Source organism: Lynx rufus, unplaced genomic scaffold, assembly GCF_022079265.1.
Source record: "Lynx rufus isolate CCGP_SWC_20201006 ecotype Redwood Valley unplaced genomic scaffold, mLynRuf1.p SCAF_2, whole genome shotgun sequence".
NCBI lineage: Eukaryota > Metazoa > Chordata > Mammalia > Carnivora > Felidae > Lynx > Lynx rufus.
In genome coordinates, this window is record NW_025814834.1 from 43,222,264 (window position 1) to 43,294,352 (window position 72,089).

The 72,089-nt window shown below is 40.0% G+C and overlaps 1 protein-coding gene and 1 long non-coding RNA gene across 4 annotated transcripts; one reads left to right on the forward strand and one right to left on the reverse strand.

The window, feature by feature from the left end:
- Positions 1-19,218: 19,218 nt before the first annotated feature.
- On the reverse strand, positions 19,219-31,834 carry NABP1 (nucleic acid binding protein 1). 3 transcript variants are annotated; one of them, XR_006962611.1, is made up of 7 exons: positions 31,248-31,834; positions 30,809-30,947; positions 28,131-28,202; positions 26,376-26,451; positions 25,851-25,917; positions 24,157-24,611; positions 19,219-22,244 (listed from the first exon to the last, which is right to left on the reverse strand). XR_006962611.1 is itself a non-coding variant. In XM_047082452.1 (6 exons), the coding sequence occupies exons 1-6, from the start codon at positions 31,336-31,338 to the stop codon at positions 24,442-24,444; spliced, it is 615 nt and encodes a 204-aa protein (XP_046938408.1). In that variant the 5' UTR covers positions 31,339-31,834; the 3' UTR covers positions 23,238-24,441. The 3 variants fall into 3 exon arrangements, 2 of the variants coding, with proteins under 2 accessions (XP_046938408.1, XP_046938409.1); XM_047082452.1 differs by lacking the exon at positions 19,219-22,244 and having other exon boundaries at positions 23,238-24,611; XM_047082453.1 differs by lacking the exon at positions 19,219-22,244 and having other exon boundaries at positions 23,238-24,611; positions 31,736-31,820.
- A 29-nt stretch (positions 31,835-31,863) lies between these two features.
- On the forward strand, positions 31,864-46,592 carry LOC124514453 (uncharacterized). Its single transcript, XR_006962612.1, has 3 exons — positions 31,864-32,255; positions 33,805-33,898; positions 46,199-46,592. It is a non-coding gene; the product is annotated as an uncharacterized LOC124514453 (long non-coding RNA).
- The last annotated feature ends 25,497 nt before the right edge of the window (positions 46,593-72,089 follow it).

Below are 72,089 nucleotides of genomic sequence, written 5' to 3' on the forward strand. Positions count from 1 at the left end.
GAGATATGTTTTCATATAAAGGAATAAACTCCAAGGGTTGTCTTTAAAAATGTACGAAGGGAATATTTATGAACACTTTAAATTCCAGAAGTCTGAGGGAGGCAGAATTGGCATTTGATTGTAAGTAGAATCCTAATCAAGGATATTGGACTCATGTTTGAAAGAAAAACCACATGAATAGAGAAGATGATCAGCCACGTAAGCAGGGGAAGAAGGAGGATCCCAGAGGAAGAAAATGTTTACAAATAACTACGCAAGTGTTATCTACAGAAAAAGAAATTCTGACTGAACAGTAACATTTTCAATTTCTCGGCAACATTACCCCTAGAGTACCTCAATCCATCCCAACTGGGGGACGCTTCTTGAGTCAAATCGCTCCTAATATTTGGATTCATTGCTTACCAATCTTCTACCAATTCAGGCATTTGGTTATAATGCTCTCTAAAATTTGGCAAATTTTCCCGTAGGAGACAAGCCTCTGAGAGCCCAGTCAATGCTAGGCCACCTTAAGGGATGGTGCTATCTCAGTATGCTGGCATAGTGATGCCGTCATGCAATGCCCTCATGGCGGTGGAACTCTCAGGGTCAGTATTACAAGCTGTGGAAAGTGGTTGATGACTAGCCAGTGTATTAGACTTCTCTGCCTTGCCCTGTGCCTTTTCCAGCATAACCTGTCTCCCAGAGAGCCAGAAGAGGAGAGGAGGAAAATGGTGGACACCACTTGTCAACTAGTGGTTTCTAGTCAACACGAGAAACATTCTGGAGTCCTCCAGATATGTGCAACGAACTTTTAAATCTCTGAATTTTTCTACAGAGTAAATAAAAGCAGAATCAGAGAAAATCCATTCTGGGTCTGCCACTATGATTATTCTTTGCTGGCCAGGGTCTCTGGTAAACTTTGTTTACCCTGTGATTATCCCAAATCTAATAAAAGTCAAAGTTACTTACTACTTGTTTCTGTACATCTCATCAAATTATCAATTACCCCCAAATTACCAAGTTCATAGTTCACTGGTTATCTTGGTGCCTCTGAAACATTTGACATTGTAGATCGCCAGCTCTTCATGTAAATTTCTTTCTCATTAGACACAGTGATGTGACAACATGCTGCCTCTCTCCCTTTCTCTCCAGTAGCTTCTTCATTAATTCTGATTTCTCCTCCTTGGGGCGCCTGGGTGGCTCCTTCGGTTGAGCATTTGATTTCAACTCAGGTCACGATCTCTCAGTCTGTGAGTTCGAGCCCTGTGTCGGGCTCTGTGCTGAAACCTCAGAGCCTGGAGCCTGCCTCGAATTCTGTGTCTCCCTCTCTCTCTGCCCCTCCCCCACTCATGCTCTGTCTCTCTCTCTCTCTCTCTGTCAAAAAGAAAGAAAAACATTAAATTTTTTTTTTAATTCTAATTTCTCCTCCTCATACCAACTGAAGTTTTGGTCTTCAGACTTCTACTCTCTGTCCATTCTCCTAGCCAGTCCTGACCTATTCTGACTATTTCAACAACACTCCACCAGTATTTATTTACTGAGCAGCTCCTGTGTGATATCTATCATCTCCTTACTTGTGACTCGCTCCCAGCCCTGACTGGTGTCTTGAACTTTAGATTCATGCCCATACCAAAATTTCTGGATATTTACACGTTGATGGCCTTAACATTGCCTCCAAAGCACAGTAAAAACAATTGTAAATTCTGTCACAAGCAACAAGATACACAAATCCAAATAGCCTTAACATACACGGAAATTATTGACTTAATCCCAGGTATACAGTAAAGTTCAGGATTCTGGATTCTTCTTTGTACCCATAAAGGTCACAAAAGCAAAAATATGGAAAGGGGAAGGCCGGGGGCACTGGTGCAAGTTGTTAGACTGCATGCTACTGTCTGAAGTTGTTTCCATGGACCTAGAAATTCCATCACCATCCAGCCACCACAACCACTGAGAAACCCACCTTCCTCATACCAGACAGGCCCTTTTGGTCCTTTACCCTGGACCTGCAATATTCTGGACTAGTTGTGTTCTCAGTTGTGTTACATGTGTAACATATATATACAATAAATCATCTCTTCTGCTGTTTTAAAAACAAAAATCCTCAGATGAGTTTCCTCATGGTAACAAAATGGTTGCAGCAATTTCAGGACCCCAAAATCTGAAATTTTGGATATCACTGTGGCTAGAAAAATGCTTTTAGCCATTAATTAAGGCCACAGCTCCAGGCTTATTCCTGAATCAGTTATTGGGCAAGAGGATGTGATCATCATGATTAACTTAGGCCAAGCAGAGTCCTTCTCTAAAGCAAGAGGTGAGGCCAATCCCACCAAAAGCATGGTTGCTACAACATGGAACAGAATGGAATGGATGCCAGAAAGGCAACCCATAGTTTTAGCTACATCTTTTCTATGTATTTGGGACCCAGGGAAAAGGAAGAATTCTGCATAGTTAAGTTTATAAATAGGTAAGGGTTGACTTCACTCCTTATGTATATTAACCAGTTTAAATGATATAGTTCAAAAGTGTATTCTTTATATCTCTGACTTTTAACAGAAGTATACAAAACACAATTTAAGCATTTAATGATGATTTGAGGGCATCATGATGTAAATGTATTACTGGGTTTTTGGGGGGTTTGTTTTTTTTGTTTTGGTTTGGTTTCTGTAAATGTATTATGGTACCAATTACAATGCACTGACTGACCCCAGAAGTTACTGAGCTGTGCGTGGCGGTGGCCAATTAGATGATTCCAGAGCACTATGCACTTTAACACATGTTACCAACTTTTTGTGACTTTTCTTTCTCGTCCCTTTCTCCAAATTGCCATTTCTAATCTGCAGTGGAATTGGGAACCACATAATGAAGCTTCAAAAATTATGTATAAATTAAAAGTAAAACTGAAATTACGGGTTGCCTCGGGACATTAACTTCTTTTTATTGATTTTTGTTTTCTCAGTATTTTTTTGTTCTATAATGACTAAGAGTAGCTTTTATGATCTCTCCCTCACACACACACCACACACACATGCAAAACTAACAAAGTAAACACGATTTGGGTGGTGACTTAGAGTTCCCCAAGTGGAAAAATGTCCCAGGTATTACTTCCACAGCGTGTGACGGTTCCTCTAGGAGATTGGAGGCCTTGTTGTTGATTTCCTGATTCCTGTTCTCTGATATGCTCTGAGTCAGGAAGTATACATGCTTGAGAAGAGATCATGGGAAAGTCAGAACATACGAGAGGGAAGGTCCGCTGCCTACCTACCGTGAGGCCTCGAGCTGGTGGGTCACACCAGGCAGAGACTGGCCCTCAGCCTTACCGATGGGGAAACCCAGTTTGGCCTGTGCCCCGGGGTTGGACAGATCATGAGGATGATGACTCAACACTGTGGAAGCTCCTAAGTGACACATGTGCTTCTTACCCAGAATTCCAATTTAATGACAATGAAAAGAGAGCTGCTACTCACAGGAATTTCTCTCCCGGCATAGAAGCCATATGGGGAGCCAAATTATAACTAGAAGATTGATTTGGTAAGCATAAAATTAGAACAAACTACAAAGTGGCAAAACATTAAAATAGCCTGGTACCTCCATTCATCATCCCACTGGGTCTTATCTGCTAACCACACTGGCCTGCCTCATAAGGCCTTAAGCCACACCAAACACTGTGTTGTGGGCACTTTCTAACTTTGTCTCTATGACTCTCCATTTTGTTTACTTCCTTACCAAAGAGCCTCCTTTCTAATGAGCTGTCCTTTCTTCAGAGAACGTGTTGTACTTTCACAGGTTATAGATAAAGATTACTGCTCTTAAAGTTACTTTGCATACTTGTCTAAGCATAGCTCTGGGAGAGCCATTTTCAAGTTCCAGGGTTGCCCCATGGTTACCTCCCATTCTACATTCTACCTTCAACTTCTAAGAGAGCTGAAATCCAGATAGAAAAGGGTTCAGATAGGGGCACCTGGGTGGCTCAGTCGGCTAAGCGTACGACTTCAGCTCGGGTCATGATCTCACAGTTTGTGAGTTCGAGCCCCGCGTCGGGCTCTGTGCTGACAGCTCAGAGCCTGGAGCCTGTTTCGGATTCTGTCTCCCTTTCTCTCTGCCCGCCCGTGCTCACACTCTGTCTCTGTCTCTCTCAAAAATAAACATTAAAAAAAAAAAAAAGAAAAGGGTTCAGATAAAACCGAACTCATTATTTTCCCCACAGCTCCCCCACCGAGAGCCAACTAGTTCCCCAAACTAACTTAAAAAAAAAAAAACTAGTAATATGCTTACTGTATACTCTTTTCCCTCTGCTGCCCCTTATTCTTGGAGTGACCAAGTCTTGTTTGCTCCTTCTGCTCAGTGTCTTTCCCATGCATCATTTTCTTTCCACTCTCATTGCCCCACTATTTTTTTTTATATCAACCTGAATTTCTGCAATAGTCCAGTCATTTCTTCCCTTGCCTTCTGTCTCTTCTCCTCTACCCTCATCTACATATTAATCTTCTAGAAACTTTCTCATGCAAGATATTTAAGGGCTCCTTATTCCACAAAGAATGAAGTACAAAGCCTTAGACCAGTGCTCAAAGCCCTCCCAAATTTGGCCTGTTTTTTCTTTACTTTCTCAACATGAAACTCTTCAACATGAACCCACCTTTTCAGCCTCTGTATATCCTCTGGATAAAGGAAAAAGTCAAAGACAAACGATGCTTATGTTTTGTAATCCAAATCTGTAGAGAAGAAGTCTCAGAAATTAACACCAACAGATACAGTTTGCAGATTTTCATTTTAACAGCTCATTCAGCTTTTTTTTTTCTAATTTCCTACATTTACCTTCACAGATACATACATAAACTGATAGAATCATGACTGGTTACCAGGTAATCAAGAGGTTTCCATGGTTTCAGTCATGCTTTTGAAGGAAACCTACACCTGTTCAAGGTAGGTCGTAAACCAATGACAACATTACACAGACATTGAGTAAACTGTATTGACTTGTGACATACCATCATTCATAAATATCCTGAAACAAAAATGTTTCTGACATTTAAATGTGATAGAAACTCTGCTTATTTCTTACATAGGTTATGACCTGGAGGAACATAACATGAACTGTCAAGTTTAGTCACCTTTCGATAAGAGCCCAACACAAAATTATTTGAGTGATAAAGGGAATATATTGACTCACGTAAGCCCAAAGTCCAGAAACGGCTACATGCAGCTGTTCAAACATGGTCACTGGGTCACTTGTCCATATCTCAGTTCTGCATTTCTCTGTGTAAATTCTTTCTACATAGGAGAAAAGATAGTCACCAGCAGCACAGGCCTGGCAAGCCCAGAAAAAAGATGGTGTCATTTTCCCAATATCAATAAACATCCTAGGTTGAGCTCTCAGTGAGCCACCTCAAGTCATGTGCCCATTACTGAACCAATCCCTTCTCCCTGCTGAGGCCAGAGGATGCCGTCAGCCCTGTTGATGTGGAGAAATCCACATCAAATTAATTAGAATCTTGGGAGTCCAATGTTTGTCTCTTCCTTTACAGGAATGGAGAAAATATGATTTCCAGAGGAAAATCAAGGTGCTGTCGTCAGAAGAAAGAACAGTTAGGAAACACACAGGTGACTCCTGGGGCAGATTTTTACACTCATGAACATTCCTATTTTCACTTATTTTAATATGCTCCCTAATGAGTCCCCCAGCTTTATAATCAAAAGTTAAGATGAAGTTGGCAATTTGTATCAACTTTGTAACATCCATATCCTTAACCCAGGGATTCTATTTCTAGGAATAATAGCTATGCTAGTAAGTGCTTTCCTGTGTGCCCAATACTGGCCTAAGCACATTGCACATAACATAGTACACTAGGATGAAGTGGCATTATATCCATTTTTGAGCTCAAGAAGTTGAGCTTAGAGAAGTTAAGTGACTTACACAAAGTTGCACAGCTAATAACAGGGAAAGCCAGAATTCAGCCTTCAACGTCTTCAAAACTATTAGTTACTTCCCTCTTGAGTCTCTGTGGCATATAGTCTCATGAGATTTACTCTGAGAAATACAACAGGTGAGAAAAGATGCACTCCCAGGATGTTATTTATTCTTTACGAGTATTTGTCCACAGAACTCAAGTGTCAAATAAAGAATCAATAAATTATATCAACCTACATAAGTTCCTTCATTATCAGTAGATATATACTAAGTTCCTACTTTATAAAATGCTAAAAGATTAATGGTTGGGGGTGTTTTTGCTCTGGTTTTGATTTTTTTTTTTGTTTTGTTTTGGTTTTAGTTTTTTGGTAAGATTGTGAAATTATAAGTTTCTTCAAATCAGCTGCCTGAGCTACAAAAGCATCCACAGTCAAGGTTAATCAAACACAATGCCTTGTGTATTGTTCTATATCTATCACCATGTCAGTTTATCATTTAGGAAAAAATTGAGTACTTAATCTGTACAACCACTCAAAATATATCTTTGTATGGTGTAGCTGTCTGCTATCAGGCCAAAGGGAGACTTAGGCTAAATTATTTAACCTTGATGATGCTCAGCACTGGAACATTCCATCAGATGGGAAAGTGAGTGGCCTGGAGCCCACGAGGGGCCAGTTTTAACTGCTGAACCCCAGACTGAGGGGCTTCCTTTAGCAGTTAGAAAGCTTCACTCTGCTCCAGGCCCTAAATCAGAACAAAGAGGGGGCGGGCCAGCAATACCCCTGAAGCTTCTAAAGAGTTTAGACCACTACTAGTAAGGACAGCTGGAAAAGTAGACATACTGGTGTAGGTTTCCGACATGCTGCCTGGACTGGGTGGGGGTGGGGGGAACTCAAATGATATACGTCACTAATGCATCATTGTTACTTTTTAAAAAGATATGGATATTAGTGCAAAATAAGTCAAGTTTTTACTAGACCTCAGATTTTGCAATTTTTTTTGTTTGTTTTTTTTTTAACCTCTCACAATGCCTAGGAAGATCAGTTAGTTCATAATCAGTCTCTTTTTCACCATGCCTCCATTTCTCATTATCCTCAGGAATGTATCCCCAGCAAATATAGTCCTAAAACACTCCTGCAAAGCACACGAAGGAGAAGCTCATTTGCAGGAGAGTAATGATTTAGTCCTGTGAACTTTTCATTTGCATAATCCCCTTGCCTTTCCCCACTTTCTTAAGGTCTTTGATATTTTTTTTTCTCCAAATGACGAGGGTTGGGAGAAAGAATTAAGCAAGCATCAAAGTCCCAGCTCTTGTGTTCTCAGCTATTACATTAATCTTTAAGATTCTCTCTCCCATTTATTAAAAATCAGTGACTCATCCAACTTTACACAGAAATCCACATCAAAGTTAATTAGAATCTTGGGAGTCTAATGTTTGTCTCTTCCTTTATTAATTCCTCGAAGGTTGAAGCAAGACTCCATGTGTGACTGCGGAAGAAAGAAAAAAGTTATAGTAGACATGACCTGCCAGTGGCAGGATTCAGAACTGGACCCAAGCTCACTTGGTGCAAAGAAGGACCAGTCTTCTAGGCAGCCCTCTTGATGGTCAGGTCAACCTCCTGTGGAACAGAGGTGAATCTTGACCCCAGTCTGAAAGATCGAGAGGGAGGTCGATGGAGGTAAGAATTAAGCAACGGAGAATAAAGCCCTGCTTGCTCATTTCTTTTTCCCTCCTTCCCCTATGATTAGGAAAAGCAGCCAATTATTCTCATGAACTGACTTTCTCTCCTTCCTTCCCGTGAAGTTTAAAAAACAAAAATACCATGCAGCTTTGCAAAACTTCTACTGGAAGCAGGGGATGGAGAATGCAGGAGATAAGATGGGGGCAAGATGGAAATTATCATGCAGCAAGACATTTTTACAGTTCGTTTCTCCAAGTGTACCCGGACACAAAATGTAGGGAAAGGACATGAGTAGGACAGGGGATTCGATCGAATATACTTATTAGTGAGAAACTGACAGCAACAGCTCCAGGACTTTATTGCATATTGATTTTGCTTTAGGAGGTTTGTGTAGAAATCACATAAAACAAACTGAGGCGACTAATTTTCTCCCTAAACTGTTCTTGACAAGTGTTGAGGAATTTCCTACTGTATTTTCTTATTTTAAAAAATTAGTTGCATTACCATCCTAAAGTCTAAAGAAAATGCAACAGGAAAGCCATGAAACCCACACTTCTGTCCCGCAAGAGGCTTGAATCACCCACAGATAAGACAAGTTACAGTTTTAAAACTGCATAATAACTGTATTTCATATTAGTACCTTTGAAACCACTTTTTATAAAGCCGTATACTTCTCTGTGCTATATGTAAGGAGATAACTCGAAGTCCTAGGAAAGCTTAAAACCAAAGAAAGTCAATAGTGAGTGTAACCCACACTGGAGGGCTGAAGCAGGCACTGGGCCCCCTGAGAAGTGTCCCCCAACCGGAGAGTACTTGGATCCCCCCACAACCCAGGGGCCACCATGTCTCTGCATGTGCACCTGCTCCCCCCCCCACCATGCCCTGAACCTGGCAGTGAACGCTCTGCCAGTTGTCCACCCCCTGAATCACCAGGTGAGCCCCGAGGTGCAAGAAGGTAAAATTAAAAAAAAAAAAAATGTCTCCCTGAGCTCTGGCCTGAGCTCTGTTTGACCCTAGAGGACTCTCAGAGTAACATGCTGGTGCTCTAATGTGGCCCACAGTTGAGTGCATCAGCACTTTCCCTTATCTGCAGCTCTCTCCGTCCCCGGGATCCAGCCAGCACTGCAGGACCAAGGACACATTTGGAGAACAGTCGCTGCAATGTATTCAGGACTTCCTCCCACCCTGATGACTAAGGCTTTGTTCTGGGTCAAGTTCCATATGCTCAGATCCTTTCCTCCCAGGACTTTTCTCTCCCTTTTCCACCACCTTTTTCTCCCCGTCAAAACACAACTGTCAGGCGATCTCACCAGCTTGATGCTCCGGAGCCCCAGCAACAAACAAGTCAAGGTCACTTCCCAGGGGGCTCTTCTGCCTCCAGTCAACAAGAAATCCAGTCAAGCTGAAACCCCAGAAGTGTTGATAATTCCAAGGAAGAGACTGGTTGGGGGCACGGGGGGAGAATGCAGAAGGTAATGGGACTTTCAGTCATACTGAAGAGTGGCCACAAGATTACTTTGGAGTAATGAATGGGTGCTTCACGCCATTACATAGCATGGCTAAATGGTAGCGGTGGGAATGGGCACAAATGGCTTGAATGTGGTAAGCAATTTATAATATTCACATTTTCATGTAAGATCACCTAAGACCAAACTTATGCTTCAAAATTTACGTAGCCAAGTTCATGTTGTTATGGCAGCTTTATCACACTTCTACCCATTACTGCCTATTCCCTTTGAGATATTAAAAGGGTTCCTTTCCAGCATCCCTTGACCTTTCCTTCCCCCAGATACCACCTTTAAACTTTGTTTTCATTTTTCAATGCTCAAACCACCCTGCTTTTAAGGATGTGTTGTTTTTTTGTATGAAACAAAATGATAAACGCTGAATTTTGACACACATTCTGTGCAACACTGATTCAACACATCCAAATGAGACCTTTTGTTTTGATTCAATAACAGAAATCATACAGAGGAGTCGTGCTTTGTGCAGGGATAGGATCCAAAGTCAGCATATAAAATAAAACCCATATGGCACCTGAGTTTATGTAAAAATCCCTTAAACTAATTTGAAAGGCATAGTTTTGCATGTACAGCCCCTTGCAGTAATATATACAGTTGACCCTTGAGCAATGCAGGTTAGGGGTGCTGACTCCTCTGTGCAGTTGACAATCCACATATAACTTTTGACTCCCCCCAAACTTAACTACTGATATCCTGCTGTTGACCAGAAGCCTTGCCAATAACAGAAATGGTCCATTAATGCATACTTTGTGTGCTCTATGTATTGTACGCTGCATGAGAGGAAACTACACTTATGGTATTCTACTGTATTTATTGAAAAAATCCACATGAGTGGATCTGAAGTTCAAATCTGTGTTGCTCAGGGGTCAACCGTATATATCACTTACCAATGATTTCACTTTATATGTAATAGATATGAAAAATATCACCTTCAACATTTTTAATTCCATAAGAAAAGAGAGCGAGAAGTTGGTATTCTTCATTGAGTTCTAGAGGACGTGGTGGCTTTGTGTTTAGAGCGCATGTTCTATTAAATAAACACCAAAACTGTGTCTTTAAGAGCAAGAATCGTACGCAGCAAGAGGCTCCACTCTGAGAATCACACACAAACTGAGACAACCCAGGGCAGCACCAGTTGTTGGTGTCATGGCGGATGCACGATTACGATGAATGTTTTTGCCTTTCTCTCACTTCTCTCTTGCTTGTATCGCGCGGCAGGCTGTCGCTTTGCTAAGCCAAGCACTTTTGGTTGAATTCCCATACATTGAATGTGTATGAAATGCAACTCCACTATAGAAGGAAAAAATTACATATCAGGTTGATTACCCAGCAATGCTTGCTTATTTATCCATTAAATCTAAATGCGAAGTTTGACTCCTTTTCACCAGGGGATTGAATCGTCCTGTTGCCACTGCTGCATGCAAACAGATGTCCATACACACATGCATAATATGCAGGCTTGTGCCACACACACACACACACACACACACACACACACAAGCACACTGGATTCCACCAAAGGGACGCTAAAGGAAACACCTGCCTCCAAAACCTCCAGTCAAGGTTCATTCAACTTCTTCCCACTAGTTATCAAACCCCTTGGCATCTACAACTCCCACCTCACCCTCACCATGCAGCAAAATGTGTCACCCACATCCCTGTGCGCCTGGAGGCGCCTACGTGTGGTCCACAATGCCCCACTGGCACTGAGCTCTTCTGGGGCCCTACATGCTTCCCGCCCCCATTCGGGTCCCTGCTGTGGTCAGCACTTTTCCAGCCGCCATCTCTTTGCCCTTGCCCCCACCCAGACTCAGCGCTATGGGCGGAGCCTCTATGATTGCTGCCTTTGCTGAGGCAGCCAATGCTACCACTGTGTCTCCCCTAGAAAGACAAGAAGCAGAGGAAAACAGAGGATATTCTTAGGTACTAGTCAGCTCTTTCCTTTGACAGTCCAAGGTCTGAATTCCTGGATTATATGGAATCTCGATAATACTACATCAAGTGGGTAAGGGGGGCCTCGCCAGCAGTAGGACAAATTTCGAGGGGGTTGATTACGGGGAGGCGATTAACGTGAAATGAAAATAATCATTTGCATAGCACTTAGAATGGTCTAAGCACTGTTTTAAGAGCTTTACACACATTAACTCACTTAGGGCAATTATTTTGGCCCCTTTCAGTATTAAGAATGTTTGCACCTATGTACGGCCTGCTAGCCAGAGCTCCAAATTTTTCACAGAAGTAAAATCCTTTTCTCTCCCATAATCAGTCAGAGTGACAGTTCCATCTTCCGAGTCAGGGCATACTTAGATTACATTGTCCTGACACCTGGCTTCCCCCAAATTCTGAACAGTCCTAGATTGCTAGGTTATAATATAAAGCTTTAGCTTCCTAGGGACAGATAATGTGTCAATTCACATTTTTAAATCTTTTTTTAAATAAAAATGTGTAGGAAATGCTTATATATTAATACACACATATACATATGAATGTATATGTTTATCTCATATATATCTCATAAACATCTCTCTCATATATGAACATATATATGATATATAAACATGTGTATCATATATAAATATATATGTAAACATATATATGATATATAAACATATATATGTAAAATATATAAACATATATATCATATATAAACATATATGTGATATATATGAATTAAACATGTATATAAAAAAAGAGTAAAATGAACCCTTATATAAGAAGTCCCATCTTCAACAATTACCAACATGTGAATAATCTTGTTTCATCTGTAATCCCCGCCCCCCCAAGAGAATGATTTTGAAGCAAATCACAGACAGCCTATTATTTCATTCATAAGTACCTTGGTATGTGTGCCGGTTTTCAGTTTAAAACTCTTCAGCTCCGGAGCCCATGAATCGACTGAGTGTCCATCTTCAGCTCAGGTCATGATCTCAAGGTTCATGAGTTCAAACCCCACCCACATCAGGCTTGCTGCTTCCAGCGCAGGGCCCGCTTTGGATCCTCTGTCTGCCTCTCTCTCTCTCTCTCTCTCTCTCTGCCCCTCCCCCATGCTTGCTCACTCTCTCGGCCTCCAAAATGAATAAACATTTAAAAAAATAATAAAGATTAAAAAAATAAGAATAAATAAATAAAACCCTCCAGCTCTAAATCCACCCTTCTTTGCTCCAATGTGAGATACTGGAGCTGGACCCTATCAACATTTCTCTTTTGCAGGCAGGCAAGACGTTAGGCCTTGTCTGTAGAGGGCGCCAGAGGGATATTGGAAGAGGAAGCACCATCTTTTCGAAGTTCCACCGTCCCTGCCTGTTCCCATAGTTGAAAGCAGCTACAGCTCATGAGAGCACAGTGACGCTAGTATTTCTAGAGTTCTGCTAGTATTTCAGCTAGCTTCCCAGGGGGTCTCACATGTGCCCCACCGGTGTCTTCCCATGGAGTTGGATGGCCACCCCTAGCTGGTGCCACCCCAATGAACTGCTCTGCTATCCAGTGGACCGCAAACTCGACCTCTCGGAGGATATCTGGATCTTGACATTGGAGGGTGACTGGGAGAGGGGGCCTTGTCCCTTCCTTGTGTCCTCTGTCTCTTCCCTGAGAGTAGTGGCTGCTCCTTGTATCTCTTCTTGTTCTATTCTTTAGTGTTGGCTTTACCCCGTTTACCTACAGTGAATGTTACTAATTAATAATTCTTTATATTAAACTCTCTCCAAACTACTGTGTGGTTTCTATTCTGACTACATCAACTGCTACAAAATGTAATTCCAAAAACTAAGGACTCTTTCAACACAGCCACAAAATCATGTCACACTTAATCATCATCTAATTACTGTTCAGATCCTCCAAACTGTCTAATAAATAATTTGTATTTTCTCTCCAATTGTTTCTTTTCCAATCAGAATTCAAATAATTCATTTGACTGATGTTTCTCTTAAGTGCCTTTTCTACAACCACCTGTCCACGTCACCCTTGTTTTCCTTATAATTGATTTGTTGAAGAATCAGGGCTGCTGGTCTTATAATTACTTGTGGTATTGCTCAACTCGATCCTCTGTACCCTGTACATCCTATAAGCTGGTAGTTATATCTAGAGACTTGAATAGATTCCAGTTCAATTTTTTTTTGAAAGAATACTGCTGATGGTATTTCTCATTGCTTCATATGAGGAGGTACATAATGTCTGGTTGTCTTTTTTTTTTTTTTTTTGATTGATCAGCGAGATCCTGAATTGCCAACGAGGTCTATCAAGAAGGTTCTCATCAATTATTCCAAAATGACTTTAGAAGTTACTATTTTTTCTTTTGAAGAAAATGCCTTTTGACTTCATAACAATATTTCCCATTCAAATTTATAATTATATTTAGAGTTTATAATTTTACTTAGCATCTTTGATTTTCTCTCTCTCCATGATTCCTAATAGCATTAACAAAATTGTGTATTTTATTTATCTTGAGTATATATACATAATTCAGAATAACAATATCACTAATGATATCTCTTCCTAATTCATTTTTAATTTAGGTTATATCCACTAAGAATGCATAGACAAAGGACTGTTTTTACAATATTTGAAATAATTCTTCTCTGTTGTGGCTAAACCACCCACAGAAATTTATTTCATTTTGCTTTTGCTCTAGATATGTATTTTATTGTGATTTTATGTATATGGGTGTGTTGTATGCATCTATATGAAAATCATTTCCATGATTCTAAAGTTATATCCACAACACAGAAGTATTTAGTAAAGTCTAGCTTCCATTCCTGCTCTCTTCCTTTTAAGAAATCACATTTTGGGATCCCTGGGTGGCTCAGTTGGTTAAGGGTCTGACTTCAGCTCAGGTCATAATCTCATGGTTTGTGGATTCAAGTCCCGAGCCGGGCTCTGTGCCGACAGCTCGGAGCCGGGAACCTCTTTTGGATTCTGTGTCTCCCTCTCTCTCTCTGCCCCTCTTGCCCTCTGTTTGTCTCTCTCTCTCTCAAAAATAAACATTAAAAAAAACTGTAATCACTTTTTATTAGTTTGACAATTCTTTCATTTTTAAAATTTACAGCAAATATTCACATTCCCTTTTTTAAAAAATGTTTTAATGTTTATTTTTTGAGAGAGAGGGAGAGAGACAGAGTGTGAGCAGGGGAGGGGCAGAGAGAGAGAGGGAGACACAGAATCTGAAGCAGGCTCCAGGCTCCGAGCTGTCGGCACAGAGTCTGGCACAGGGCTGGAACTCATGGACCATGAGCTCATGACCTGAGCTGAAGTCAGACACACAACCAACTAGCCACACAGGCACCCCATATTCCCTTCCTTTAAAAAAAGGTAGTGCACTATATGTACTGTTCTATAACTGCTTTTTTCCACTGAATATATTCTAAAAATCACTTCACAAAAGTGTAGAGATTTCTATTGCACCTGCTTAGTCTTCCACTGAGTGAACACAGTGAATATAATGTAATATATTCAACCATTCTTGAATTGGTGGGCATGGGTTGTGTCCACTCCTTTGCTCTTATAGGCAATGCTTCAATAAATATCTTTTTATGTTTTTGCCAATGTATCTTTAGTACTGTATCAGTTAGCTTTGGCTACCTATAGCACACTACCTCAAAACTTAGTGGCATAAAGCAACAGCATTTATCAGCTCAAGAGTCTGTAGGTCGGCAATTTAGGTAGGCTCAGCCCTGTCCTTCCTTCTGCTGCTCTCACTCATGTGACTGAAGTCAGCTGTCAACTCAGTTGGAGCTGGATAATTCAAGATAGACTTATTCACACGTCAGGAGGTTGGCAGGCAGTCAGCCAAGGTGCCTCAAGTGGCCGCTCATCCTCCAGTAGGTGAACTGGCACTCATTTATATGTTCTCATGGCACACTCAGGGCTCCAAGCCCATTAAGAGAGAGTAAGCCCCAAAGCTCAAGTGCTTTTCAATTTTCTCCTTGCATGAAGTTTGCTACTGTCATAGGGCACTGGACAAGCCCATTGTCATTGGGAAGAGGAGACTACCTAAAGATCGACAAACAGGCATGGGTATTCCAGCAGCCTTTGCAAACAGTTGGCCACAGAGATAGAGGCAGGATTGTTGGGTCACAGGGCATAGTCAAATATGAAATTGCCAAGTCCCGCCCTCAACCCTAGAGATTTAAACAGTTTACATTCCCTCCAACTATGAATGAAAGTTTCTTTTTTATAAATTTTTTGAACATTTTTATTCATTTTTGAAAGACAGAGAGAGACAGGGTGTGAGCAGGGGAGAGACAGAGTGGGGGGGGTTGGGAGGGGACACAGAATCTGAAGCAGGCTTCAGGCTCTGAACTGTCAGCCCAGAGCCCAATCCGGTGTCGAGCTCATGAACTGTGAGATCATGACCTGAGCCAAAGTTGGATGCTTACTACTAAACCACCCAGGTGCCCTGAAAATGTTTCTTAGAGTGTCACCAAGAGAGTGTGTTTTCAAACTTTTATAATTTTGCCAATATAAAAGTGAGGAATGGCATTTTGTTTAATGTTTATCTTTGAGAGCGTGAGAGACAGAACACGAGTGGGGCAGAGAGAAAAGACACAGAATCTGAAGCAGGCACCAGGCTCTGAACTGTCAGCATAGAGCCCAACATGGAGCTTGAACTCACGAGCCGTGAGATCATGACCTGAGCTGAAGTCAGACGTTTAACCACTTAACCGACTGAGCCACCCAGGCACCACTCAATAACATTTTAATTTGCATCCCTTATTATGAGGTTTAACATTCCTTTCATATGCTTAGAGGCCATGTGCATTTTGTGTGAACTGCTTATATTTTTTGTCCATTTTTCCAGAGTGAGTGGTCATCTCTTTTACAAGCTTTTAATATATCAGGAATATTAGCCCTTTTTCAGTGGTATAAATTACAAATATTTTTCCCAGTTTGTCTTCATACTTTTGTAACCATGCAAAGGTAGTCAAATTAATCTTTAATGTTTCCAGACTTTGAGCCATTGTTAGAAAAGTTTTCTCCATTCTCAAATAACTCACCCATGGTCTTCTAATATTTGTATGTGGGGGTGCTATTCAATTATCCCATTTTCCCTATCGAGATACCACCTATATTGTAGACTAAATTTCTTTAATTGGGTCTGTATTCAGTTGATGTATAAAGTATGACTAATCCAAAAATAAATAAAGTATGACTAATCCTAGTTAAACATGTGAATTAGTCAAATTCTGTATTTCTATTCTCCATCTTCCCCTTCGCTATAGCTGAATCTGCACTCCCTTTTAAAATCAAACTCCACCTCCTGTCCAGCACTGTCCGGTGAGTCAGCAGCAGTCTCCAAGCTTCCACATCGATTAAGTAGTTAAAAGTATAGGCTTTGTTGTGTGGGTCTTTGTCAATTTCTGGTAGTGTGATATGAAATTACTCAATCCTTCTAAATCATAGTCTCTATTGGTAACATGAAAATAGCAAAACCTCCCCCACACGTTCATTTAATTGAGATAATCTAGGTGACTCACTACCATTGTACTGGCTCATAGTAAGTACTTAATAAATTACAGGTAGCCAATTAAAGCGGAGGAGAGGACCCTTAAGCACTAAGTGACAAAAAAAAAAGTATCTAAGATTGGAAAATATGGAGCTTAATGCAGAAATAGCTTTGTTGGCAGCGATTAATATATGTCATTGGTGGGTACTCTTGCATGAGCACATGAATAAGCTGGGAAAAAACACAATTGTATGTTTCATTCAGGGATGCTTTTCTGTAGACTGAGTAGTAGGGTCTTTGCTTGGCAAGGAATTTATACAACTTTGAGTATGCCAACACTGAAACGTTAACTATGAAAAGAAAGGGCAAAACCCTAAGGGGCAGAAGGCACTTTCGGACAGCTCATACCTTAAGAAAATTAGAGTTTTTAGAATCAAAATCTGAATAGTTGAACACCTGACCTGAAAACACAGAAGTTCCAGTGTATCCCTTCAACTCCTGGCATTCAGTGTACCTTCTACACCTGCCACTTCTTATCATGTCCTGCCAGAGGCTCCCATCTCAACTAGAACTGCTCAGGTCAAAGTGGTATACCCCAGGTAGCCAACTCCTTCCAGCCACAGTCCTAGGACTGAAAGGCATCCTGCCCAGCTGGTCTTCATTCCGGTAGTTTCCGTCTGTAGAGTCTAGGATGCCAAGTATAAATCTCGAGGCCAAATAAATAAATAAATAAATAAATAAATAAAGATAGTAAGGGCAGAGCTGGAGCTAAATTGAAATAAGGGAACAGGGTAAAAAATACCAAGGTCTTGGGATTACATTTTTGAGATGTGTGAGAGGCTGGGTTTGGCAGTACTCTGACATGGTTGGAGTTCTTTAACTCAGTGAGGAAATCTAGAGCCGACCTTGGCAGATATGAATTAAGCCAACAATGGCTTTTTAAATATCAGAAGAGTGAACTGCCCCTGGGCCATGGGAAGAGGGGTTAATTTAGGAAAGTGCTTGAGAAAAGTTTCTGCAGTGATGGCAATATTCTGTATCTTGATAGGGGCTTGAGTTACATAGGCATGGGCATTCATTAAAACTCACAAATGTACACCTAAGATTTGTGCATTTCTTTGTATGTAAATTTTACACTAAAAACTGCAAAATATTGAACTCTAATGAATAAATATGCTGAAATAAATATTCATGATGTCTGCTTGAAATGTATTAAAAATGGATAAATGAATGCGATGGATGTGATAAAACCAGTCTCAGATGTTAATGATAAAATCTAAGTGGTGAGGGGTGCTTGGGTGGCTCAGTCTGGGGAGTGTCTGACTTTGGATCAAGTCATGATCTCACAGTTCCTGGGTTCAAACCCTGCATCAAGCTCTGTGCAGACAGCTCAGAGCCTAGGAGTCTGCTTCTGATTCTGTGTCTCCCTCTCTCTCTGTCCTCCCCTGCTCACACTCTGTCTCTGTCTCTCTCTCTCTCAAAAATAAAGATTAGGGGCACCTGGTGGCTCAGTTGGTTAAGCATCTGACTTCGGCTCAGGTCATGACCTTGCCGTCCCTGAGTTCGAGTCCCCACATCAGGCTCTGTGCTGACAACTCAGAGCCTGGACCCTGCTTCGGATTCTGTGTCTCCCTCTCTCTCTCTGCCCCTCCCTCTCTCTCTGCCCCTCCCCCACCTGTACTCTATCTCAAAAGTAAATATTTAAAAAAATTTTTTTTAATAATTTTTTTTTAATTTTAGTGGTGAATGTACAAATGTTTGCTCTATAACTTGTCCAACATCACTGTATATTTGAAAATTTTCGTAAGATGTTGGGAAGTTACCCAATGCTTTATCAGAAGCAAACACTCTGCCTTCTGGGTGCACAGCAATTCTGAGGACTGTCACTGGGAATATGGAATTCCTTCCAGTGTACCCTCTGCCTTCCCCTTGGCCATTGACCTCCTCTGTGGCACACACTCTGGCCCGCATGTCCTCCCTCTCCCTCTGCCGTTTCATAACCACACCCTCACCCACTGGGCAAAGGTGAAGGAAAAAACAGCACAGGGTACCCAGCTATTGAGCAGATCTTTGTGAAGACTCAACCTTACAGTGCTGTCATGGTAAATTGCCAGCATACATACTTTTCTGTGCCCAGAGAAGGCTGCAAAAGCTTGACTGTGTGTGTCTCACACACACACACACACACACACACACACACACACACACACACAGCCTAATTGCAATAACTAATATAAATTGCTTAGTATTTCAGATATAAAATTATAGAAAAGATTGTCTTCTGACAGCATGAAGAAAATGATCAGTATTTGCCTTATTTCCACTGCTCATGGAGAAAGAGCTTGACATTTTTTGAGCCCCAGATATGGTTGCGATGTTTTTGCATCCATTGGCTCACACAGCCCCATTATCCTCATTTTATAACAAAGCTCATGGTCATGGAGCCAGTAAACAGATCTAGGACTCAAAAACCAGGATCTCCTCAGCTCAAAACTTTTTCACCAAAGCACATTGTCACTGACATTTAAAATAGGTTATGTCCTGCAAAGCTAACGTAACTACAAGAACAACAGTAGTCATGGGGCCAGGACTTTACAAAGAAAGGTACTTTCATATTCTACTTCGCCCGTTTTTACCAAAACACCACCCACCAAAGGGTATTTTTGACAGTTTACACTAGTCAATATATAGTTTGTGAATATATAATTTTTACATTCTGCTGACAAATAACAGAAAATCTGGCAAACGTTTCCATATTTTCTATGGCTTTGGGGGGGGCAGTTTGGGGTTTAAGAAACCTGGTTAACTGAAAGGAATTTACTCTTGATGTCAGTGTTGCTAGTTCATACGTTAAAACTAAACAGTCCAACTAATCCCTAGTGATCTTCTGTATCATGCTCAGACCATCTGACAAAAATTCTTATCCAATGGAATGTAACCTTTTCCCCACGTGTTAAGCCAGATCCCTAAACTACAGAAACTAGAATCACCCAGTAGATGGCACTAGTTGTGCGGACTACTCTTTTTATTCCTTTTCTATCCTTAGTCCCAGGACCTAGGTCAGAGATCTTACTCTATTAGGGTTGTATCTGAAACAAGACTAGCCCCACATAGCAACCAAGTAATGCCTTGCATGTTACTTGTGGAAAATATTTAGCTGCCCTTGTACAGAACAGGACTGCCATCCTGTAAGTAGTGGGATCTACTGGGCATTTTTAGGAATGTTTACCATGCCTCCACCACCCTACTTTTCATTTTGGCCAGCCTCACTCCACATATCAAGTAGGGGGCTGAGGAATGCTCTGGGAGATAAGAGGAAGGTAGAAGATACTGTAAACGTACTTTGCTGAGATAAGCAATAATAAAATCTACTTGTAAAAAATTCAACAGAAACCTAGGGTGAAAAAGCTTTTTACTTTTAGGCCCAAATGAAGCTAGGTGACTCCATTATAAATAATCTGATCTTAGTATGGACATAATTTGAATAGTTCTATTTGAACCTAATTCAAAACTCAACAATGCTCACATCTAGAGGCCATACTCAAACCCTACTCTGCTTGGGACTACCCTACTTTACCTATCAATACTGTGCTTTGGAGACATCTGCTTCTAAGTACAATTTTCCCATGTTTTACAAACCAGAATTTTGGTATATTCTAGCTTCACAATAATAAATGAAACTAAGGATGTATGGAGATATGCATGTGCCGTTTCAAAGCAAAGTTATTTCTGTATTGGGGGAAATGTCAAGGGCAAGACACAAAAATCTTCAGGGTCATTATCTCAAGTGCTGCTCTACCAGACCTACACTTCCAAAGTCCCCTTCTGGTCCAGCAGGGAACCAATTCCTAGTCCTAACAAGTTCCTGGGGAAAATCTACAACTGGCTTATAAACCATTGCTTCAGTTTTACTCAACAGTCAACATATGGACAAGACACTGAACTAACTCTACGTCCAAAAGATTTTACTGGAGTAAAACAAAACTTTTTGGCTGAAAAGGGTAAAGAACCAGTTTCTAAAGCCAGGCCAACTCCTTAAGTTGAGGTTGTCAGTAAGCACACGTGATAGTGAGGACTGTGGGGTCTATTCGCAGTTCAATAGCTAGTCTCCAAGCTTTGGGTTGGCGTGGTCCTAAAACTTGGGGAGTCACACTGCAGTTGTGGGTTACCTACCGAGGCCTCTCAAAAGGCTGAAGTGTCTACCAGTCAAACTGGTTAAAATGCTCATTTTACTGCATCATACCAGTTACCTCATACTGGTAAACAGCCCTTAAAAACATCTTTGGGTTGAATGTTCTTAGTGTGAAAAGTACTAAATAAATGGCTTATTAGGAACAGTCGGACTTGGTTTTCTCCAGTCTGTTTCTTACTTTGTGATCTGTGCTTTGAGAAACATCATTAGACACTTCAGCTCAGAAACCTGGAGTAATCTGGTCACAATATTTGAACAAAAGTCTCGTGTGTGCCTAATAAACTTCCAGGAATTTGGAGAAAAGTTGAATACACCTGGAAAGCAAAATGTTTTTCCTAAGCTTCTCCCTGAGGACCTAACAACATACCATTCATGGCAGTGCTGTTTTCCAAAGGTCACAATCAGATTTCCTCAGAAGCATACCTTAACTGTTAATCATTAGGACTTCTTTGCGAAATGTGGGAGTGTTTTAATTACCCTGACATTTAATCATTGGCTGAAACCTGGTTTCCACCACAGCCAAGAACATCTGCTTTTACCCATCATACAACCAACCCCTACCAGAGAACTGTCACCCTCTTCTCTATCAGAAACGTAAAGACTCATCAGATAGGAAAGGGGGGCAAGTGCTCCATGTTGATACTGCCTTTTCCACGGTTTTCAAGGTTTGTTGTCTCTAGACCCTTTCCAAATACATTAGAGAAAAGGGTCTTAAGAGTCACAGCAGCATAAATTTGCTCGGAGCAAACAGTAATCACTTTCTAACAGAAAAGGTAAGTCATTTCAGTAACTGAAATTCCAGATCTATATAAACTTAAAACTGCCGTTGTGTCTTCACACTGATGTAGAACAGTCAACCTGTACCTCTGAGAAAACTTTTCAGGACTAGTTAACCAGCTACCTCTACTCTAAAGATTCTTTTTTACTAACCTCCCATCTGTTTGTTTTCAGCATCATCCCTTTGGCATTATATTACTCAACCCAGCAAATTAAACATTCTTTCAAAATGTTAAGTGATCAAAATATGAGTGGCAAGTACTCAGTGCTACAGATACTCAGGGCATCAAATTAAACTGTCCTCAAAGCTAAAGCAGATTCCTAAAACTACAGGAACAAAGCAAGAGCTGGTAATAAAAAAGCAAATCCTGTGTAAATGCCTAGGGGAAAGCACACTGCACCCTTCACTATTACCCATCATCTTCTGGCCTTACGAACTTCTGGATCGTAGTAACAACCCAATACTGGCCCAGAGAGGAGGGGCCAGCTGGCCGATGACACTTCAAACCTCTTCGGAACTGTTCTGCCAAAATGAAATGGGACCCAATCCTAGCAGCGTGTATTGCTATACTAAATGATTTTTGTTTTCGGTAGGTGTTTAAACATTTAAAAATTCACAGGTGAAAGCACCAGGAAAGAGGAAGGTAGAAAAGTTTCTTCCTCTTCTTGATGAGTACCGTCCAAGCAGACTGGTAGGGCAAATATTCATTATGGATTGTAATTCACTTGGGTTTTGAAGGCTTCCCTTAAGAAAAAAGAGATTTGTTAATAAATGATAAAGAACACAGAACAACAAGATTAAATTACTGAGGCAAATGTCAGTTACAAAAGTAAAAGCTTAGATCTTTCTCTATTTAATATCCATGTTAAAGGGTAACAGTATTTCCACACCTAACTGCATTTTTTTCTATTCTTGAGGTATGATTAGAGGACAAACATTTGACTGCCTATTGTAGCCAGAAATGATTCTGATCACTTACATGGGAAATCCTCAAAAACTCTATAAAGGGATATTACTTACTTGTTTTTTCAAGTTGTGGAACTTAAGGCTCACAGGTTTTAAGTGTCATAATTTGCCTACCATCATAGGTGAGGAGACAACAGGGCTGGGATTGGAAGCCCAGCAATGAGCTCAACCTGAGAGTTTACTTTTCAGAAACTCCAAAATTCTTCCTTTTAAAATCATCTTTAACACTATATTCTCCCATAAACAGCTTACAGTATTATCGCTCCTACCGCTACTTAGATTTTAAAAAAGGTTTTTTTAGTATTTTAGTATTTTTTTTACTCCAAGCGTTTGTAATTTTGTGAACATCTTAAGAAAATATTAGTCACAAAGCCAAATTAGCTACAATCATTGAGTAGATGATTAAGGAAAAACTTCTAGCACACATAAACCCCAGTTACTGAAGTACTATGAACCATAAATAAGTTCCTTGAGATTAGTCATCATCCACCTCTAACACTCTCCACAGTGCCGAATATGCAGCGTGTAATGAAATCGTTAGATACACTGAATTAGGGTACGTGAATATTCTGGCGCCAACTCTTATATTCGAAGGCTATGGAGTTCTTAATAAAACAGAGTCTACTTATTTTGTGACTTAGGTAGGGGAAAAAAGACAGTGACAAATACAGAGCTAAGCAGTCGCCAGGCTGAAGCAACCATTACAACTACGGTAAAATGTGCTGGCTCTCCACTGTAAATCATTCAAAGAGCAAAAATAAGGTAGGTCTGTTAACATTAATGCAAGTTTTATTCAAGAGATAGTACTGAAGAACTGAATTCTAACAACAGAAAAATTTACCAGTTATCCACTCTACAGTAAAAAGTGGAACTGGGGACCACTTAAAACACATAAATAAATTCTACCTTTACATTTCTGAATAAAGCTGTATTCACTTGAGAGAGAGAGAGCCATGTAACTTTTGCTGATAAGGCTTTGTGAATTGTGTTCAGAAACTCTGACAACACACACATACATACACTCTTCAAAGAAGGCAAGTCCCTAGGATTTTCACTCCAGGATGAGTTTCTGTAAGTACTTAGGACTCTCTGACTTAAGACTGCATATTTCTACATGAATTCGATTTGAATTGCCTTCATTCTAATATCTATCCATCACAATTTTTAATAATTAAATCAACATTTATTATGACTTTATAACTCCCTCAAATTACACGTTAATATTTGACATGGTAGTTTCAAAAAATAAATATTCAAGGCCTCAAGTTTTAAATTTTCCTTCAGTGTAATGCGCAAAGTAGATAACAAATATTAATAGGACTACCCTAAAATAAATGCAGCTTTCTTATAAAAATTACTTGTTATAATACAGTTCCCATTCTATTCTGTAATTCTGACAAAGAATATATTTTTTGGTAATAAAACAAGAGTTTAGAATGGTTCAGTCCTTGGAAAACCTTAATGGCAGTCACTCAGTGAAGACATCAATCATTCCTAGAGTCCCAACTCAAAAATTGCTATTAGCATTGACTGAGTTTTTGTGGTTTTTTTAGTGGTTATTGCTTCAGTTGGCAATACCTGAATTTAAGACAAAAGAACATCTCCCACTAAGCCTTATTTTAAATATTACAAAATGTATACAGAAGATAGACTCATAGAGGCTATAATGCTGATGTCTTAAGTAACTCACCCACGAAATGGGTGCAGGCTTTTTAGAGGATAACCATAGATCTTCTGGCTCTAAAAATAAATGCCCCTACTTTTCAGAGTGTTCCCATTCTTCAAATTCTTCAACAGGAGACTTGAGCAGCTTAACAGTTTTGCTATAAAAACAAACCACTCTTGTTACCAAACCAAAAACAGAAAAGGAAACCGATAAAGGACATAGTTTTCACAGTTAACGATAAATAAAAGTGCAGTAAGTGTTCAAGTAGGGCATGTAGTTTAAAAACTACATGTGAGTATTTGGCATAGGTCATCTTTTAAAGGCTCTCCGAGGGTCCCTGCCATTACTTATTGTGGTCATGACTGTTTGATTATTAGCCGTTCCTTGTAGCTGTGGATTTGTAGGTCCCCGGCCATTGCTTCTACCAGCATATGAAAATTGGCATCCCCTTGATTCTGGGCCAGTTTGAACCCCATTTCCTAAAAGAGAATATAAAAGTTCATCATCATTTTCAGACACTGACCTAGATCTACAGAAGTACACCTATCTGAAGTCCTAACACACACTATTAATGCTAACAAGTAGTATTAGAGAAAACAAAGGCCTTTATTCTTAAACTACTGGAAAAAACTCAATGTGGGCTCTAGGTTTTTCCAGATGTATGATTACTGTAAATACATTCACTTGATGCTGATCAGCAGGGAGACAGAAATAGATGATTGGGCAATAGAATGAAAAATTAGTAGAGTACAAAAGCAAAGGTAATGCACTGCCTACATTGTAAAGGAAAAAGAAAAAAAAAAAAAACAAAGGGGAAGATGGTGTATGAACACTGGCATTAGGTTCAAACATGGTTAATAATACTTCAAAAGAACAGTGTAATTCTAACTTTGCAAAGAAAAGACAGCAAGGTTTCCCACAATGTGATGATCACCAGCTGTGCCAAAACACGCAGCCCCAGGTCAAATAAAACTTCAGCCACCCTAACAAACTCCAATCCCAAAGACTTTTCCTCAGTTATTTAAGAATAAAAACTTCAAAAGACCTTTAACACAGCTGTAAGCACCATTAACATGACATTTGAGAGTATTTGAGGTCTTTGTAAAGGCGATTCTTTTAAAGAGGCAGCTATCAGCATGTGAAAAATTAAGGTTGAGCTATTAGTCTAAAGAAAAAAGGCTTTTGGTGTGCCAAAATGACCAGTAATTCTGCACCTATTAAATAACCACTAGATCACAAAAATTTTGTTTAAAAAAAAAAAAAAATCGATGGAAAAACATATTATGCATCACCAAAACAGATTTCTTGTTATTAGCCACTGTTTAAATATAGAATGTGCTCTGGAGGTGGGTGCGGGGATGGGTGGAATAGAGGGGATTAGGAGGACACTATCTTCATGAGCACTGAGCACACATGGAATTGCTGAATCACTACACTGTACACCTGAAACTAATGTAACACTGTATGTTAACTACACTGGAATTTAAATTACACAACTAAATATATGTGTAGAAACATTTTTAAAAAATGTGCTCAATAAATTAGCTGAAGAAGGTATCTGCTATCTAGACAATCAGTTATTTAGGAATTCCCTGTTAACCAGCACTTCCCTTTTAGTGCGAGTCTGTGCCTAAAGACAATTTTCTTCTAAACCTTTCACAGGATACAGTCTCTTAATTCTTAACATCTGATCACAAATAGGAAAAAAAAAATCTTACCCACTGGTCCAAATGTACCTGTACCCATATTATTATTCATGGAATTATTCTTCTGTTCATTTTGTGCCTAAAAAATATGTTTTTAATTTAACCAGTTGAAAATCTATTAAAAAATTATTATAATAACATGTTGTATCCACTCTTTAATTGTTAAAGTTTTTTGGTTTTTGGTTTTTTTTTTTAATAAATTTTTTTAAAGATCTACCCAAGTCCATTCAATGTTAACATTCAGGAATATTTCCCAAATCTTTCATGGCTTCTGTTACATCTTACTGTATTTTCCTGACATTACTCCCTACTCCTCAAAGTACTAAATGGCATATATATTTAATACACGATACTAAAGATACATATACAGACTCACAAAACATAGAGAATAAAAATACTTTAAGAAGATTTTTTTTTCAACTGTCTTCATTATACCCTGGGTACGACAGGGTTGGACACCTAGTCACAGAATTAGAGTACCCAGTTGAAATTAGCCTAACCATAAAAATAGACTATACGTGTGGATTAATTAATTACCCCTCTGCTCTGTTGTCCTCGATAATCTGGGTTGGGTTCACTGAAATTTGGCACTTCTGAATAAACCATACAAAATCTGAAAGAAAATAAAGCACAAAGTTAAATGACTTCTAAAATAATCAACCTTTCTCCATATAACATGCATAACTGATAGGCAAGAAGAATTTAGGTGTCAAATGAATTAACCAAAAAGCAACATGCTAACTACTTATACAACAAAAACTTCCAAAATGCTATTTTGTTCCATAAAACAAAGTAGTTGAAAATATTCAACTGCCTACATGTATAAAACATTCTATTTTTTATTTTAATTCTGTACTGCAAAAAATAAATCATGTCAAAGATCAAAGACACAGAAACACATCTTTGTGCTGTTTTTCCATATAGGCTGATGCCACTGAACCATGTTTAGGGTTCCAGAGTGGTTTTTCCAGCAGTGGTGATGGATTTGCACTGATCCATTCACACACTCTCATCCAGTCCCTCTTTTGACCAATCACTGTGAATCTGCAAAGATAACCATTCACGGTTAAGAGTGGAATGTGCAGGTATGAATAAAGACAAGTGGCTATAAAGACAAGTTTATCCCAATGCTTCTTGTAGGTCGACTATGGCATATATTAACATTACACATAAGCATTTACTTAGCTCCTCACCCCATAAATAAGAAGTTAAAATCAATTTTGGCAAATCCTAGACTGACCTTGTCAGTCACTAAGAACCAATTGACCTCCAGTGGTTCTTCACTTAAGTGACCTCTATTATTATAAATACTTCTGTACACATGAAGGTCAGGACAAGATCCTAAATCCGTTGATAATAACGATGCTAAGAGCTTTCAATAACATGTTGCTCTAATACTATTCTAGAAACAAACATAAGTGAATTCTAATTTTTCTCCTAGCAAAAGCAAAATGTTGTTTCTGATCTTTAAAAGCCAGCAACATTGCTTTATCTTTTCCAAACAAAGAATCTTATCCCTGTAGTGTGGAAGAGTATCTCCCCCACAACCCTTTTTTCAGTGCCACGTGTGGCTTCTCTTTAAAAATATCCTCCAATGTGATGGGCATTAAGTAGATATCTAAGCATTAACCAAACAGAATGGACTAATGATCTGGCTCATTGCTAACACAATACTTTATGAACACATCCCAAATGTCTAGGCTGATATGGAGGCTGAATTACCTTTACACCCCTAGAGAGGATGGTTCCTCCAAGTCAGGGTGGAGATTACGAGGGTAGTAGTGTATGGAAGCTCGCATTGTGGCTGCCTGTACGGTACCTAGACTGTGGATAAATACAGGACTTCAATTGTCATCGCTGTAAGTCCTTTTATCACGAGTACAATTCACCCATAAATGAAAAGAGATAAATTTATGGCCTGAAACCTAGCTTCTTACCTAGCTGCTTATTTGGCAATCCCCTAGAAGACAGAACTTATTTCAAATGGCACTGTGACACCTGAAAGCTGCACATTCCCAAAGCCTACAGAAATGGCCCCAGCGGAGCTCGTCTCAAGTGCAACTGGATTCTCTTTGCTGGGGAAAATGGACATTCTCAACCACAAGAAACAGAATAGATGGCTATTAAACTGGCACATACGTGTAAAGTGGTTTCTACAGTCTGCTGTGGAAGGCAATCAGTATACCAGTCAAGAAAAGCCAAGAGAAATTTATTACAGTTAATACCTACCAGTTACTCTGTAGATATTTTATGCAATGTATTCAATTATAGGAAATGCATTTTAATACTTACTCCCCAATTTTTTGAAGTTCTCCACCCCTTCCAGTATAAAGTGTCAAACACCCTTTCCACATGGAGGCATACCTAGACAAAAAAGAAACATCAGTTCTATAGAAACACGTGTATGTCCTTCTACTTAAGTAAAACTTTATCCTTTGGTTTTTTTTGCATTAGGGTTAGGTGGAGATCAAACTCTGTGTTTATGGTAATAAATCAAATACAATTCATCTCATCTTGGTTGTTACTTACAAAGGAATACAACGAAAAACAACTGCCAAATTCTGACATAATTGTCTTACCTATAACTACCCTTAGAGAGTTGAAAGTCTTTTGCAAGGTAATAAGCATTGTTACACTCCAAAGATCACGTCTTTAGCCAATTAACAAAAGAACTTTCAACTGTAGAGATTTAAGCAGAAATTATTTTTCAATCACAGAATTTATAAAAATCAACACCAAGTGTTTACTTTTACACTCATTTACTTGGTCTACTCAGAAATTAATAGAATAGTTTTTCCTCTGCCTCCTTAAAACACATAGGGTAGATAAGCTACTGAAAATTTAGTAAAATTTAATCAAGGACCTTAAAAAAAAAAAAAACCCAATCTCTCACCTATCTGCCTTTCCAAATCTGCAATTTTTAGCATCAACTTGGCTGAACAGATTATTTATTCTGATCAACTTTGAATGCACACAGCATCATTAAATATTCCTACACACAAACCTAATAGAAATGTAAATTAAACATTATAAAATCAGTCCAAGGTTTGGTTTTCAGTTGTTCTCCATACAACTACAATGGTAACCTTATGACTTAGAAGGGTGAATTATAACTAAATGTTGTTTAAGTATAGTGATGGTTCCTCTTTTAATATAGGTTAATAAACACTTACTAGTTCCATACTATATATTCCTCTTTAGTAAGGACATATTTATTAAAGACTCCAGCACACTCACACTATACAAAAAGTGACTTGGAAGAGATAGTGCACTAATATTTCACCTTGGTAGCGTAAAAGTTAATGCATATTGAGAAAAAATTGGAAGTTACTACAAGTAAACATTTAACTGGCACTTGTGTTTTGGGAATGAGATCAACACTAGCAGGGTGTCCTGATAAACCTATGAATATTCAAATTACCATCATTTAGATGTATGCCTTTCTTCGAAAACTACTTTTCTTAGATACAACCTGAATTTAAGGGTCTTCTAATAAACAGGCCAGACTCCGCTGGATATGTTATTTTAGTAAGTAAAGTATAAATATTTCCGTTTTCCAGAAGACGAAGTTAAAGAAGTGTATTAACCTCAAGGTCACACTGTAGTTAGAAAACAGTGGAGTTTCTTTACTTTTGAATTTTCCTTTAAATTATATTCCTTGAAATTCCTGTACAAATACTATACAGATACTGAATTTAGTTTTTCCACAAATTTTTTGAGGGCCACATCTATGTGTTTTCCGTGACTACAAAATATGAAATATCTGAAATGGGATGCTGTTTACACTGTATAAGATACTTTTAATCACTGGATGAGAAATACTTTGGCAGCAAAAAAAACTTTAATTATGCTAATCCTCACCACACCCTCACAGGCAGGAATTCTTTTGTGTAAGCTACAGATATGGAAATTTAAAAGACACGATTAGTGTCCTAATGAGTCACTGTATGAGAATAAAATGTCTACGTTCTGACTCTCACTTCCTTCTTTGATGACACTGCCTCACTTCCTGAAGATGTTGTAAGGCCTGGAAGATATTATCAAAGGCCTCTAACCTCCTCCATTCAGGGTGATCCAACACTTCTCTGAGATTCTATTTACTTTGCCAACATCAATCTCCGCCCACTTTTCTTATAGTTGTGACAAATAAATTCTAATTCTACTGACCACAGAACTTCCAAAATCCATTTCAAGACCCTTTTCTGACCTTATACCTTCCTAATTTAAATACCTGGTAAATTTTTAAAGGCAGGATAATTGCCAATCAAAAAACAGACCAAAAAAAGGTGTGCTAAATTATTTTTAAAGGCCAATCAGCCAACTGAATCTTTTGGATGGAGGTAGCAGAGACCTCTTTCTGCCAAACATTTCCTGCATATCATTCTGGTTTTTGTACTATGCTGACCTTACAGCAATAGGCACAGGAAATTACTCTCCAGAAGGTGCCTTCCAGATATTGTCAACTTCCCCTCTTAATATTTACATCCGAGTACAAATTTGACACACCACAAAAACTGCTAAATTGTTCAACTACAATCTTATGTCCTCACTGTCTAAATAAAATATAGGCAGGATTTCAAAAGTCACTAAAAAGGGGGAAAGGTTGGAAAAGAGCTGACAACTGTATTCAATAATTTGTGGGGGGAGAAAAGTATTGACTATATTAATTTTATCAATCTACTAAAAATACTCAATAATCTCCGAAGAGTATTTAAAAATCTACTTAACCTGTAAACTGAGGGGGGAGTGGGTTAGATTCCCTGGTGAAACTGAACACTTTTACTGGCGAGGGTATTACATCCCAACGCTGTCCACTATCTAAAGTTAACATCCAAGGGGCTCAAAACTGCTTGGAGGCCCACAGAAAAGAATGGAACTCCAGAACTTGCCAAGATCCCCCATCAGGCAATGATTCGGCAGACTGCTATTTTGGAAGCATTCTCCCTCCTCCCCATTTTGTGCACACCTACCCTCTGGTCAACCGAATAATATCCCCTGGCTGTATAAGACCTCCGATTTCATCCCACACGGAAATAGTGATGCTGCCCGTTTTATCTGCTACTTTGCATGATCTCACTTCATGGCCGTCTTTGGTTTTGGTCACGCGTCCTGTGAAGATTTAAAAATCACAAGGGGGGAAGGGGTGTATTAGATGAGGACTTCCAGAAAGGATCTAACTCCTCCTCCGGGATCCAAACGCAGTGGAAAGGTGGGAAGAGGTCGAGCCCCGGGTTTTCGCTGCAGGTTGGATCCGAGCCCCGGCGGGGGCCACCAGGGCCACGTGGATGGGGGGAGGGGAGGGGGAACGGAGGAGAGGAGGAGGGGAGCCCCCGGCTAGCAGCGGCGGCGCCCTTCCCTCGTGCCCCAGAACGCAAGGGGGCGGAGGGGTGGGCTGCAGACCCCACTTACCTATCTCCAGGACAATAAAGACGACATTTAAGTTTTTCAGTCCGGGCTTAATATCTTTTATAAAAAGAGGTGGGTCGCTGACCCCATTCATATTGAGGCAGGTGCGGCTACGGCTGCGGAGACGCGTGTGGGCAGGGAGTGGGACAAAGCTTCCCACCCTCCCGGGCAAGGGCGAGGGCGCAGGGGAGACTCTGGGCGGGGGTAGCGAGAGAACGGGCAGAAAGCGGTTAGTCAGGGATCACGGAAACCAGCCCAGACGGCACTGAGTCCAAAAAAAGGAAGGAAAAAACCGGGCTCACAAGTTTAAAAAGAAAAAAAAGATGAACTAGTCCACACGCAAACCCCGCTCCCAACGGGGCGACAGGAAGGCAAGCGTGCGAACCGCCTCCTTTGGGTAAAAAGGCAAAAAAAAAAAAAGGCAGCGAGGGGACGTCTCTGCCCTGAGTCCCCCTCACAGTCACAGCACACACAAACACACACACACACACCACACGCGGGCGCGCGCCCAGTCTGTTCCAGGCTTCGAGAAGAGACAGACTGTGACAGCGAACCCGGAGCGGAGACCTAGCAACCGCGCACGCAGCGTCCCAAACAGCGACTGCCGAACGCACCCGCGCGCAGGCTGGACCCCAACCCCGGCTGCCACGCCCCTTATGACGTCACGTAGCGTCGGCACGCCCGTCGCCCGGCCCTCCGGGCTTGTAGGAAGAGAAGCGAGGGGTCCGGAACCGTCCGGCGTCGTCCGCGCAGCCTCCCTCTTTCCTCCCCGGCTGTCAGCCTGGCCCCGCCCTCTCAGCCTTCCAATAGGCTCTCGGCCCCGCCCCGCCCGTTCCTGCTTCCGCCATCGCTGCGCCGCGTCCGCTTTGCCCTGCAATTTTCCCAGTGCCGGTTTCTAGTGCTCGCTGACCAACTTCAGGGTATTTTTGCTCTCGCTCAGAGTTCCGACTTCCACCCTGGCCATTTAGTCCCGTGGTCACAAGGAGCAGTTGCTGTGTTAGGACCCAGTGGGTACGTTAAAAAAAAAAAAGTGTGCAGTTGAGTCCAGGTTTAGGCCAGGGTGACTAGTTGGGTGGAAGGAAAAAAAAAAACAACAAAATAGGCAGGGATGGGTCTTTAGCTACAATGCTGGAATTTTAGTACCAGAAGGGAACTGGAGATTAATTCGACCGCCTCTTTTTAAGCATATGTAAATTGAGGTCCGGAAGGGTGAGATATTTTGTTGAAAGTCACCCAGCAACTTATGAGCAAGCAAGACTTGAACACCAGTCACCTGACCTGGTCTTGGCACCTTGGCACTGTAATAGTAGGCAGATAAGTAGTTAAATTCCTTTGCAAGTTTCTTATTTTTCCTTCCCCTTCCCCTCTTACATGTCACCCCTTTGTCACTTTGCTTTTCTTCTCTATGCTTTTTTTTTTTTTTTAATGGACTTATTTTTAGGGAAGTTTTAGATTCACAGCAAAATTTAAAGGAGAGTATAGAGATTTCACATATATCCCCTACTCCCATGCATGCTTGTCCTCTCTCATTTTCGTGTTCCCCAGTGGAGTGGTACATTTGTGATAGTTGATGAACCTACATTAACACATCACTATCCCCCAAAGTTTATAGTTAACCTTAGGGCCCACTCTTGGTGTTTTATGTTTTATGGGTTTGGACAAATGTGTGATAACTTGTAGTCACCATGACAGCATCATACGGTGTAGTTTCACTGCCCTCAGAATCTGTGTGCCACTTACTCATCCCTCCCTCTCCCCCAGCAACCACTGATCTTTTTACTGTCTCCCCAGTCTTGGCTTTTCCAGAATGTCATATGGTTGGCAACATATAGTGTGTGACCCTTTCAGATTGGCTTCTTTCACTTAGTAACGTGCATTGAAGTTTCCTCTGTGCCTTTTCATGTCCTATCAAGTTATACATTTGTTTTTATACATCCAAAAAATCCTGTAACAGCAGTTAGAAACCCTGAGAAATTATAACCTGGAAAAAAAATGAATAAAGTTTTCTTTACCTCTTTGCCCCACATAGTGGAGAGGCATGTGCTTTAGAAACAAACCTGGGCTCCAACTCCTTAACTGTGTGACCTTTGGGAAAATTGATTAAGCTTTCTAGTCATAATTTAAAATCTGAAAGATGAAGCTGGCCTCAGGGAATTACGTAGGATCACAAATAGTCTAACCAGTGCCTAGTAAATAGTATATACTCAATACTATTTCCCCCACTTATTTTTTATTATTAAAGAAGAGAAGGGGCGCCTGAGTGGCCCAGTCAGTTAAACATCCCACTTTCGCACAGGTCATAATCTCACAGGTTTGTGAGTTCAAGTCTGCCTACAGAACTCTGTACAGACTGCAAGTCTCCCTGCAGAACTGGCTTCAGATCCTCAGTCTCCCTCTCTACCCCTCCGCAAGCACACACACGTGCACTCATCTGCTATCTCAAAAATAAACATGAAAAAAATAATAAAGAAGAGAAGAACAAGAGTAGCTTAAACTGTGATTGCTTAATCCTGCCATCAATCCTATGTGGTGACTGCTAACTTTTATCCCCAATTTACAGGTGATGAAACTCACCAGAGACCACATAGCTAGAGAATGGCCAGACTCAGTTTTGAATCTAAGCAATCTTGACTCCAGAGCCCTCCAACTTAAAGGTAATTTTTAGACTTAAATTACAGCGGTAGAATTAAACATTTTAGTAGTACAATGCATCTGTAGGGCTTTAATGAATCATCTCCTTAATTATTTGTGATGGTGACAGAAATGTTGAGAAGAGTCAGAATTTGCAGGGCAGAAGCCTTAATTTTTCCTTGATTCTTACTTAATATTTTTAGATCAACTCCCACTTCCCAAACATCTGCGAGGAAGTGCCATAGATACATTACAGCCCGAGAAGAGTTTCAGAATGATCAGATTAATAGGAGAAACAAGACATTCTTAAGGAAGCAGAAGCTCCCATCACATGGACAAATAAGGCCAGGAGAGGGGCGCCTGGGTGGCGCAGTCGGTTAAACGTCCGACTTCAGCCAGGTCACGATCTTGCGGTCCGTGAGTTCGAGCCCCGCGTCAGGCTCTGGGCTGATGGCTCAGAGCCTGGAGCCTGTTTCTGATTCTGTGTCTCCCTCTCTCTCTGCCCCTCCCCCGTTCATGCTCTGTCTCTCTCTGTCCCAAAAATAAATAAACGTTGAAAAAAAAATTTTTTTAAAAAATAAGGCCAGGAGAGCCAAAGACACGGGTGTAATGCTAGAAAGTGGTGTGAAATAATCTCATAGGTATGATTTCAACATCAAATAAAATAAATGATGAAACATGTAATGGCAGAACCGCATCCATCCTCAGGGCTCTCAAAGACTACCATCACTTCAGATCAGAAGCTCTGATTCCACCAAGATTAATCTAGCGGGACTTGATGCTTCATTTAGATTTTACTCAAAGGTATGTTCTTCAACACAGGCAAAAACGTTCTCACAGAAGTAATATTTAAATAAGACCTTTAAAAAAAAAAAAAAAGGTGGACAAGATCTTTCAAGGATTAACAATAGATAGGAAACCAATTAAGAATGTTGGGCACCATGTAGCCGAGAGTTTGGACAAAGCAAATTAGCCACTCCTTGCAGCCTCAGTCATTTGTTCCCAGAAAGGGGATTAAGTAGAGCTGCTCAGACTAATTTTATTGACACTGATAAAGAGGAACCAGTTAGGAAACCAAGCCCCACAAAAGCAGAAGCTGATGCTCCTCAGCCCAGCCCCGCCCTTATTCCACTGGAGAGAACTCAGCCCAAACATCTACTTCCTTCCCTGACTAACTCAGCTGTTCTCAGAAAGGAAGTGGCAACCAAGTGCTTTTTCATTCGCTAAAATTAAAGACATCTGAGAAACAAGATGGTGTGGTCAGTGCTGGAACTCTTCAATCCAGACCAGTTGGTTTCAACGAACCCCACTCACTCCTCAAGAGTGGTGGTTAACAAAAAGAGAAAGGGGCTGTCTAGAAAAACAACAGTTGCCACGCAGATAATCTTTCCTAATGTACAATTCAATGAAATAAACAAAGATCCTTTGTCACTGAGGACGAGTCAGTTAGGTCATAATGATTATACCGCTGATTCTTTACTACTTTCACAAGATTACTTTATGATTTTCCTTTTAAGACTGTTGTTCCTCAGGCCCTCCTCATTTGCAGAGACCAAACATAAACTTATGAGATAGTGAGAGGCTAATGGCCAGAACCTCAAGACCACCGTTCCGTGTAAAGAAGATATTGTTTAGTGAGATCCAGTACAATACAGAAGGATATCCATCAGAATCCTGTACATAAGGTTCTGGTTATCTGGGTTCTCACTGATAAAGGTTTTCCTGTAAATTTTGCCACTGCCCACACCCATGCTCACTAACATGTTTTGCTTTCTGGGATCACAAAAATCATTTTCACTTTCGTTGCATTATGCATCCATTCAAAACTATTACAACATCAAAATAGCTGGCCAAGGAAAATAGCTGACCAGTAGTGTTTGAAATTAGACATCTTCTGTGGTGAAACTAACAAAAAACAAGAACTACAGTGTTCTCATATTACAGAGGTGATCTACTTTGTAATATAATTGGCAAGATCAGCAAGAAATGGTGTTTTCTTACTCTTCTTAAAAAGATTTAACCAAAAGACTCATAAGTAATGTTTAGTAATATTTTCAATATGTAATGCTAACACACTGAGCATTTGCTATGGGCCAGGCATTTTATACTTATAAGCACTTTATACTTACTAATATATTATTTAATAATTAATATACAAGAAGTTATTAATATATTAATATATTTAATAATACACAGGAAGTCATTTTATAGTAAGTTATGGAGCTACGATTTAAAACTGTTCCATGAAATAGCTTTATCTGTAAAACAGGTTATCTGCCCTTAAAAGTGCATTTCTTTGGTTATCTAAGTGGGTAATTGGATTTTTTTTGAAGGCTTTGTAGTTCATAGTGATAAGTGAAATTACACATTACTTAATCCCTAATGTCTGATTGCAGTGGGGGCAGTGAAGTCCCCTTGTGAGGAATAACTTTGTAGTTCCTCTTGGGAAGAAATTCATCCCTAAATAGGTTAATTCAACTGAGCTAGATTATCTTTTTAATGATAGCGTGAACAACTTTGGTTTCTGTGTTCTAAAAAGTTTCTTTCAAGTGCACCACACATGTAAATAACTGCCTGAATTTATTGTTTATGCAGCTGAGAAAACAAAATATTACTGGGAACTGAACTCAGAATTCATAAAACAAAATCATTTCTTTATTGGGAGATTTGTCTAACTGGACTATGTATCATAATCCTCAGACTTAAAGGAACATTGTAGGAAATGCTACAAATCACACATACAAAGAACATGAGAAGGTCTCTGTTGAATCAGAATTCTTTTTCATACTGTGTGTCTAGATGCCTCAAAAAGAGTCACTTGCATGCACTGAGAGATGATTAGGTAAGAAGGTAGAGCCCTCATGAATGGGATTGATGCCCTTATAAAGGGACCCCAGCAAGTTCCTTCAGCCCTTATGCCATTGGGAGGATGCATAGGCATAGACAGGCAGGCCCTTACCATACACCAAATCTGCCAGTGCCTCAGTCTTTGACTCCCCAGTCTCCAAAGCTGTGAGAAATAAATTTGTTTTTTATAAACCACCCAGTCAATGGTATTCTGTTAAAGCAGCCCCCATAGACTAACACATATGTAAAAATAAATAAATCCGGGGTAATTTTCAAAATCAACTCTCCTGGTTTCAGAATCGCATTCCTTAACATACTCTAGTTGGCCTTACAAGGAGCATGTAACAGATTCCCCTAACATCCTGCCTGAACGTGTTAGGGTAGAGGGCTTGATGACTCTTCATGGAATGTTTATTCTCTTGGTTTGCCGATAATAAAAATAAATACCTTTTCTTATTGCAGAACATTATACCATTTAATCTTTTTTCTTTTTTATTTATTTAAGTAATCTCTACACCCACTGTGGGGCTTGAACTCACAACCCCAAGATCAAGAGCTGCATGCTCTTCTTATTTTAGAGCATTATATGGGGTGCCTGGGTGGCTCAGTCAGTTGAGCATCCAACTTCAGTACAGGTCATGATCTCACAATTTGTGGGCTCAAGCCCCACGTCGGGCTTTGAGCTGACAGCACGGAGCCTGCTTCAGATTCTCTGCCCCTCCCTCGCTCGCACTCTCAAAAATAAGTATTTTTTTTTTTAATTTTTAAAAAATTTAAAAAATTAAAAAAAAATCAACCTATAGAGCATTAAAAAGCTCACGCACATTCTCTCCTTTCACACGCATTCAAGCAGGCACGTATGTCAATAAGTAACCTGGAAGAAACAGCCAATGCTTCCATACACACCCCTAATTAAGAGTATTTTCCATGTGGACATGGAGTGTCTGGGTTGGAAGAATGCTTACATGTAGATAATGTACTCTAACCCCTTCTTTTTGTATATGAAAAAAATACAGGCCCAGAAATGTGAACAAGAGTACCACTACAGCCCCTAATGAATTAATGGATCTCAGTAATAATCATTATCATGACAAGGGGGACATCCAGTCCAAAACAATTAAATCAGGATCCCTAAAGGTGGGACTCAGGCATCACTGTATGCTAAACCACAGCAGGTAAAAAGGGACTTTTTTCCGAAATATTTTCCACATACCTATTAATACTCTGGAACACTATTTCCTTTACTCTAGCTTGAGCAGTCCTGCACTGAGATAAATGTCCAGAAATGAAATTACTGAATGTATAGTGAAGACTTCTGACATGTATTGTCAATTGACATTTTAGGAATTTTGAAGACATTTATACCCCCATTTGCCCTTTGTATATTCATCAAACATAGTTTATTAACTTATTCAACAAACCTTTATTGAACAACTACTATGTGCCAGCACTGGGACTGCATCAGTTAAAAAAAAATTAATACAAAAATCTCTGACTTCATGGAGCTTACATTCTAATGGGAGTAGACAGAAACAATAGACTAAATCAAGTTATATAGTATGTTAGAGGGTGATGAATGCTAAGTTGGAAAATGAAGCAAGGGAGGGAATTGAGCACGAATGACTGGTGAGAGTGGGCAGGAAAGGTGACATTTGAGTAAAGATAAAAAGAAGAGGAAGCCATCGAAAAGGCTCAGGCTGCCTGGCTTTTTCCAGGAACAGTAATCAGGTTGCTGTGACTGAAGCAGAGTGAGCAAGGAGAATGTGTAAAAGATGAGGATGGGAAGGGGACATATCATATAGGAGGACTTGGACTTTGACCCTGAGACAGGAATCTGTTGGAATGTTTTGAGCAATGACCCACATGCTAATCAGACTTAACAGGATCACTCTGACTATAGAGAAATAAAAGGAGCAAGGGTGGAAGCAGGAAAGACAGTTAAAAGATTATTGTATAAATCCATTTGAGATATGTTGTGGCTTGCACCCAGGATGGAAACAGTGACCTTGGTAAGATGTGATAAGAATTTAGGTCTATTTTGAAGATAGAGCCAACAGGCTTACTCTCTGGTTGTAAGCGGAGTTTGAGAAAATGAGATGCATCAAATATGACTTCCAGACTTTGAGTCTGAGCAACTGGAAAGAAAGCCATCAGTCACCAAAAAGGGGAAGACTACCAAGTGGAACAGTTGGGATGTGGAAGGATCCAGAGGGCCACGTTAGACATGAAAAACTGTGAGAAGAAAGAACACCGCAAGGAGAGCGGTGTCCCGGATGCCAGGTGAACCGAATGTTTCCATGAAGAGGTGGTGATTGTTGTGTCAAATGCAGCTGATAGATGAGGTGAGCTAAAACTGAGGGTTGATCAGCAAAAAGGAAAGTCATGGCTGACCTTGACAAGAGCAGTTACGCTGGAGCTGGTGAAAGCTTGAATGGATCCAGTCGAGAGAGAATGGAAGTCAAGGAATTGGAAATGGTAAAACAAGGATGCCTAACTCTTTTGAGGGGGATTACTGCAGAGGAGAGAAAGGGGCCAATAGCTTAAGGGGAAAGTGGAACAAAAGAGATTTTTTTTTTTAATATATGAAAAATAATATGACTGGGCTGAAGAGAATGATTCAGTAGATGGAATTTCTGGAGACACCTTCTTGTGCTTGAGTAGATAAGAAGGGGTGGGAGCGAGGGGCCCTGTGAAAGGGTTGATGGGAGCATGGAAGATTCTAGCACTAGGGGAGATGCTAGTGGGTGGAATGACGTGGTGGTGTGAGCTTATGGAAATCCTCTTCCGGTTGCTACTACTTTCTGAGTGAAATAAGCCAGATCATCCATTTAGAGTGAAGATGGGGAGGAGATGCTGGAAGTTTGAAGTGTGGAAGAGGATATGAAATTATCGTCAGGGAATGTGGGACAGTGAGTGAACTAGGGAAATGTATTACGATTTTACAACAGGACCGATTTCTTACTTGAAGGCAATTCACAGTAAATTTAGAGTTAGACCACCGCACGTAGTTTTGTATTTTTTTCTTCAGACATGTCCATCTGTGAAGGTTTGGGCACAGACTAGACTGAGACCTACTGAATTGCCAGTGTTGGAGTTTTGACAAGTGATAGTAACCCTGTTTTGTTTACAGTACATGTTGTACAGATCTTTCCTGGTTTGTGATTTGCCTTTTCCTTCTATCTCAATTTTTTTGTACTACAGTAACTGTTTATTTTCATATGGTCAAATCTATTATCTTTTCCTATGGTTTCTTCCATTGAGCTTTTACTTGAGGGAGTCCTTCCTCAAGAAGGGATGATATAAACTTTCTTCTATACCTTCCCCAATTTCTTATGGTCGAATTTTAACTCTTTAATCTATCTGTATGTATGCTGTGATACAAAGTTCTAATAAAATTGTCTTTAAAAAGTTTCTTCTTCTCCACATTATTAAAGAAACAATTCCTTATCCTTGAGTTTGTGATTTCTTTAAAATATCTTTCTTACTACAAAGCTGTCATCATCAAGACAGCATGGTATTGGCACAAAAACAGACACACAGACCAATGGAATAGAATAGAAACCCCAGAACTAGACCCACAAACGTATGGCCAACTCATCTTTGACAAAGCAGGAAAGAACATCCAATGGAAAAAAGACAGCCTCTTTAACAAATGGTGCTGGGAGAACTGGGCAGCAACATGCAGAAGGTTGAAACTAGACCACTTTCTCACACCATTTACAAAAATAAACTCAAAATGGATAAAGGACCTAAATGTGAGACAGGAAACCATCAGAACCTTAGAGGAGAAAGCAGGAAAAGACCTCTCTGACCTCAGCCGTAGCAATCTCTTACTCGACACATCCCCAAAGGCAAGGGAATTAAAAGCAAAAGTGAATTACTGGGACCTTATGAAGATAAAAAGCTTCTGCACAGCAAAGGAAACAACCAACAAAACTAAAAGGCAACCAACGGAATGGGAAAAGATATTTGCAAATGACATATCGGACAAAGGGCTAGTATCTAAAATCTATAAAGAGCTCACCAAACTCCACACCCGAAAAACAAATAACCCAGTGAAGAAATGGGCAGAAAACATGAATAGACACTTCTCTAAAGAAGACATCCGGATGGCCAACAGGCACATGAAAAGATGTTCAGCGTCGCTCCTCATCAGGGAAATACAAATCAAAACCACACTCAGGTATCACCTCACGCCAGTCAGAGTGGCCAAAATGAACAAATCAGGAGACTATAGATGCTGGAGAGGATGTGGAGAAACGGGAACCCTCTTGCACTGTTGGTGGGAATGCAAATTGGTGCAGCCGCTCTGGAAAGCAGTGTGGAGGTTCCTCAGAAAATTAAAAATAGACCTACCCTATGACCCAGCAATAGCACTGCTAGGAATCTACCCAAGGGATACAGGAGTACTGATGCATAGGGGCACTTGTACCCCAATGTTCATAGCAGCACTCTCAACAATAGCCAAATTATGGAAAGAGCCTAAATGTCCATCAACTGATGAATGGATAAAGAAATTGTGGTTTATATACACAATGGAATACTATGTGGCAATGAGAAAGAATGAAATATGGCCTTTTGTAGCAACGTGGATGGAACTGGAGAGTGTGATGCTAAGTGAAATAAGCCATACAGAGAAAGACAGATACCATATGGTTTCACTCTTATGTGGATCCTGAGAAACTTAACAGGAACCCATGGGGGAGGGGAAGGAAAAAAAAAAAAGAGGTTAGAGTGGGAGAGAGCCAAAGCATAAGAGACTGTTAAAAACTGAGAACAAACTGAGGGTTAATGGGGGGTGAGAGGGAGGGGCGGGTGGGTGATGGGTATTGAGGAGGGCACCTTTTGGGATGAGCACTGGGTGTTGTATGGAAACCAATTTGTCAATAAACTTCATATAAAAAAAAATATATCTTTCTATATTTTATAAGTTCTAGTTCCAGGTTATCATTTCTAAGTTACTAATCCTCAATACTTAAAATGCTTTAACAATTGTATGTTCATAATTCTTCAGGATCAGATAAGGCAAATACCAGCCTCCAGCCTCTCTGTTACAGACATTCTTTAACCATTCTTACTTATTTTTCTAGAAAATTCTGTCATGATTCAAAAACAGACCCCTCTCAGGATTTTTTTGGAATCAAAAGAAGCCTAAATTTTAATTTGGGAAATATCAATTTCTTTATAATATTTAAGTTCCCAGGGGCGCCTGGGTGCCTCAGTCAGTTAAGCGTCCGACTTTGGCTCAGGTCATGATCTCACAGTTCATGGGTTTGAGCCCCGCATCCGGCTCTGTGCTGATAGCTCAGAGCCTGGAGCCTGCTTCAGAGTCTGTGTCTCCCTCTCTCTCTATCCCTCCACTGCTCACCCTCTGTCTCCCTCTCTCTCTCAAAAATAAATAAACATTAAGAAAAATGTATAATATTTAAGTTCCTCATTCAGGAATCATGCTCTGATTCTCTATTCTGGTCTTTTAAATTGTACTGGGTTGATTACTCATTCATGTTTTTGTACATTTCAAATCCCCCTGAGATACAGTTTTACTTTGATTTTGATTTTGCTAGAATGAGTCCTCAAGTAAATTCCCCAGAAAGAAAAGCAGAAGGTACATTTCTGATACTTTACAAGAAAATTTTTTTTTCCTCTTATGCATATGATTTTTTGGGCAGGTATAGGATCTTCAGATTGTAGTTTTTTTCTCTTGATAGTTATCTCCAAGTTCAATGGATAAAATGTTCCTTGAAATACTACTATGACAAGGGAAAAAAATGGAAAACAACCTGTATGTCAAAAAAAAAGATTTATTAACAATAAGTTAGTGAATCATTAGTAGGGAAGTCTTAACTATTTTTAAAATGAGGTAAATATATGCACATGATAAAGAAGATTATGTGGGGGAAAAAAATGAGGCTGCATAATAATATGTATATTATGATTAGATTTTTGAAAAATGAAACCCTACATAGGTATATATCGGTATATCTGTTTTCACATCTATTTATCGGGAAGGACACATCAAACAAATATTAACAAATCACAGTGGGTATTAAAACCAGTGTGTGTGGGAAGAACTTTCACTTTTTACTTTCTGTACTCTAAGTTATTCGAAGTTTTAAAATTAGGTATTATTCTTAACAGGCATATAGTTTTATACAGCCAGTGTATACATTTACTTCACCTTTCTCTGCACCTAAACTGTTGACCACTCCCTCCCACAAACACTGGGCTGGGTGCTTCTTCAAGTATTCCCATGCCATACTATATTGATTTGAATTCTACAACTTTTCACTTTAATTTATAATTGCCTTTTAGTCCGTTTTTTCCAAGCAGACTGAAAAGTCAGGTACTTTCCCTATTTCATCATTTTCTGTTATACCTTATGAAGTAATTGTTCAATAACTCTTTGCTGCAAATGTCAATGATTTGAAAGAGAATGTGTGTTATGTAGTTCTCCGGAAAGTAAAAGAGGCAGTGTTCGGTAGATAGAAAAGAGAAGTGATATAGGCATAGTGGAAAGTCCTGAGGGTGAGCTGGGTTCATTGATTGGTAAGCCAGTCCACCCCGGGAATGGTTCCCTTAACTGCCATCTAAGTAGGTCAAAGGGAACAAGGTGGAGACTTAACTGGAAAAACTACTCAAGAGAACTAAGAAGGTCACTGGCCCTCTCCATTGGGGGAATTCCACACCTAGATAGGAGAGTATTATGTCAGGGTCTTTCTCTGGTAACCTAGCTGTTCACATATCCTCTGTGGGCAGGAGCCGTAGGAGTGGCGTGAAACTTCTGAAGGGGAAGTTGGAAGGCAAATAATCGTGGTAAAAGCAAGAGAAAGCAGGACTTGCTTATTAGGGAAAAGACCAAGCTGTCCCCAAAATGAAACGCCAAAAAGTATACATACATCTACATGCGGAGCGTAAATAACATGGAAGTTCACGTCCTTCTCATGTTACAGTAAGGTGAGCAGTTCTGCTTGGCAGGGAGTCTCTACTCCATAGAGTCACTCCAGGATCCACCCTCCTTCCATTTATTATTGCTTCACTGTTCCCTGAGGTAATCTCTTCGTCCCTATGGTCAAAGTTAGGTTGTGGGCACATTCAGTGCTCCCACCTATGGAAAAGGCAAAGAGGAATTCTAAGGCAAGTGGCTTATCTTTTAAGATCGAGATGACCCAGAAATAACACATTACTTCAGCTTACATCCCATTAGCTAAAACTTAGCCACATAATCATATCTAGTTTTGAAAAGAGGATAAAGATGTAGTCTAGCTGAGTAGCCATGTATCTAGTAACCATCCATCTATTTTTATGGAAGAAGGAAAATATAGGCAGGGAAAAACCAGGAGTTTTTGCCATACAAAGAAATCAAATATTGTGCTCATAAGCTGACTGATAAAAGTGGCATTGAAACCCTAGTGGCCATGGAATGCTGGTCTAAGACTACTAATTTGTGTGCAGTGCAAAAGCTAAGGCCTGTGGAAGTAATTTAAAGCTAAATGCATTTAATTTAAAGGATTGTTTTTTTATTATGAGATAACGTCCTATTTTTTTTATGTTAAAATGCCTTCGATACAGTGAGAATGGCAGATTGCATGTCTTTTTTTTTTTTTTTAAGTAAAACAACATTGACAATACTACATCAGTATTCCCATTTTCCATTTTGTGTCTGTGTGTTTGTTGAGATTTTACTGATCCTTGAAATGTTTATACAGGACCATTGTTCCATATGACAACCAAACACAGAGGGTCAGCAGAGAGGCCAGTAATTAGGATGGTTATTATCCCCTACTCTTCCCTCAACATGAAGATGGCATCTCACCCATAGGTTAGGTTTTCTAAACTCTCCCTGCTGGAGCTACCATCGTCTCCCTCTCCATAGCCAGTTAGGTTCCCCTCCTCTGGACTCCCATAGTACTCTTTACATGGTTCCACCATAGCATTTATCCTACTGCATTGTATTAAAAGTTAATGTTTCTCCTATTTGAACATGAGCACCTCGGAATAGGGACCCTGTGCCCATTGAAGATACTAGTTCTTTTTGAACAGGAAATATCTGTATTAGTTTGTTGGGCCCGCCCCAGCAAAATACTACAGTCCTAGGTGGTTTGAACAACAGAAATTTGCCTTATCACAATGTATCATTCTAAAGTCAAGGTGCCAGCAGGATTGGTTGCTTCTGAGGCTTCTCTCCTTGGCTTACACATGGCCACCTTCTCACTGTATCTTCACGTGATCTTTCGTTTGTGGGAAGGGATCCCTGGTGTCTCTTTATGCACCCAAATGTCCTCTCCTTATAAAGACACCAGTCAGACTACATTAGGACTCACCCCAACAGCCTCATTTTAACTTAATCACCTCTTTAAAGGCTCTGTGTTTAAAAGCAGGCACACTTTGGGGGCACCTGGGTGGCTTAGTTGGTTAAGTGTCCAACTCTTGATTTCAGCTCAGGTCATGATTTCACGATTGGTGAACTGGAGCCCTGCACTGGTCCCTGTGCTGACAGTGTGGAGCCTGCTTGGATTCTCTTATCTCCCTTTTTCTCTGCCTGTCTGTCTCTCTGCCTCTCTTTCTCTCAAAATAACTAAGTAAATTTTTAAAAAACAGGCACATTTTGAAGTACTGGGAATTAGGACTTCAGCATATCAGTTTGGGTGCAGACATAATTCAGCCCATAACATCTTTATGATCTTTGAGGATTATAAACTAATCAATGTTTTTATTATTTATTGATTGATTTTATTGATTAGTTTTTTATATTAGAGTGAGCAGGGGAAAGGGGCAGAGGGAGGGAGAGAATCTTAAGCAGACTCCACACTTGGCACAGAGCGCGCGATGCAGGGCTCCATTCCCTGACCCTGAGATTATGACCTGAATCGAAATCAAGACTCAAGACACTCAACAACTAAGCCACCCAGGTGCCCCCATGTTTTTATTTTTAAATCAAATCAGTTCTGCACATAAATGTAGAAGTAGAAAGTCAAAATCTCCTTTCATCTCACTCTTCATGGTAGTCACTCCCAAAAGTTAGAGGTAATCAGTGATTCTGGAATGAATGAGTGAGCAGTAAGGTGGTCCGCTATTACACGTGAGGAAAATGAGACACCAAAAGGCTAGGCAACAGTTTTAAGGTCACAAAATTACTTAATGGTAGGAGGACCGTAACCCAGTTCTACCAATGTCTCACCTAACATTCTTTCTACTATCCTGTGCTACTTCTTTTTAGCATTTAATTGTTAACTAAAACTTGTGTTCGTCATTTTTAACACTAAAGTGTGTAAGCTGAAGATTTTATATTTTTCTTTAAAAGTTACCAAACTCAACTAATGTAAATGCTTTTCACTTATAACTTGTCTTAGGATCTTCATGCAGCAAGAAACAGATATTCATTTAGATTAATTTTCAGGTACCTGTTGCTGCGTAACAAATCTTGACAAAACTTAGTGGCTTAAAACAGCAACTGCTTTATTTTTATGATTCTGTAGGATGGCCGTCTGAGAGTGACTTCTGATGGCCTCGCCAGCAACCACACAAGGTCTCTTACGGCTAAGACTCTGGAACTCACACAGCGTTGCTTTTGTCACCGTCTGTTGGTCAAGGACAGTCTCAAGGCCCACCCAGATTCAAGGGAGTGGAGAGATAGCCTCTGCATCTTGATGGAAAGGGTGGCAACATCATACTGCAAAAATGCATGTGGATACAGGAAAGTGTGACTCATTGGGGAGCATTATTATAATGTTTTTCCATAGCTGACATTTCCCACAGGATAACATTCTGCTTGCCAGCCTTCCTGTTATGCCCACAGCTTCCTTTAAATAGGGGTGCTTGGGTGGCTCAGTCGGTTAAGTGTCCAACTCTTGATTTCAGCTCAGGTTATGATCTCACGGTTGGTGAGATTGAGCCCTGTGTCATGCTCTGCGCTGACTGCAGGGAGCCTGCTTGGGATTCTCTCTCCCTGTCTCTCTGCCCTTCTCCCACGCTTGCTCTCTCCCTCTCTAAACAAACAAACAAACAAACAAACTTTAGAAATAAATAAACAAACAAATGGAATAGTTGATATGGTTTCATACTTTGTACTGTGTAACTCCACCGCCTGGCTGTAAGAAATTGGACTGGAAATTAGTGCTTATATTAGTTAGGATTAGAACCACATTCCAGTGAGACAAAATCCCACATGGCTGGGTTTAAACAAGATAGAAGTTTATTTCTGGCTCTTGTCAAAGTCCAGAGGTAGGTTCTTCAGGATTGGTATTGGCCCCTTCTATCTGTTGCTCCATTGAGCAACAGTACCTTCCATTTTTAAGGTTGCCTCATGATCCAGTATGGCTGCCAAAGCTCAATTATCACAACCAATTCCACCCAACAGGAAGGGAGAGGGGGAGGAAAAATAGAACCCACTCTATTTAAGGATATTTTCTGGAAGTTACACATCCATCTTCCTCTTACATCCTATTGGCCTGCACTTAGTCACATAGCCATACTTATCAACACAGGAGATTGGGAAATGTACTGGTGGCCATGTGACTGGCCAAAAATCCGGAGTTCTATTACTACAAAATAAAGAGAGGGTAGATACTGATGGGTGATCAGCAGTCTCTACCACATGCTTGACCTAAAGGCATGTAATGTGGCCTGGTATGAGATATATGCCCAACAGAGATGTATGATTTATTAACTCATTCCTTCTGCAAACATAGTATACATTGTGTCCTTTCTACAAGCCAAGCACTGTTCTAGCTACTAAAAATAGGGTAGTAAACAAAGCAAAGTCCCTGCCTTCCTTCAGTTAATAAACTCTAGTTGGGAAAGATAGGCAATAAACAGTATATTGTAAAATACTGATTTTGTGCTATGAATAATTGGTGTAGGCAAGGGGATATATAGTTAAGGCATGTGGGTAGGAAGGGATATTTATTTTAGGTAGGTGACATGTGAGCAAGGACACGAATGAGGTGAGGAACAGCCACAAAGTTCTAGGGGAAAAGGCACAGGCCAAGAGAACCGTGACTTCAAAGGCCTTAAAGCAGGAGCATGTTTGGAATGTTTGAAGTAAGGAATCTGGCGTAACTAGAAAAGGAGCTGGGGGAGTGATAGGAGATGGGGATGTGGAGATAGCCGGAGATTAGACTATAATAAGGACTGGGTAGTGGAGTGTAAGATATGCTTTCTTTAGGAGTCTGAAAGCAAAGTTGTGTCAGGGATTCACAAGGTCACCCCCAGGTTCAATAATTTGCTAGGAGGATTCACAGGGCTCAGCGTACAGTCAGACTTAATGGCCAAAAAAGTAACAGGATGCAGAGCAAAATGAGCAAAGGGAAAAAGTGCATAAGGCAAAGTGTGGAGGAAATCAAGTACAAGTTTCCAAGAATCTTCAGTGGAGTCACACAAGAGGAACTTATTTCCTCCAGTGACAAACTGTGACAACAGGTATGAAATGCTCTCTACCAGGGAAGCTTATTACAGACTCAGCACCCAAGGGTTTTTTGAGGATTGGTTACATGGGTGTCCTTTTCCTGGTCCATGCCAAATTCCTGACTGCCAGAAGGAAAGTATGTATTTAGTATAAGCCATTACTGTTTGCACAAACAGTTGAGGCAGCTTGAGCTACTCTTACCATTTAGCAAATGGTCAGAACCCTCCTGAAACCTAAGTTCTCAGATGCTAGTCAAGGGCCAGCCTTGCAAGCAGGTCTTTCTAAGAACAGCAGTCCCGGGGCCTTTTATTAACTGTTTTCTGCACAAAAGCACACAGAGAGATGCTCCAAGCAAAGTGAAATAGGAACCAGAAAACTAAGCAGAGACTAAGCCAACTCCATGAGCTAATAGAGGCAATGAGTAAATAAAATTCATGAGATAAATAAACTAGCCAGAGGGCAGTAATAACAGCAGGAGGAAGAAACAGAGAAGAAAGAAGCTGAATCAAGTGAATGGAAGGGTATCTTGTGCAAGAGGAATTCCCATCTATATGACAACAACCCCAGTATTGCTTTTGGGACATTAGAATTGCTCTGTGATCCTAGGGACTGATGAACAATGCTCTGCTTCTTCCTGAGGCCTGATTGTTCCATTAAAATGGCTCCATTTTCTTGCCTCCTAATTTCTTTTTGTACCTTTGTAATAAATTCCAATCATCCAAGATCAGAAACATGCCTTGTGCTGTGCTCCTTGAAACCTGAAAGCACCTCACTAATACACCTGGGTTTTCAGCCATTCAAAACATAGACTTAAAGAGGAAAACTAATATGGTGGCCAAGGGGTCACTGGCCAACTGAGTGAAGGACCAAGATTCATAGCATAGAGTGAAACTCCCCACCTACCGCCGTGAAGCCATGTTACAGTCATATCAAACTACGCACAACTATACTCACATACAAAGTGGATTTTTATTCCTTTTTGATTTTGGTCATGTTTTTCACTCTGTTTAGAATTTCAGGGGTTTTCATCCTTACGCATACCTAGCTCAAATGCTGTTTGCATTATCTATGAAGCCTCTATGACCACCTCTCTCCCCACACTCTTCTCTGGCCTCTCTGGAGTGATTCTTTCCCTCTGCACTGCTATCTCAGCTCTTGGTACATATTTCTGTAGTAACAATTACAAAGCATATTGTAATCAACTATTTAGGCATTTTCTCTGAAACAAATTATGTTCCTAGCACAATGCTTCATAAATGGTAATTTTTAAAAAAAATTTTTAACATTTATTTATTTTTGAGAGAGAGAGAGAGAGAGAGAGAGAGACAGATCACGAGTGGGCAAGGGGCAGAGAGAGAGGGAGACAGAGTATATGAAGCAGGCTCCAGGCTCTGAGCTGTCAGCACAGTCTGATGAGGGGCTCAAACTCATGAACCACAAGATCATGACCTGAGCCGAAGTAAGATGCTTAACTGACCAAGCCACCCAGGCACCCTGGTAATTTTTTAATAAGCGTATATTTGGTGAATGAATGAATGAACAAATGAACAAACGAACCAAGAAACAAATGCAACGAGTCACATATTGAACAGTTCTGACCCCAGGATTTAAGGCCAGATCTCCTTGACCATTACAGCCCATTCTTAATTCCCATGCTTAAAACAATAATCTCTCTCATCTATTGGGGAACTTTTTCTTTTCTAAAATTGCATTGCTTTTATGTTATTTTCTTGAAGATATTATTACTTTACAGATGTTCAATAGCCGTATTAGCATTGGTTCTAATGATTTTCCTAGTGAAAATAAACTTCTTTTTTTATTTTCTAAATATGGGAGGACTTAAATATGCCCCATCCAAAAAAGTATATGCTAAGTACACTCAATTTTGTAGTCTCCAAGTATGTTTATACAAATAAGTAAACACAGAATTGCTCTCCTGCTATGAAAGTACTTCCTATCACTAGTGCCTCATGTATCTATGCATATTTTTAATTAATTTTCCAAACGGGAATAATTTCAAGTAGTATTGTTTTCACAATCCACTACTTCTGGTACTAAAAGTGAATTAATTGCCTAAGAGATTTTACATACAACCAATTCTAAAAAGCATAGTTGTGATCGCAGCAAACATTAAATAGAGTCTAAGTTTGTTACTCTTTCTGCAAGATCTCTTTTGATTAGTGGCCTCTTAAAATCTGATAGATATTCCACAGCTTTCCTTTACTTCCTTGAGAGCTATTAGAATTAAGACTTTTTTTTTTAATGCTTTGATGACATACTGTAGTTGGCTGTCGTTAACACGCAAGAGGTTTCAAGAACTAAATGAAATATATTCCCAGAAATCGAGGACAGGTTTTTTGTTTTTTGGTTTTTTTAAAACAGCATCATCTAAAATTGAAGCTAATTAGAAATAATTTCAAATCTGTAAGGTTAGCCATAGAAAAGAGGGTTTACAAATACATGTGGATGAATTTGGGGTGTTGCCCAATTCTTATATGTGTGGAGGGGAGGATACTGCTGTGGGCTTGGAGAAAAAAAAATTCTATTTTGGGGGCAATTTCTTTGGTTCAGGCACTTAACATATGCTGTCACTTAATCATTGCAACACTTCTCTAAAGTAGGACTCTTATCCACATCCCACAGATGGGAAAATGAAGATAGGAGGGAGGCTTCAGGCTCCACCCCTACTGCAGAGCAGAACTGAAATTTCAACCAAGTTTCTCTGAATCCAAAGTTTGGGTCTCCACCACCCTAAATACATGGCCAGGTTATCACACCACAGGATACAAACTGCTTTATGTAAATAGGACCTATTCTGGATATCATCCCCAAAATGGAGTGATCTGCTTAGAGACTGAATTTTAAAAACAAAATTAGAATTGAAGAAGGGTCAGCAAATTATGGCCCCAAACTTACTGGAAAGGTACCAACCACGTGTGTTTGCCGTTGTTGCCGATGACTGCTTCTGGCCACGAGGACAGAGTTGAGTAGTTGTGACAGAAATCACATGGTCCTTAGAGCCCAAAATGTTTACAGTCTGACCTGTTACAGAAAAACTGTGCCAACCTCTGGAATAGAATCAATATCCAATGCTGTCCCGGGGAGACGGGATCACTGTCAGGCAGACACTGGAGAGTTGTACAGAGTTGCTGCGGGATCTGCCCACTCTGCCTTCTCCTAGAGGAAGTATTTTATTTTTTTTATTTTTTTTTTAATTTTTTTTTTCAACGTTTATTTATTTTTGGGACAGAGCGAGACAGAGCATGAACGGGGGAGGGGCAGAGAGAGAGGGAGACACAGAATCGGAAACAGGCTCCAGGCTCCGAGCCATCAGCCCAGAGCCTGACGCGGGGCTCGAACTCCCGGACCGCGAGATCGTGACCTGGCTGAAGTCGGACGCTTAACCGACTGCGCCACCCAGGCGCCCCTAGAGGAAGTATTTTATAAAAGGAGTCCAATTCCTTTTGCCTTAACCTTTTGGCCACCAAGGAATCTCATTACAAATACCATTCTCTAAGTTCCGTGGTAACTGAAAACATGTATGAAGAAAACCACAAATAACATAATTGCTATGAAAACACAAACTAACTATAAATTCGAACAGAAATAGAAAACCTATACATATGAAGACCTTTTTCGATTAGTACAGGTTGTTCATCCCTGAACCAATTAAACATTAGTAAGGGAGGGGCGCCTGGGTGGCTCAGTCAGTTGAGCGTCAGACTCTCGGTTTTGGCTCAGGTCCTGATCTCACCGTTTTGTGACTTTGAGCCCTGCGTTGGGCTCTGCACTGGCAGCATGGAGCCTGGTTGGGATTCTCTCTCTCCCTCTCTCTCTGCCCCTCTCCCACTTGCACTGTCTCTGTCTCTCTCAAAATAAATAAACTTTAAAAAACAAACAAACATCAGTAAGGGAGATGGGATTCTGTTACTGGCCTAAATTAACCTTGGCCAGTCACTGGCAACTCAACAATATGATGAAAGATGGAGTTGAATGGATGTTGTCAGGTCAGTCACTATATTCACCAAAATGAATGTGATTTTCTGATAAAGGGTCTGCTAAGACACAGTATGAAGAAATACAGTCCTGGTTAAACAATACAACTTGTCATTATTTTCCCATTTGACACTTACAGATTCAACTGATCTTAAGTGGCCAGATATGTTCATCACACAGTAATTGTTTAAAATTTCTAAAAGGTAATTGTGGAAATTTTTGAAATTTCCAAAATTGTGAAAATTAAAAATTTTCTATTTCTTGGCTTTCTTCTCATGCCATTGATGGGTCTATCATTTCCTATGCATAAACTCAACACCCTGCAAATTATTTACCTTTATTTACCTTTTAAATAAGTTAATTTTTTCTTTATTTCTTCATTTACCTTTTAAATAAAAAAAAATACAATTTATTTTTGGGAAGAATATGCATTGACATGATTAATAATTCTTTTTTTTTTTTTAATGTCCATCCATTTCCTTAAAGAGAGAGAGAGAGAGAGAGAGACAGAGTGCCAGCAGGGGAGGGACAGAGAGACACACACACACACACAGAATCGGAAGCAGGCTCCATGCTCTGAGCTGTCAGCACAGAACCCCATGCAAGGCTTGAACCCATGAACCAGAAGATTGTAACCTGAGCTGAAATCAGACACTTAAATTATGGGGCCACCCAGGTGCCCCAAATAATTCTAAAGGTACTTAAGTGTGTCTCAGGAGTTTTCCCTTTCCTATCTCTATACTCTGTTCTCCTGTTCCCTATACCACCAAAGTTACCACTTTCTTGTAGATCATCTCATAGTCAGTCTCTGCCTTTATAAGCAAATATGTAAACATATTCTTTCCCTCTGTCCCTATTTTACAATATCTGTGCCTTGGGTTTTTTTTTTTTAAATCTTTATTAATACATCTTAGTGATCTTTCCATAATAGTATACAACTCGCTCATTTTTTTATAGGTCTTCATGATATTCCATTGATGGGTATATTATAATTTATTTGATTAATCCAATGGACATTTGAATGATTTCCAATCTTTTGATATTACAAACAATGCTGAAATATATAAGCTGAGACATAGGTCATTTTGACATATTTGGGGGCATATCTGTAGAATAAATAACTGCCTTTTCATTTTTCACCCAAAATATCATTTTCACTAGAACAACTTTTGCACTGGATGGTAATACTCACTAAAACACTTTAATATTTTGTTGGTTTGGTAAAAAGACTTATTCACGTCACAGACTGAAATTAACTCCAAATTATATAATACACACACTAACTTACACTAAGACTCGGTTGCCTCACTATGAACAATCATTTTCTTAGAGCTTCACCTGTATTATCAGAACTAACGATCAGGAGACATGTGAAAAATGAGACAACTGACTGCCTATGAAACAAGTTGAGAACAACACCAGGAAGACGAGACACACAGGCCAGGCAGCGTTCTGGCCTTGCTCATTCGCACAGCGACTTTCTCACTGGCCTCAGAAGCCCTTCCATCGGAACTGACATCTCAGCAAACTCTGTAAATTCGAAGCCCTTCTGGGGAAGCTTGTACGTGTCCGAAACTTTGTAAACATTTCCTGTTAGGGTTCTCAGAGTTGTAATCCCCTGGATATTTCACAGGCTCCCATTAGCAAAGGTCATGAAAACTAAATGCATTGTTTTCTAGTTACCAGTCCGGAGCAGAAGCCAATATACTCTGAGCAAGTTCCAAACAGTTAATTTAATGTGGATTATACCACCCCTTGGGCCTTATCAATGAATGCTCAGACATTGCCCTTGGGAGCTAAGTGACGGAATCCATACTACTTAGCTTCCATACTGCTCCCTCCTCCAAAGTAAACCCTGACTCCAGACTCTCATTTGTCCTAAGAACTACTAAAATGAATATAACCCTGCAAGAGGGAACACTATAAACTCAACCGGTCTTTACACACCATTCTGACTGATTTTATCATATTGGTTACAGGATGACATTTTAATGGGGAGAGGGAGAAAGCTCCGCACATGTGGTAGGTTCAGACAGAGTCCTGCTGAGAAGGGACACTAAAAGGCAAGACTGAGTAAAAGCTCAGAGTAGTCCCTGAAATATAATCACCACCGTCGCCCCTCTCCCAGTTTTAAATCTCCCTTAAGAATGTTTGGGAAAACAAATGTCAGGATGGATTTTTTGAGTCTGCAGTGTCAAAACAATTAACTTTATTTAATGGCTCATTAAATATCTGCATGCTCAAGGGCCAGTAACTTCTAATCGATGCATTAGACAGTCTTCACATGTTGCTTATGGGTGCTTATGAAGGGTGTTTAGGATTTTCTTTAATACAATCAGCTCTCAGAACAGTTTCACAGTGATTTGTTTTTCAAAAGAGTATTCTCAAGAGTTGATCCTAGGCCTTTAAGCATAGACTAAAGGTTATCTCTCACAGAGGCATAATTTACCAAGGCCTACAATCACTCAGCCTGAAGAAGACCTCTGACTAATTGCTGTGAGGGGTCAGCAAGTAGAGTGGAATGACTGAAAAAGTGGATCACACAGTTAATTACACACAGTTTAGCCAAGAGCTGAGCAAAAGGCAATCCCACTCTGTTTCTTTGATTTGTATCCAGTTTGAAACTCTGTCACTGGCAACAACTTGGTTTTTGTGTCTTCTGAGCTCTGGCAGGGGAGTGGGCTAGGCTGTAGCATTTATGGTCTTTCCTGGAGGCTAAGTGCAGCTTGCTGAGCGTATGTCTGGGACAGAAGGAGAAGAAAATCCTGTGGGTGTCCCACTGGATATAAGCCTTAACTGGGAGCCTACAACTAGGCTGTAACTACCTTGCCCTCTCCATTATTTCCAGAGAATTACCCAGGAACATTACTGGAAATGAGCTGTCTTGTCCAGTCAGCTCCCATTCTCTTGGGGAGATTAGAGCCCTGTGAATTTCACAACCTTTGCAGCTTCTTGGGAAATGCATTATGAGTTCCCAGATCTCTTGCTCAGCTTCCATGAGATTCCCAAGTGATTGCAAAAGTGAAAATAAAACCCAAAGCTATTTTGTGCCTTAGTATTTATGAGTAAGACAGGGAGTGAAAATTGCATGCAAGGAACTTGGACTTCATGATCCTACAGCCTTTGGGGTTTCATGAAAGCCATAGTCCCCTTGTGGAAGAAATAAATGTTGTTAATGTCACGAGCCTACTCTTGTCACATACCTAAGTAATTCATGCACTGTTAGGGTTGTAAGAATTCAAAGATCATCTACTCCACACCACCATATCATAAATTTGAGACCAGAGTGCTTAGACCCTCAGTTCATATGGTAGAAAGAACATTAAGCTTAGAATGAAAAAATTTGAAATTAGGTCTTAACTTGCCCCTTTCTGGTTGTGGCTTTCAGACACACCAGTGAACCTCAATTTCTTTATTGGCAAATCGGTATAATTTATGTTCCAAACAGGCTGCGAATGTTGCTTTGCTGGGCAGAGGCAGTGAGGTGCCACCAGGAATGTGGAAATACATTGGCTCTTACAGAGTCATGCTAGGAATAAATGATTAAATTGTAAATTTATGACAAAAGAGTTGTTTTTTAAAATAAGTATTTTTGCATTTCATAGAGTACTGTATATCTATTATACTAAAAAAGAAAAAATAAAGAAGACCATAAAGAAGCAAGTGAGGATTACTCATAATTCCTGGTCTATATATTTCCAAATAAATTCTGGAAGAATTCCTCATACACATGGTATGGTATCATGCTATATATGCTTTTTTGAGACTTAATAAGATGTTATTGGTATTGTCTTTCAATGTATTAAAGAGCACTCAGAATTCTAAGCCTAATGAATTGGGCCTAATGTCTGAGAAACGGGTCTGATCTGAAATATGATAGTAATTTGAGAATCCTGGGAAAGACTGAGTGAAGAGAATATGAACATTGGCAGAAACAAAGCAAAAGGAAGCCCCAAAATCCCAGAATGTAGACCAGGCATGGTGCTAAAGCTTTATCGGTTTTATTTACTTCATATACTCTACTCAACTATCTTACAGAATAGGTACCATTACTTTTCCCATTTTTCACGTGAAGAATCTGATGTGCAAAGCAATTAAATAACTTACGCAACCAGTAAATAACTTACCCAACATCACGCAATTAGTAAATGCTAGGAATTGGATCTGTACTCAAGCAGTATGCTTCCAGAGCCTGATTTTTTTTTAATTTACATTTTTACTGAAGTTACACATAATTTAAAGAATCAAATAATTCTTCAAGGTTTGCTTTGAAAACAACAGTCCCTAATTCCTCGCTACCCTATTTCTTACAACCTAGAAGCAACTACTTTCATTCCCACCCCCTCCAACAGCTGATTCTTAAGGTATTTACTTCTATATTGCTCATGTGCTTGGATTGTTATTTTCATTTTAGGCATTGTCTATTGGCATCTCTACAAGGTGAGGATTTAGCTCTGTCTTCCGTATTTCCCACTCCCACGTGAGCTCTTGCCCCCACTGCCCCTTCTCTCAATATAGTCTGCTGAATGATTGTGTCCCCCCCCCCCAAATATCTTATATGAAACCTAATCCCCAATGTGATGACATTTGAAGGTGGGATCTTCAGGAGATGATTAGATCATAGGGTGGAGCCCTCATGAATGGGATTAACACAGTTATAAAAAGACCCAGAGAGGTCCCTCACCTCTTCTGCCATGTGAGGTTAGTGCCGGAAGGCACTGTCTCTGAATCAGGAAGCTGGCTTTCAACAAACACTGAATCTACCAGTGCCTTGATGTGGGACTTCCCAGCCTCTAGAACTGTGAGAAATATATTTTTATTGTTTATAAACCACCCAGTCTATGGTAGTTTGTTATAGCAGCCCAAATAGACTAAGGCAGTCCTCCCGTGATTCTCATTACATCTAGTTTTCAATATTCACATTATTATGAACAGGCAAATATCTACGATACCTGTACACCACCATGACCACTTTTCCTTTACTACACAACCTCCTATATTCTCTGGACTTATTGTCATGAGTGTTTTATTATTGTTTGCTTTGTTTTCTTTATACTTAATACAAATCCAAACTCCCCCACAATTATCTAATTTGCCTTTTAATATATTCAAATGAACTAGAAACTCTAATCATTTCGTCTTCTGGAAGAAATCAGACTTGGTTGCTCCAATCTGGGTCAGATGCTCTATAACATTAGTTCCAGTTAGGAGACTGATGCCCATTTAGCCTCTTTCGGGAGATTCTCTTCACTTCTCTCTAGTCTTAGATCCTACTTCCTGCTCTCTATGTCTTTCACTTTCTTGGTTTGTTCCCTTGTTTAGTGAAGGACACAACTCAGGACCTTCCTGAGAAAAAGCACAAAGAAGTAAAATTTTTGAGATCTTGCATATCCGAAAATATCTTCATTCTACATTTAATACTTTTCCAGAGCTTAGAAATCTATTTTTCCTCTGAATTTTTAAAGCATTTTCTCCATTGTCTTCTAGATTTGGGTGTTGCTATTGAGAAGACAGATGACATTCTGATGCTTGATTTGTTATATTAAAACTCCTCCCCCCACCCCACCCCAGAAACTGGAGGTTCCATTTCTTTGTCCCTCTTGTTTTGGACATTTTGTTTACTCTTCAGTACAAATTTATTGAGTGCCTACTAGGTGCCAGGAACTTATAGGTGCTGAGAATACATCACTGAAAGTTTTATTATGATATTCTCAGGTGGGCATCCATTTTTAACTCTTATTCTGTTCTGGGTAGTTGGTGGGCCCTTCAGTCTGGAAACTGAGATTGTAGGATATATTCATTACTTTTTTTTTCTTTTGATGATTTCCTATCCTCTTGTCCCTTCTTTTCATAGCCCTGTTATTAGAGATTAGGCATCCCGACTGGTCCTCCAATATTCATATCTTTTCTCTCCTATATCTATATACTGTAGTCCTTTTTTTTTTTTTTTTTTTTAAGTCTACTTCCTGGGAGATGGCCTCAATTTTATCTTTCAGCACTTATATTGAACTTCTCATTTTTAATGTCATATTTTTAATATCTAAATTCCTTTTGAACTTGCTGAATATTCTTTTTATAGATCACCCCGCTGTTTCGTATCTTCTCTTATCTCTCTGAGGAGAAGGTTGTTTATTTTCTAAGTTTTCTATTGGCAAAGTTTGTTTCCTGCAAGTTGCTTCCCTCTGTTTGTCTTCGTCCCTACCTTTCATTAATAGGCATTCCTCAATTATCTGGTGATTACTGGCCGTCTATAGTTATTTTCAGAATGGAACATTGAAGAGAGGATAATCTTTATGCATAAAGAGACTCTCCACTGAGTTTGCTACATAGGTTGACATACTGGGTCCAGGTCTGTCGATTTTCTCTTCAGCAATAGGGCTACCCAGAGAATTCTTCCAGCCCTCTGACAGGAAGGCCGACAGGAGCCACGTGAAGAAAGAAGATTGAGGAAATTTCAACACACAGTTTATAGATCTACATATAATACCCAGTCTTTAATAGCTCTCATCTTTCCCCAACACCCCAATCCAGAGCCCCTCTGTTCTTGTCAGGAGAACAAGACTTCAGTTTCATTCTGAATGAAGAAGAGGCCGTCTTTTACCTTCAGGGAATAGGGGTGGGAACTGAAGCTCTGCCAGCTTCTTACAAAGACTTTCCACCAACTGTGCCTGGGTGGCTCAGTCCGTTGAGCATCAGAGTCTTGATTTCAGCTCAGGTCATGATCCCAGGGTAATGGGTTCAAGCCCCATGTGGGGGACTCTGCACTGAGTGCTGAGTTAAGCTGAGCATGGAGCCTGCTAAGAGTCTCTCTCTCTGCTCCTCTCCCTCTGTCCCTCTCCCCTCCTCTCCCCTCCTCTCCCCTTCCTTCCCCCGCCTTCCCCTCCCCCTCTGCCCTCTGCTTCCCAGCCCTCCCTGCTTGCAGGCAAGAGCTCCTCTCTCTCTTTAAAAAAACAAAAAGACTTTCCACCAAATCATCCCCGTAACCCCACCCTCACTCCCACTTCCTAAGGTACCTAAAAAAGCTTCAGTTTTTTAGGACTGCATGTTGGGTCCAACCGACTTGGGTTGGTTATCGAGTTTAAGATTCAGCTTTCTTTTTTTGTTTTTGTTTGTTTTTTATTTTAACTCCAGTATAATTAACATACAGTGTCATACTAGTTTCAGGTGTACAATACAGTGATTCAACAATTCAATACATTGCTCAGTGCTCATCAAGATAAGTGTGCCCTTAATGCCCTTTACCTATTTCACCCATCCCCCCACCCACCTCCCTTCTGATAACCACAATTTGTTCTCTATAGTTAAGAGTCTGTTTCTTGGTTTGTCACTTTTTTTCTTTGAGGAACACACTTTATTTGAATCTCTTTTATGTTCCAGACACACAGAACTTTTTTTCATCTTAACAATGCCTCTCTAAAAGAGGATTTATTACTTTCTTGAGTATCCAAATTCAGTTACTACTTGTTTATTAGCTTCCTAGTTTTTAAAGTTTTATTGCTATTGTCTTCCATTTCATTGCTTTTGTCCTTGCACATTTATGCTTGGTTAATGATAATTTTGTTGTTCTCTTAGCTGGGTGAAGGAGGGAAGGTATTCAAATGCTTATGTTCAATCTGATGTCTTTAACTGGACTGCCTCAGATCCTAAGCTATTATCAGTATGTTATAGAAAAGTTTGCCAAGTTTGTTCTAACTGTTTTAGAAAGACAAATACTAAATGTAGCAAAGAAACAGTCACTAAAGAAACATGATAACCAAGTTGAACAAAATGTTCATCAGGACTCTCCATTTTTTTTTTGTTTTGATTACATGCTCACCAGAAATACTATAATTATGTGAAACTCAACATGTCCAAGGAATTCATATTCTAACACCCACACCAATTTCTCTTATAAAGTTCTACATCTTAGTAAGTGGTACCTCATCCTTTCATTTACTCATGTCAGAAACTTAGGAGTCATTTTAACACCTTGTCATCCCTCAGCCCCCACATCTATCCATTACCAAATTCTGCCTACAAAATTTATGACAGGAGTCTATTTCTTTCCATCTCTTCTGTGAAGACTCCAGTTCAAGTTAGCAACGCATCTCACTATACTTCTCTAGTTGTGTCCTAACTGACCTCTCTGCAACCATTCCTACCCCTCACCTGTCCACTTCTCACAGTGCTGTCAGAGTCACCTTTGCAAAATGCAAGTCAGATCTCGCTCTATGCAATCTGTGTGAAATCTTCAACGATTTCCCACTACTCTTGAACTAAGGAGGCCAATCCTCAGCAGGCCTGGAAGGGTCTGCAGGACTGGCCTGGCTTCTCCTCTGGCCTTATCTAGTGGTGCTCCTCCCCTCACTCTTAGCTCCCAGCCTTGCTGCCTTTTTTCTGATCCTTCTTTTCTGATGCTTGTTCCCCTACAGTCCCTTGAAGCAGAGCAGCTCCCTCCCACAGCTGCTCTCAGCAGCCTAACTGCCCCTTCCCTGGGCCCAGATTATTGCCTACTCATTGCTTAAGTCTCCCCTTCTGGCGTCACTTCCTCAGGCAAACCTGGTGAGGTCAGGCTTTTTCATAATGTACTCACACAGAAGCGTGCTTCACTTCCTTACAGCACTTATCTCACTTGTTACCTAGGCCTCTGCTTTTTACGATATTTTTATTAATATCTGCCTCCCCCACCAGATTGTAAGCAGCACGAGAGCAAAGAGCATGTCTATTACTTTTCACCACTAGATTCTCAGGACCTAGCTAATTTCTGATTGTCTCTTTAATGATTGATTGAAAAAGAAAAAGTAATATGTGTCTTGGCTAACATTTTCCTCAAGTTCAGAAGAATTTCAGTGTATTGTATCATGCAATCTTTCCTTTAAAGATTCAAGGTCATTGTTATAAAAAAATGGTATGATATAGTAAATTTCTAGTCTTTTGAGTGGATAGGGATATCAACCAGTATGTTAAATAGCCTCAGACTAATTGTTCAGAAAAAAAATGTGAGACAATTTTGAAGTTTTCAAAAAGGAATTTGAATTTTTTTAATGCTCAGCAGAAGGCTAAGAATTTGGTTCAGTTACCACCTTTCAATAGGAGAAGCATTAAAAATAACAGTTCTAGGGGCACTCGGTTAGTTAAACATGTGACTCTTGATTTCAGCTCAGGTCATGATCTCATGGTTTGTGGAACTGAGCCCCCAGTCAGGCTCTGTGCTGACAGTGAGCCTGCTTGGGATTCTCTCTCTCTCTTTCTCTCTACCCCTCCCTCACTCACGTTATCTCTCTTTCTCTCTCTCTGTCTCTCTCTCCCTCAAAAATAAATAAACATTAAATATATATTATATATATAATAACAATTTTATTATTATCATTAACATTATTGAATACTTACTATGTACCAACAGTAAGCAAACTTTAAATACGTTATCCCATTTAGTCCTCACAGCTGTCCTCTGAGGTAGCTAACTGGTAGAATCTCCATGTTACCAATGAGGAAACTTAGGCAGGTTAAGAGGTTAAGTAGCTGTGGGTCCAAGTGGTTGAATTGGTGTTCATATCCCAGGCAATCTGGCTCTAGAGCCTGTGTGTTTTAATGCCTTTAATGAGAAAGATGATGAGAAATTCTTTCCAAGAAACTAGAAATTTGGCCAAGGGAAACTGATCTAAAATTTGGAAGAGTCTTGGAATTTGGAAGAATTTAGACACAAGGGAAACCCAGTTAGAAGCAACTAAACACTGGAATAAGCTGGATTTTTTTTTAAGTTTTATTTAAATTACACTTAGTTTATATACAGTGTCATATTAGTTTCAGCTATACAATGTAGTGACTGGACACTTCCATATGGAATAAGCTGTTTTAAAAAAATAAGTTGCATGTCTTTTCTGATGAACTTTGAAAACCAGAATGGACAGGCTTATAGCCAGAAGGGTCAGTTAATCATGTGTTTAAGAGAAGGGCTTGGAACCAGTGATCTGTTGAGGTCCACTCCATTTCTTCAACTCTGAAAGGCTGTTTAGTGCGGGTTATCTTTGCCTTCAACCTTTCCCCTGGTTGAAAATTTGCCCAATGTAGTCAACTTTGTATTATCCCAGGGTAGCTCATCCAGGGCAAATCTTGCTTTATTGAGTTGAGTAGTCACTTCGGTTAATGACTTGCTGTGTTAACAACTTGGCATGGGCTCATCCGCAGTCAGCACCTCCTCAGTTTAATTACTTGCTTTGTTGACATTATACTGTCTTCAGGGAAACACTTTGAAATCCAAAACGTAACCAACTCCTGTAGTACTGACTACCCACCCCCACCAAAATGGTACTACAGAGGAAGAAAAAGGAGAAGAATTTGAAGGAACTGACATGATGCTCACGAGGATTTTGATGAATTCAAAGAGCATAAAAAATTTTTTTAAAAAAGGTGAAAGGAGACTGTGATTCAATAAATCAGAACGGCAGGAGTCTATAAGAATAGTGTTAGGAACACTAAATCATTCTTTAGAATTATCTTGAGGCTTGCTAAAAATATGCTAAGGATGCTTCAAACAGATTGCATTTTCAAACACAAAGAGAGCCCAACTTTATGGGGCAAATGGCATATGTGTTGGCAGCTGCTGTATAGAGGAAAGCGTGCTGGAATTGGGGTCCCCGCATCTCTTTTCTGGACTCTCCATAGAGCTGCCCTGTCCCAGTGAGGCCATTACTCTCCAGTCCCCATGTGAAGGTGAGTCCTATGGCCCTCACCACACGCTGGGCTGTAGGACCCAGACAGATGGCTCACACTTGCTTTTGGAGAATATTTGTCCAAAGGCCTTGAAACTTAAAACCTGGGTGCTCATCTTCACCAAATACATATGTCTACCTATCTTATCTAAAACAGAAAACAAATACACAAACAACTTCTCCCAGTCCCCTACTGAATCAATAAAAGAATAGGGAAATAAAAGCTGAATTGTAGATCTGTTTGAACTCGAGGCAAATTCTCTGCAGGATTATCTTTTGCTTAGATAACTATAAAAAATCCCACAGTAGGAAGTTCAATCTGGCTTGTGGAATTTGAGATCAAAAGGTCAGGGGCATCTCTGTGCAGCAACCTACCCATTTACTTATGTAATGTTTTAATAAAAGGGAGCACTTAACATATATAACCAGTTAGCAGTTTTGATTGTCTCCAGGATAAGACGATGCCAGTAGCCCAAAATGACCAGAGATTCTCCTGAATATGAAGATGATTGACATTATCATTCCCTAAATACACTAAGGCTCCAGTTTTATAAGGTTTATCACACTTGGAATTATTAATTTACAAAACATTTTTTTAATATTTATTTATTTTTGAGAGAGAGAGAAAGGGAGAGTGCCCGTGGGAGAGGGGCAGAGAGAGAGGGAGACACAGAATCTGAAGCAGGCTCCAGGCCGTGAGCTGTCAGCACAGAGCCCAGAAGCGGGGCTCGAATCCGCGAACCGCAAGATCATGATCTGAGCTGAAGTAGGACATTCAACCAGCTGAGCCACTGGAATCATTAATTTAATATCTGTCTCATCCCCAAGTTCATTGCAGGCTTTGTCTGCCCAACGCTGTTGAATGGTGCCCTAGAATTGTGTGATGCAATACCCTAACCCTTCCCCAGACCATAATCTTTTATGAGACCAGGAGGATTATTACTGTCTTTTCTGTGTTATAGTCCCAGTATTTAGCAGAATCCTTAACGCAAAGTAAATGCTCAATAAATAAGTGGGTGGATGATTGAAAAAATTAATGGTTTGGGTATATTTTCTTTCTTTCCTCAGGACTCTGGGAAGATCACTTAATCTCGCTGTTTCCAAATCTGGCTATACTTCAGGATCACCTTCAGAGTTTTTTTGAAAAATAGGGTTTGGTCCTCACTTCCAGGCACTCCAAATAATAGTTTACAAAACTGCCACAAGTGGCTATGATGCACTGTTAAGTTAGAGAAGCAGAGATTTAACCCATCTGGCCTCACTTTCCTTGTCTGGAAAACAACTGGCCCTGCGGCCTCATAGGATGTCGTTAAGACCAAATACAATCAAGTGCAAAGTACTCTAGCAAAGAAAGGACTGTATATGACCGTGCAAGGTAGGATAAGACTTAAAGGCGACCAAATGGACCTACCAGAGAGCACACACAATTTTACAGCCCAGGTGCTTCTCTTTAGCACATATAGCACTCATTCGATTCTAAGATTTGAATAAGATCTGAATATTTTCTGAACAAATTAATTCTTCATTTCTTTGTCTATAAATCTGCTACATCTCCCTTCTGCTAAACTTGGCCACAAAGCACCTATTTTATGTAATTTTATATAAAAGCATAAGAAGGTTATTGGAAAGACAGAGTCATTTGGGGAAAGACCATTCATTCATCCCTGGCTTTATTTCTTCACTTGTTCAACTGGTCATAATTGGTCATTTCAATCTCATGCAAAATGATACCTCTGCCTACTAACCCCCTAACCTGTCATCAACACAATTGTTGCAGATACCATCAGGAGGATTCCACCTAGATTCCCTGGATCCCCTTTATTGTTTCTATATGCCCATCCCCCAACTGCTGCACCCTTAGTCCTAACATAACTCACTTGGAACCTTCTTCAGAGAGTTTCTCTTGGGTTACAGGAGTCCCTCAGGCAGGACGTACTGAGAGTCAGAAATGGTGTGGTGTGGGAGGGTGATGTAGCCAACCCCTGACTGATAGAGGAGTATGAAAGCCCAGCTCACTTGTCTTGGGGCAGAATAAACCATCCAGTCATTTACACTCCAGAATTCCCATGGGACTAGGCTGAGCATGAGACCTTACCTGAAATTATACCTTTCCTGGGTTTCTTCCCCTCCTTCTTCTACTCGTCTCACTTCCTTACTGGCATCTCATGTAAGAACTTGCTTGGTCATCATTTGCCCACAAATCTTCATCTCAGAGCCTTCTTCCTAATGTCCTCATCTTGCTCAGCTATGCGTTTTAAATTTAAAACAAATATTCATTTGTTCAATTAAACTTTTCATTTCTTCAGTTAAAAATAACATTTCATTACCAGATGGAATATGCATCTTTGTGTCCATAAAGAGTTAAGTCCATTGATCTCTTCCTTTGTGACCTCAAGTCTTCGGTCCATCTTATTAATTCATATTAGGTCTTTTGGTTTTTGAGGTTAATTTACATACAGGAAAGTAAACAAGTCTTAAATGCATAGCTCAACAGATTTTTACATATGTATGCCCCCTGTAGCCACCACCCAGTCAAGACACAGAACATTTCCAGGACCCAGAGTCTCCCAGTCAACACTCCCAAGCAGCCACTATTCTAACTTCTGGCATAGATAACTTCAACCTGTTTTGTACTTCCTGTGAATGGAAACATGCTGCCGGTACTCTTCTGTGTCAGGCTTCCTTCGTTTCTTCCAAACATTGTGTTTGGGAGATTCATCCATGTTGCAAGTGTCGTCCATTCATTTTCATTGTTGTGTTGTTGTCCACTGTATGGAAGTACCACAATTTATTTACTCATTCTCTTGTTGATGGAAATTTAGGTTGTTTACAATTTGGAGGTACTATGAATAAGGCTGCTGTGAACATTCTCTACATGCCTTTTGGCAGATATAAGCACTTATTTCTGTGTGGATACCCAGAACTGGAATTGCTGGGTTATAGATTATATGATAAACTAGCCTTGGTTGGTGCTGTAGCAAACATATTGCCTCTTTGCCATATTTGGGTAAATTTCCCCCTAGTTTTTTGCTTCCCCCTCCTTTTTTTTTTTTTTTTGTTTTGAGAGAGAGAGCGTGCAAACACGCATGTGCAAGCATGGGGGCAGAAGCAGAGGGAGAGAGAATCCCAAGCAGACTTTATACCCAGCATGGAGCCCGTGGTGGGGCTCAACCCATGACCCTGGGATCATGATCTGAGCTCAAATCCAGAGTTGGACGCCTGGGGCACCTGACTGGCTCAGTTGATTAGTCATCCGACTTCAGCTCATGTCATGATCTTACAGCTTGTGGGTTTGAGCCCCGCGTTGGGGTCTGTGCTGACAGCTTAGAGCCTGGAGCCTGCTTTGGATTCTGTGTCTCCTTCTCTCTCTGCCCCTCCTTGACTTGTGCTCTGTCTCTCTCTGTATCTCAAAAATAAATAAATGTAAATATATATATATATATATATATATATATATATATATATATATATTGAAAAAACAGAGTTGGATGCCTAACCAACTGAGCCACCCAGGCACTCCAGATTGCTTGCCTTTTTAATTATAGTTATCTTTTTTTCCTCCAAGTTTTATTATAATATAATTTTCACACATAATATTCATTTTATGTATGTATGTATGTATGTATGTGTTTATTTATTTATTTTTAATCCATCCCTTTTAAATGTGAAGTTTGAAAAATTTTGGCTAGGATTATAGTCATGTTACCATCACCACAATCAAGATGGAGAACATTTCCATCACTCTTATTATCTTCTCTTTTAACATAGAAATGTTTACGTTTTTGATGCAATCATATATGACTTATTTCCCATTATTTCTCTATTTTTAAAATACTTCACCAGTTAATTCTTCCAGATGAACTCTAGAATTACTCTACAAAGTATCAGAACGAGTGCCATTGCCTTCTTACACAAACATATAATAAATTTAGAGTCTTAGCTGTTGAGTTGGACACAGTAACATACGAATCCCAGTCAAGGGGTTCCCCGGGTGGCTCAGTCGGTTGAGCGTCCCACTTCAGCTCAGGTCATGATCTCATGGTCCATGGGTTCAAGCCCCACATCAGGCCCTGTGCTGACAGCTCAGAGCCTGGAGCTGCTTTGGATTCTGTGTCTCCCTCATTCTCTGTGCCTTCCCTGCTCTCTCTCTGTCTTTCTCTCAAAAATAAATAAACATTAAAAAAAAAGAATCCCAGTCACTTACCTGCTGGATGATGTTAGGCAAGCCTCTAGCCTCTGTGGTATCAATTCCTTCTTCTGGAACGTGGTTATAATAACGGTGCCTATGGTGCTGTTTGCCGGGCACTGTTCTTAGCAGTTTATTGCGGTGCCTTATCAAATCCTACAACAGTTCTGTGGGGCACATATTGGTCCTCTCCTAATTTTGTAAACTGAAGCACAGAGAAGTTAAGTAAACTGAGTCCGGCTCGACAGCCACACTCGTGCTTGCTACTGCAGTGCTCTGCTTTGTAGGTAAGGAGGTGACTCAGGGAGAGATGAAGCACAGCACCTGGCATGAGCGACACAGAAATGCTAACCTTTATTATCATTGTTCATCTTCTTTATATACTCGATACAGTTACATAATTGTCTTCATCTAGGTCATGCACATTTCTTGTTAAGGCTACTCATAAATATTTTATGCCCGTTCATACTTTTGTGCAGGAGATGTCTCCTTCTCCCATGTGTTTTCTCACTGGCTATTCCGGATTGTAGTGAAAGCTGTTGAGTCCTTTCTACTGCGTAGCTAACAGAACCCTAGCAGCACATCAGCACCATTTAAAATACACCTCCCCAAAGTAATCTTCATTATGTTTAGTGCTCCTTTAATACCAAATGAAGTTAGTAGATAGGTAATGAAAAAACTAGGGATTAGAAATAAAATATTAGATGCTTTGTCCTTTGGTTAAAGAGAAGAAAGAGGGGAAAACAGAAATAATATACTCCGCTGAGAATAGTACACGAGAAACCATAGCACATTACCGCCCCCCGCTCCAAAAAAAAAAAAAAGCCCACTTCATTCTCAAGCCCATTTTTAATGTAATACTTAGAAACAGTATTTACAGTTTAAATTGACTAAGTGAATTTTTTCAGTTTTATTGAGATATAATTGACATACAGCCCTGTGTAAGTTTAAGGTGTACAGCATAATGATAGTAAATTGTTTGTTTGTTTATTTTACCACAGAAGAAGCAAAAAGTGTTTTAAAATAGCAAGACATGGTATCAGCAAAGAAACAACTGCGAACAGCAAAAAAAAAACCACACAGCTTTCAGCAGATTCTCCCAAAGAACAAGTGTCCTAATTGAATACCACTAGACTAGAAAGAATAATTATTAGCAATGTCACCTGATGCCAGTGCTATTCTAACACCTCCACCTCGCACTTGTAACACCTCATAACCCAGTGTTGGCAACGGCTAACCCTTTTCCGGCTGCAGAAACCCTGCTGGACCCTCCCCCTCTAGAAAAGATCTCTCACATTCCACCTCCTCCACCACAGGAGCAACAGATTAAAACACAGCAGCCTGATAATAAATTGTTTAAGTTCTTCTCACCACTTGGAGGATTCTGAGAAGAGCAGACACTTCCTCCTATCCAGATATTGGTGTTTTAGTGTTCTTGATAACCCAATAAAAAAAGGAGGGGGCTATTTCTTCTGAAAAATTGCTTTCTCTTGACGATAATAGCCAAGCACTGTACTTGTTGGGGGTGCGGGGGCGGTAAAAATTTCCTCTTGGGCAAAATATTCAAAGGTTTTGACCTTTGTATAGTAAATATATTTAAAAGTGACTATGTGACTATGTCAGCTCTCCTGAGAACATTCTAGTGCCAGCGAAGGTATGCCTGTGTCAGTGTAACACGACTGATCTGCTATCGGTCAGGAGGCCAATGGGAAAGGATGCTACAAAGAAGAACAAAAAAAAAAAAATATTAACCAAAGGACTTTTTGCAAAAGGTGTGAGCAGGCAGAAGAACTTCACAAAGATGATTTATTTGATCATAATTGGGAAATTCAGGAGTGCCAGTGGCTTCATAGGTAGCTGGATCCAGGGGCGCAAACAATTGCAAATCTCTCAGGATGAGCAAACATAAGAACCCTGGCACCTTCAGTCTCCTCACTTATTTTTCCCAAAGGTAGAAGAAGAGACCTGGGTCTGTGGCTCCAAGGGGATGAGTGGGGATTAAAATCTAGCAGACGTTCATGTCACCAAACCATGAGCCGTGGCCTGCGGAATTGGGAAAAGGATCTGGCACGTGGGCATGTGGGCATGTGGGTTCGGCTCTTCCGGTGCCCTCCATGCTGTCTGGTCAGATCTTCTGTCTTCCCAGTTTGTTCTCTTACACTGTGCTAAGCAGTCTGCAGTGGAGAGCAAAGTCTAAAAGATTCCAGCCATGCCAGTGACTGGTTGTAAATCAAAGTAACAAAGGAGTAGAGTGTTAGAAAGTTCTTTTGGGCAGCAACCCAAAGACAAGGGCTCAGTCAGTTTCTCAGTAATGAAACTAGTTCATCTCCATTTACCTGACCTCTGCATCTGCATCTATTTCAAAACTTATTCTGAATTGACAAAGAGGGGTATTATATTTTAGACCGCTAAAAATTCCATCAGCCGTGTTATCAGGATGTTCTCTCTTTCCATCTCTCAACAGTGGTTTCCTCTCTCCGTTTCATTCTTAAGCAGATTTTCCTCATTCTGGAGGAAAGATGGCAAAGTTCAAGGTTTACACTGCTCTTTCATGTCACAATTTCTGTAAAAAGAAAGTAACTCTTTCACGATAATTCTAGCAAAGAACACAGGGAAATGTTTCATTGGTTCAGCTTGGGTTATGTGTCTAGATAGGACTGGAGCGCCCTGATTGGCCAGACCTGGGTAACTGGACTACTGCAGTTTCTGGGGCATGGGTAAGTCTCACCTAAACCATACAGGACAAGAATGGGGAAAGAGACTATACTCATGTGCAGACTGAGCAAACAGTAACTGATTTGTTCTCAGTAGATTGCTAAGGAATTTGAAATGCTTTAAAAATTATTTTTCTTATCATTACTGGCTACATTATTATTGGCTATACATTGGAACTACCCGGAGAGCACATAATCCCCGACCAATTAAATTTCTTGGAGTTTCTTGGGGTTAGGACCCTCACATCAGCATTTTTGTAGCACTCGAGGTCCTTGCTGATGTGCAGCCAAGGTTGACAAACATAGCATATGTAGAGCATTAGTTCTTAGTCTGGGGCCAGGCAAGGATGGCATTGATCTTGTTCTGGAGCTAGCTTTAACGTGTTATTCATACGAGGCCTGGGAGTGGAGGGAGATTCTGGGAAGATGGAACTGACAGTGACCTCGCTTTTGAATCTTTCTGTATTTCTACATAGAGACAAAACAACTAAAGAGAAAAACCAAAAGCCCATGAATAACGTATGCAGCCAAACAGGGCACAACATGTTCCCACAGACCACAAAGTAAAAACAGGTGATGGCAAACCACAGACACTGTGAGAAAAGGTACAGAGAAGAAGCACCTGGGGGTCTTAAAGACTGTGACGAAGAGATCCACAAAATAGGGAATTTGAGGACACAGCTCCCTTCCAGGACAGGGTCCCACCCAGGGGAAAAACTCCTGGAAGTAGAATCGAATTGAACCGAATGGGGTCAATAAAAAAGTGAAGGAAAGAGAAATTCCCACAAAAGTGGGGGAGAGGTAGAGTCAAGAACTCTTCCAAACAAAATAGTCAACTCCAAAACATGGAAGGCAAAACACTAAATTAAAAAAAAAAAAAAAAAGCCAATTATCTTTAGTGGTAGAACTTCTGAAATTTTGCACTTCAGCTTCATACTTTTCTTATTATTTAATACTTTTTTTCTGTGAACATGAGTTGCTAGAATAGTAAGCATGTATTTTCTATGCATATATGTTACCAAAGCCATATGTGTATATATGTATATATTATGTATTATGTGTTATGTATCATGTGTATATTATGTATACTAATAGGTATATTAATTTATATATGCGTATATATACACATATATATGTATATACACATATATACAAATATATATAAAAATTAATATGGAAGAACAGCACTCTAAAATATGGGCACCTGAACTACTTTATACATCCCAAAGGCATGCAGGGGGATCCACCTGGAGATCACCAAAGTGAAACTCAGTGTCTGGTACACCTTGTGAGCCCAAAAAGTCATCAAGAAGGAAAGTAGGAAAGTCCACAATTGACTGCATGAAGACAAGTCTCCAGTGTCATTACTTTCCACTGCACGCATGGTGTTGTTTAGACATTATGGAGGTAATAAATGCTAACTGAATGAATGAGTCTAAAATATGAATGAATATCGAGTGTAAGAAAACTTTAATGAAACATAAAAAAAATCAATAAGAATCCTAAACATTTAAGGAAAATGAAAACACTAGAATGAAAAGTATTTACAAATTTGAGTTGTAGAATACTCCACCATTGGGCTCAACTCAGTTTTAATTAGAGTTGCCTGAAAAAATAACTCTCATATCATGTGTTAGTCTTGCCCCTCCTGGGACAACATACGAGACTTCATGAGTGTGCATAATTTCTCACCATTGTCTATATATTAGCCATGATTCCAGCCTCCTCTCTCCTATAAAGCAACAAATTCAAATGCTGGCAAGAGATTCTCAAGTCCCTTTTATTTAAAAAACTAGGGAAAACCTTGGAAAAATTCAACACAACTGTCATCAATAACTATAGTAGTTAGGGCTCTGGCATTGGAACAGACTTATAAATGACTGATAATCCAACCATTGCCTCAATCTATGTCCCCTGATAAATGACCTTATGTCTCTAAGCCTCATTTTCTCCATCTTTAAAACGGGTTTAATAATTGTGTGCTTGCTGTTGATAACAAAGTGAACGCACAAATATAAAGCATTTAGTGCAATCCCCAAATGTTGACTCATAATAATAATAATAATAATAATAATAATTTCCAGTGACAATCTCAATATGAACAGCAAAACAGTAGGAGGAAGGGAAAAATGCCTCTGGAAACCAATGACTCTAAATAGTCTGTTTCATTCTTTTCTTATTTACTTTTTTAGTAGGCTCCACACCCAACATGGGGCTTGAACTCACAACCCCGAGATCAAGAGTCGTACACTCTACCAACTGAGGCCGCCAGACACCCCTAGTCTGTTTCTCTAGTGAAATTCTCTGATTCTTTATATATTTCCCTCATACAGGTTGATAAATCACTTATCAATTATCAAAAATTATGAGTACCTA

Coding starts and splice junctions, on each gene's coding strand:
- NABP1 (XM_047082452.1), bottom strand. CDS start 31,338: ATGAATGGGGTCAGCGACCCACCTCTTTTTATAAAAGATATTAAGCCC. Junction 26,452..28,130: donor GAACTTCAAAAAATTGGGGA/GTAAGTATTAAA, acceptor ATTTTCTTTCAG/ATTTTGTATGGTTTATTCAG. Junction 24,612..25,850: donor AGGTACATTTGGACCAGTGG/GTAAGATTTTTT, acceptor ATTCTCTTTTAG/GAAATGGGGTTCAAACTGGC.